Raw genomic sequence first — 72,089 nt, 5'->3', positions numbered from 1 at the left:
TTATTTCATTTTAACTATGTTTTTAGGTACTTAATCCTTACTGGTTCCTTTAGAAATCCTTAAGCCTTGCTAATTTCTTTTTCTGGTGAACTTTTATTGTGGTTTATTTGTTTTTTAGGAAAAAAATATATATATTTAATTTATAGAATTTCAGTTTGTGATTATCATGGTGGTAATTTTGTGTAGAAAATTTTTTACAGATGTCATTTATGTATGAAATAGAAAATTAATTTCGAAACATTAAACTTTGTTTAAGCTTTCTAGATTTTTTTTGTCATTTTTACATATAAATTTAAATGTGAATTTTATTAAAAGCATTTTTTTTTTTTTTTTTCAGATTCATTTCAGTATCGGCAAAGGTATATTTTAGAATTACCAAAATTTGGTGGAAAACCTTGTTCAACAATACTGAAAGAGGAAAGATCTTGTTTGAAGAAGAATGGCATACAATGCCGTAAAAAGTCACTTTCTTCCAAAACATATAAATGGGATATAGGACAGTGGAGTTCATGCATACTACCTCAAGTTAAAAATTGTGGAAAAGGCTTCCAGATTAGAAGTAATTATTTTCATACTTTTTTTATAAAAATATTCAATAGTATTCGACAGAAATACAGTGGGTGATTGGTTAACGAACAGATCAGTTAACGAACAAATCGGATAATGAACACTTTCGCGAAAGATTTTTATGATCAGACAATGAACACATGTTCGGATAACAAACACTTCACCGAACAAACAAGAAGAAGCGACGTAAAATAATGAATACCGATTGTCTTCCTTTGTCTTCAGGCAACAATTCGAAACTTTTCGGAGCGCGGGAGATGTTGACATCGACGTTCTACCCAGTATATACTGATAGGATAGTATTCCCCTGAACTTTGAAACTCTTCCTTGTAATTCCAGCCTTTTATATTTCTGACAGAAACAATTTTTTTACGTTTTCTTCTGAAAATGCAGATTTATGCCGATATCTGCTATTAAAGATCTTTTGAAAAAGTGATGTCAGAACAACAGTCTTCAAATGTCATCCAAACCAGGTTGAGGTTAATAGGCCCAGGGATCTCTACAATTACAATGCTATTAATTACTTCTGAAAAATCATGAAGAAGAGAGAAAAGCAATCGACATTAGACAGATTCTTTAACCCTTACAAACGGAAAAAACATGACTAATAAAAATGCAAGACCATGTGTATATTTTTTATTTTTTGGGGATCTCCAGAATGAATTAATCAAATTCCCATAGAAACCTATGGTAAATCAATCGGATAGCGAACAAAGTCTTGGAATGGATTATGTTTGTTAACCAATCACCCACTGTATTGATTTTATATACTGATATGAGTCAAAGAAGTGATATTATGAAGAATTTAGTATAATTTAAGTTTATTACTGGTAGAATTCTCATTTCATTTACAGTTTCTGAAGCAAAAATTTTGCTCAACAAATTAATCTTTTAATTTTTTTATTTTATTGCTTTTACTTCAATAAAAAATTAAAATAATTGTTTCCAAAAAAATAAAGAAATACATGCATTTTTTATAATGGATTCTATCTATAAGACTTTTACCGGTGCGCATTTTATCACAAAGGTAAAAGGCTTATAGATACGTGCATTTTTTACAGTACTAGTGTAGATATTCTACCATTTTTCGAAAATCCATTATTTTAATCACTTTGGGACTCATTTATGTTGATGATGATGATCAAATCAAATGATAATATTAAACAGAATAATATGGTTATAATTAGTGAAAGTTCTTGTTTTATTATTCTGATATTAAAAGAACACGTTAGAACATTTTTTTTTAAATGTATATTTTGAAGATTTAAATTAAATATCATTAAAAACATTAATAATTATACATTTTAGTACATGTTAATTCTAATAACATTAAAAAATTGATAACAATATCTGTGATTACAATAAGTTGATTTTTCTGTAATTGAATGCTTTTGCTAAAACTATTCTTATATTTGATTTTAAAACTTTTTATACAAAAAGCCTTATAATTAAAAAGCACATCATTTGCATTTCATCTTGAATTTTACTGGTTCCTATTGTTATTTTTTAATAGGATATTTTTTCAATTATTTTTAATTATGCTATTTATGCTGTTCTGTTTTTTTATCTTCAATCTCTCTTACAATTTCACTTTCATATAATACATGTTTAATTTTAATGTATTTTACTCACAAAGAAAATGAAAAAATTAAGTATTTTATATTCTTTTACAAATAAATTCTATAAAAATATTTTAAAAATAAACTGCATTAGACAACCTCTGATTCCATTTAACTAAAATCCATAGTTAAATTGACTCCATGAATAAAAACTGTCATGATTCTAGATTTTGTAAATATTATGAATGATGTTAATTTATAAATAACAAATTTTTAAAAATAAAGAACTGTGTATTAAAGAATATTTTTCATTTACTTATATTAAAATAACTCTATAATAACTCACAATTAAATTATTGATATAATTATACATACTATCTTTATGTAGACTATCTAATCTATACTAATATTATAAAGAGGTAATGTTTGTATGTATGTATGTAAGTTGGTTTGCAGCAGGTAATCTCCGAAACTACTCATCCAATTTAAAAAATTCTTTCACCAATATTTAGAATGGAACCTCAGGGTGGACATAGGCTGTATATTATTCTGATTAACATTCATATAAATTAAAATATATAATTTAGGTTAAGGCTTTTATTTTTAACAGATGCTGCTACGACGCCCTAAGTTTGCTTTTCTGTCAGGCATTACACTTTTCTGTGAAAATAAACTAAAGAAGATCACCTTCTATTTATCTATATAAATAAAAATGTAATGTTTGTTTTGTTCCTACCGATTCCTTTGAAATTTTGACACAACGCTGCATTTGAATGCGCACGTGTTTTTATATAATATACATGTCGTAATTCCCCCCACTGAAGGGAGATGGTTAGGATTAAGGCTTACCATAAAGAACTCTGCTTTTATTTATACTATTTCAGATGCAGTTTTGATTGCGTTTTAATAGAGTACGTCAACAGAATGTATACTAAGAAGAAATTTTTTGAAAAATTTCCCCCCACGGGGGAAGTGTTATACATTTATAATAGATACATTTTGAGCCACAACAACGCGTGGCGGGGTCTGCTAGTTAGAATATACAGTAGTTAATTTTACTGAAGAACATACAGTAGACCCGCAGTAATCCAGCACCCCCTATAATCTGACATGCCTATATGTAGTTCGGTATGCAATGGGCTGAAGAGAATGGTGCAATGTACAACGAACTTTTACTTTTGAGGAGACTGAGAGACAAGGCTGTACTCTCGCATTTAGTCAATGTAAAACAAAAGAAAATTGATGAATATTTGCATGCACCATAAATTTATTTGTTTATCCATTTTCAAATTAAGATCATACATAGTATGTACTGTACCTTGGAAATACTTACATATGTTGTATGTAATTGATTGACACCAATATGTTTAGTTATTATTTTTTTGCAAGTGCTATAGCATTAATGACATTAATTTTATAATAAACCCTATGAATTATCTATCTATTGTGTTGTTTAATTCTATTAAGTCCCATATCGTATATTATGTAGTACATATAGATTTGATCTTACCATTTTTATAAGTATGTAATTTGTCAGATTACAAGGTACTCCTTTTCAAAAAAGTTCCGGACTACAAGAGGTCAGTGGCAGTACTCTATAGTCCGACAAATTCGATCATCCGACACCATCTTGCAAAATGTTTGTTGGAGTACCGCGGGTCTATTGTACTTTATTTAAACTTTAATGCAAATTAAGGATTGAAACAAATATTAAAAAAGATAATAAAAATATTATCTTTCTAATAAAATAAAACATTTGATGTAGTCTATTAAATAGTTCTGTCAAAATGAAAAATTATCTAGTAAGAATATTTATTAACATTGTCAAAAACAAACAAGCTTACAGAAAGTATTTAGTGAAGCTTGTTTGCTAGTAGATGTCATTATAATAATAATTTTAAGATTTAAAAATTTGACTTTTTGATAGATTTTAATGTTAAACCAATAATTTCAATAAAATTGAAATAATGCTTCAAGTGAAATACTTTAGCATATATAAACATTGTAATATTTTCTATTTTACTATGAAAAGTGTATTTTATAAATATTACTGTATATGAAAAAATCAGTTTTTAATTAAAGTTATTTCTAATAACAGATGTTACATGTATTCATGAAGATGATAGAGGAGTTGAACCCGATATGTGCATAAGTTCTAATTTTTTTCTTGATGATCAAATACCTTCAAGATCACGAAGATGTTTTGTATCATGTGATAAAAATTGTGCTGTATCTGAATGGTCAGAATGGTCACTTTGTGAAAATGCTTGTATATCTAAAACAAATAGGACTAGACAACTTTTAACTGGTAAATGACAAATTTCATAGTGCATTTTTTAATTATTATTTTTTATTATAATATATTTATATACTAAAAATGTCATTTTGAAATAAATATATATAGATGACTATGATATAATAGAAAATTGTAAAAATCAGTTTCTGACCATAGAGGAAAAATCTTGTCCATATCCAATGGATTTATCATCTGTAAGTAGTCATTGGCAAGAATGTATTGTGGATGAAAATGATTCTAATATCACAGTAAATGGAAGATCAATTATTGGTAAATGTGGTACAGGACAGAAGTTCAGACAAACAGATGGATTTGACATGAAAAACTGTCATCAAATGGGTATGATATTATAATTTAGAATATATTTGATTATTTATTTTGAGAAAATTCACAAATGCTTTAAATTATATTTAGGATATGAAGTAGATATGTGTGTTGTTGAATGTCCTAGAGATTGCAAAGTTACAGCTTGGTCTTCATGGTCAGTTAACAATGCCAGTTGTGGAAGTGTATATAGGCATAGGCATCGTAAAGTTATTCATACTGCCAATAAATTTGGTCGACCTTGTATTAACATACAAAATGGTATTGTAAGTATTTGAGTATTTAATATTTTTAAAAATTAATTTTAATAAAACTGTATACCATATTTTCATGCATATAATCTGCAGAAAATTGTTGGAACAAAAATTAAATCATATACTTCACTTCACCATACAACCTCTGCCTATGAAGCAGTCATTCCTCCATAAATGTTAATTTGTAATTGTACTTCAAAATTGGCATAAAACCCATCGATTGCATAATCTGTATCACTTTCAATTTTTTTTTTTTTTAACACAGATTACCCATGGATTATATATAGTACATGAAAATATATTAATTTTAAGTCAATAATCATTTTCAATGACTAAATAAAATAGAATATTCATTCACATTCATGTTTAACTCTTTATACATAAAATCGGCTTTGTCTTTAAAAATGAGTTGGCCAATTGAAAAGTTGTTAGACTATTTTTGCCAAACAAGTTCTCCTTGTATCCTGAGGGATAAAAACAATTTGGTCATTAGCAATAGAGATGGGGTGAGTTTTCAAAGCTTAAAGAGTTAAAAAGCTGTGTAATATATTAATATCAATCTTCCAAATTAAATATGTTCTGAAAAGTGTTTGATCTTTTTAAATTATTTTAAAACTCATTCATTATGTATTAAATCTTTCTCAATTAAATTTATCAACTTGTTTTAAAATTTTAGGAAAATGAAACCAAAGTAGAAAATGTTTCTTGTGTTGCATATTCGTGGTTGGCTGGAAATTGGATGCAATGTACAACTTCAGGAATTTGTGGCAATGGTACACAGAAGAGAGAAATTAAGTGAGAATATTAATTAAAACAAATATAAAAAAGTTAATATCATCGAATAAATTTATGTAAAATTTTTTTTTAGCTGTGTTAGAACAATTGATGAAACAAATCCCATAAAAGTAGATATCAATAATTGTAATTCTATGTCTAAACCATCTGTTTCAAGAGAGTGTTATTTACCATGTCCAAAAGATTGTGTTGTATCTGAATGGTCAGAATGGTCTGAATGTGATAAGGTGACAAATTTAATTTTAAAAATTAATGAACTTTTTTATTTTATGAAAATTTTTATATTTATATAGATATATATTTTTTTAATGTTTTAGACATGTAATAATTTATATAATCGCACAAGGAAAAGAATAATATTAAGATACAATTCTGAAAGTGGTAAACCATGTCCATCTTTAGTAGATTCTGAAAATTGTTTATTAGGTACAAACTGTTTTTATTATATATGGAAGGTTGGGAATTGGAGTTCATGTGTTTTACCAGAAGGAGCATTCTGTGGTGAAGGAAAACAAAGAAGAGCAATACAATGTGTTCGGAATGATGGACATTTTACCAGTATTTCAAAATGCTTTAAGGTAAGATAAACTTGAATAAAATGTTTTGAAATATAAATATATAAGAAATTGTTTTAAAAATTAATTATCAATTTTGTACTTTATACTTGTAGAATGCTCAACTACCAGATAATATAGAAAAATCATGTTATATAGATTGTCCTATTGATTGTGAAGTATCAGAGTGGTCTGAATGGGATAAACGTGACTGTCAACAATGTGGTTTAAAAAGTAAGATGTCAAAACTTTTAAAATGCAGAAAATTCTTAAAATCATAATAAAGCTTTATAGTAATAGACCTCTTGTTAGAAAGCTTGAAATTTGAATGTAAATTTGTCCTGAAACTTAAAAATATGATATTATTTAAAATTAATATACTTTACAGATATTATAGAGCATTTTATAAAATATTGAAAATAATTATGAATAATTTTTTTATATTTTGTAATGCTGCATTATTTTCAATTATAGAAAGTAAATTTCATTAAAATATACTATATATTTGTTTGTTTTATGTAGAATAAAAACATATATAAAAATTATTTTATATTATATATTAATTGAAAGAAGGTTTCAGTTCGTCCAACTTAGTTCAAGTAAATGGCTAGGACTAAAAATACAGTTCAGGTATTAAACTAATGCTCTTATCCTGTAAATCAGTATTTTTTAATTTTTTTATAATCACGGACTGATAACTGTATGCGACTGTAAATTATGCTTATGTAGAGTTATTGTATGTAACAAAGTACTGTATATCTCAGCAGATAAGACAACCTTCAGATAAGATGAGGTATAAATTTTCGTCAAAGTTTTATAGTTTTAACATATATCTGTCTATAAGACAACCCAAACTATCAATGGCCTATGAATTTAGTTTAGATCAGCGATCATCATCTGAATAATAATACTGTATAACGTATACGGAATTATGTCCTATTTGTGATTTTTCGAATGAACAAATTTTACTTTCTTGCATCTGGCAGCACTGCCTTGTGATTGTTGCAAACATTGGCACTGATTTGGCATTCGGGTAATGACCTTGACTGTTCACAAAAATGTTGTTTGGGCTATTTTATTTTGTGCACATACTCTACTCTCTTCTAGTAAATAATTACGGTTTGTCTGTCTTTTTATAATGGTTTTAATTTATATAAATTTCAATCTAATTTTTTTTGTATCTGTCCTATAAGACAACCCCGGATTTTGGGGGCCACTTTTTATGATTTAACTATTGTCTTATCTGTTGAGATATACGGTATATGCAATAACTCTAGATTACCATTTAAATGTCACCTGAAATTAACTGTTCCAGTGTCAGTACAATCAAACATTTTTCTGTGGACTGGTGTAATTTTTTCGCAGATCGGCACTGGTCCAAAGACCAGTGATTATACTTTATTCAAATAGCTCTTCAGTGGCATCATCTACATCTGTGTTTTTCAATGTTATATCTATAGGACAAACATGTCAGGTTTCCATTCCCTGTTAACTTTAGCCCAAGCAATTTTTTTGTAATAAAACTTAAATAGCTGTACATGCCAGTTTATACTGTTAGAGAAATGTCACCAATGTCTGTCAGTTTTACATAAAATTATTTATTTTGCAAGTACAGTAGAGCGTCAATTATCCGAAAGAATTCCAGTCGGCAAATTTAAATTTTCGCCAGTGCTGTGGCACTGCAATCTTTGGCTATGTCTTGGGCTACTCAAATATTTTACGTTTTTGATACTAAATTAACTTCTGAAGTATAATTTTTTATTGTTTTTATATTTTTCAATATATTTATTTTCTTTGTACAAAATATAAAAAAAATTTTTAACAATACAATAGTCTTTGTTAGGCTTAACATCGACGAAAATTCAACGCGAAGTGACATGCAGCAGAGAAAAATTTCAGCATGGGATAAATTAATATATTTTTTTCTACATAATCGGTTATCCGAAATATTGATTTTCCGAACAACCCCAGTCTCCAATTGATTCGGATAATTGACTCTTTACTATACTTTTGACAGTATATAACTGTCTTCTTCAGACAGAATCATTCATAGAGAACAAAACACTTGCATTCAAAAATAGAACTTGAATAAGAACTAATATTTTTACAAATCATTTGTCTGTATGCATGGCATTTAATACCTATATACAGTTTACAAAATTATACAATATTATGAAACTACAATTATATGTAAAGGATATTAAAAAATAAAACCATTTAAAGTAATTAGTAATAAAATAAACAGTAAATAAACAAAAATAAATGTTAAATTGCTTCTTGTAAAAAGTATAAAGTTGTTAAAAGTATAAATTCTTCTTCTTGTTAAAAGTATAAATTGCTTCTTGTTTGGATGACTATGTTAATTTTCTATTGGCCATTAATATGCCTCAAAACCAAACTTATCATAACAACTACAAATAACTTTAAGGTGAATGCTAAAAAGTCATCTTAGTCATTTGTGGTCATTATGATAAATTTGGTTTTGACACATATTAATAGCCAATAGAAAATTAAAAATAAATTTATAGCAGCACCAGTGACACAGTGAGGTGTTTGTTTTATCATGAACCATGTGATTTACAACTTTATGAAGTTAAATAGTGCTGTCCACAGTTCTGGTATATCTAGCACAGGAAAGTTATACAGTGAGATTATTGAAATGTAAAGAGATTCCCATGTGAATAATGTTTTTTGATCATCACAGCATTTTAGAAGAGAAGTTTGCGACCAAAGCGGCTTGAAGTTACTCTTTATCACTTTTTTTTTTAGCTAATTTTGTTGTATATATGTTACATACATCATCATCATGGTGTTCTGCAAGATAGAGGCAGAGTATTCTAGAAGTGGCTCCAATATATAATAGTTTTGACCAAGGGATGATCTACATTTTTTGGGGCCTAGGTGTTATTGAAGTCCAATGGTGCCCCATTTTTTATTAGATTAAGAATCTTTAAATTGGGGTTTAAAATTCATTTTTTAATAACATCAAAATCAGAGTTGAAATATATTTATTTATGAAATGTTGTTGAATGACAAACTTTATATCTTATATAAAAAAACATAAGAAATAAAAAAATATTTACATTGATTAATTACTGAGCAATTACGTTACATTGATTACAATAAAACAAATAATACTATAAATAAGTTAATATTCATAATGATATTTTTTACTATATGATAAGTGCTCATTGTTAATGAACAAGTATTAAAAATTTGTGATAATAATTCAATTTTTGTGGGCTGTCGACACTTGGGGCCCAGGCCTTAAGCCCTATTACTCCCTATGTAGATCCAGCCCTGGTTTTGATCCAGTTAGAGGATTTTGATTTTCCCTAGAGGGTAGCTTCATCTCTATTATTACAAAGTATCCTATGCAATGTGGGCTGCGGTGCTAGTGGCAAAATATAGCCAAATTTCTTGAAAACTCGACAAATATGTAACAAAAGGAGACCCAGGTACAGAATGGCCAGTGTTACAAAAACCAACTCTTTAAGTTACAAAATGGATGGTGAAAATAACATGTCTTTGACCTGATTGACTAGGTATTTGAACTTGGCCAAAGAATATCCAGCACTGCAAACTGCTGATTTAAGAAGGGAAAGCTCATCATCTACAAGTGATTGAGTGGAAGAATATAAGAATGCCCCATGTATCAGTGCTATAATAGCTGAATTTTTGTACCTGGAGGGTTGAAAAGCTGGAAGTAGAAGGAATGACGTAAGGAAGTTCATCAAATTTATGATACAGAAAATAAGATGCCATTGGCAATCTATATATGAGCAGATTTAAAAAAGAGATCTCTGCATCTTTTTCCTCTTCTTTAGTAAATGAAGTAGTCAGAAAAATAGCTAACAGTAATTGTATAAAATCCATTAACTCTTTATCGGAGCCTTCTCTAGCTAGTAGAATATCATCAACATGCCTCAAATATAGAAGAGGATAATGTATGGTAAGAGGGGATCTAAAAATTTTGAACTCTATGGTTCTCATGACCAGCTCTGCCAAAATGGCTGATAGAGGCAAATCCATAGGTACTTCCTGTTTTTGAATCCAAATGTTTTGTTCTCTATGAACGATTCTGTCTGAAGAGGACAGTTATATACTGTTGAAAGTACTCGCAAAATAAATAATTTTATGTAACGCTGACAGACAGTGGTGTATATTTTCTTTTTATAATAATTTTTTTGTGTTTTGCACTTTCATTATTATAAATACTGAGGTCAATAAATGCACATTTCAGTTACTAAGACCATTGTTGTTATCACCGTCTCCTAAACTCAACCTCACCAATCTTCCATCCTCTTAAAAGCTTGAGCATTGCTGGATACACACAGCTAGTTAATATTTAAATGAAATTGTACAATGTAAGAATCACAGAAACTGGAGATTGTAAATGAAATAAGAATGCCCTGAAAATAAAGTGTGCTTCTTATTTCATTAATGAAATGTTAATTAAAGTTTGCAATTGATTTGAATTTTTATTAAAGAATTAAGTAATAATTTAATACACTAATTGCAAAAATATTTATTTAAAAAAAACTAATTTATTCATTATATTAGAATTTAAAAAATAACATAATGTTATTTTTTTATTAGAGCAAATGATAAGATCACGTCATGTAATCCAACCTCCAAGTGAGAGAGGACAACCATGCTTGCAGCCTTTAATCCAACATAAGCCATGTCCATTTAATCCATGTTATTATTGGAGTAGTAGTAACTGGTCAGACTGTATATTAAAGGTATTTTATCTATTATTTTTATGAATTGTTTTATGAATAATTAGAACTTTAGTAAATTTTTAAAATAAAAATATATTAATAGGATGCAGACTGTGGATATGGCATCAGGACACGAACTGTACAATGTAAAAGACAAGATGATGTGACTGTTTCAAACAGATATTGTTTTCTAGTGAATTGGACAAGTCCATTAACAAAAAAAGTGGACTTAAATTGGTTGGCTTTAAGTTTTGATCATAAGGTACTGTACATGTGAAAAAATAAGATTTATTGTTTAATAATAAAAAATATTCAAAAATGAAAATTATTTAAGGAGACAGAAGAATGTTATATTCCATGTCCTGGAGATTGTCAGATGTCAGATTGGAGTCTTTGGAGTCATTGTCACAGAGATTGTTCATTGGCTGAAATAGGTAATCAAATTTTTTAATATTATTTGAATTTATGATTATATATATAAAGTTAATTAAGAGATTAGTATTCATATTTTATGTTCAATACTTAATTGTTAAAAGGTATTTTTAAAGGTAACATTATTTTATTAAAAAGTCAAAAGATATAATAAAATTAAACTCAATAAATGTAAGAAATTTTACAAATCACTGTGATAAGATAAATATTATATAATTTAATGTATGAAAATGAAATTTATATATTTATGATTTTTAATTTGATTAACATTGTATAGCCAAGTACTTTCTTATATTATTTTGATTTTAAAATACCCTAATTAAATATGTGATGTTATAACTAAGTTTAGTCTTGTTGCTATAACATTTATAATTTATAATTTTTTAATTTTTATTAGTGCTTCTTTTCAATAGAATATTATTTCTTTAGTGAAAAAACAAACTAAAAAAGTAAATAATAATTATAATCCTAAATGTTACTATTAAGAACAGTGTTTCCCAACCTTTTTGGATTGGTGACACTCTTTGAATTTAATAAGATTACTACAACACATCATAATTTTTAATAAAAATGTTTAAAATTTAAAATAAATTACTGTTGATATAAAAAAAATTTTTATAATAAAGAAGTTAAATTTACCAAGACAAAACTCACAATTTTACAAATATACTAATAAAAAAAATATGACTATTTGAATCTACAAGGAGTGGCTAGAAAATAACGAGACTGAAGCTGGAACTTTAAATCTTCAGTAGTATACTCACTTTAGTTGTGTTTTCCTTCAATGTATGATCCTTCTGCTTCCACATGATGCTGCATTCACAACTTCCACTGATCATAACAGTGCTGCAGGATCTGTAAGGCTATGGAGAAGCTCTGTCGTTTTTTCCTTGACAGCAGAAACTGAATCAGAATGATGTTCTTTCAGAGCAGACTTGACTTTAGGGAAAAGGTAAAAGTCACATGGAGCTAGATCAGGTAAGTACAATGAGTGTTCAAGTATTGTGACTGCTTTCTTGGCCAAAAAGTGCTTCACTGACAGAACAAAATGGGCTGGTGTATTGTCCTAATGGAGGATGAAACCATTTTGCCACAAGTGTTGTCGCTTTCTTCTGACCTTTTCTTGCAAAGATTCCAGAACTTCTTTGTAGTAATATTGGTTCACAATTTGTTCCACTTCTCATACGTTTTCCTTGGTTTTTGACTTGCTGGGCCATCCAGAATGTTTATCGTTTTTCTCATTTTCTCGGCCCTCAGAAATTTTCTGTGCCATTCAAACTCATGTGCATGGAAAAAACATGTTTACATATGCTTATGTAACAGGTGCAAAGATTCAGTGGTAGATTTTTTCAATTTCATTAAAAATTTCATGGTTGATATACTGCTCTTCTTTCAAGCTGGCCATTTTCCTGACACATGTTAACAACATGTCCATTTGCAGCAGGCACTCACAACAAATCTAATAGCAGTAGCAAGTTGAGACTTGCTGTGCTTGTTCTAACTTGTTTAAGGTTGTTTACCCACCCACTCACTTTGGCCCATATGTGACCATTCCATGCAGGCAAGCACAGTCTCATTATTTTCTAGCTACATCATATATGCATAAAGAGCCAGTAAGCTGTGATGTTTAGAGAAGCTCCAAAAAGTTGGTATGCCAGCATATGCATAGATGCAAACAACTTTTGAGAGAGAGTATGCTGATGCTATAAATTTTGCAACAGTCAGCATTTTAGTGAATACCTCCATCTCCTTTTAGTTCACCAGTAGTAGAAACATAGAAGATAGCTGAAATTTTAAAAATTTCAGCTAAGAGTTGCATAACTTCCCTGGCAACAACATTTTAAAACTGCATGCTGTGCCACCTGTTATGATATTTTATTTAAAAAACTTTTTATATAATTAATTATTTTAAATAAAAAAAAACACTAAATTTAATTTAAAAATGCCAGAGTCAGAGTTGACACATTTTTCCTGGTTCCAACTCCACAGCCTGAACTAAATTACAGTATAATGGAGTGCTGTATGGAGATGATGTAAGGTTATACAGTAAAATCTGTCTAAAGTAGAAACCTGCCTAAATGGAAAAAATTCTTTGGAATGGAGTAATTTTCTATGCTAAATCTTACTATAAGCTGGAAACCTTTTGAACAAGGAAGCAGAAAAAGTTTTTGGATATAAAGAACAAAACCTAGATAAAACATAAAATTAAGTTTTCACTAGTAGACTCACAAATCAGGGTAAAATTGCCTTCAAGTTTAAGTCATTGTGGAACATAAACTGTATTTTAAGAATGATTTTGAACCTTGTCAGAGAAATGAAGATCACGTGACAAGAGTGAAATACAAGATCTCAAATAACAGTTAATAGCTCAAATAATCATGAGTTCACACAGGCCCACAATGAAGTAGCTGGATGATGAGGGATGGAGCCTGACATATTTGGGATGGTCCACCCGAAAAAATTTCTCTGGGGTTTTCAACCCATTTAGATTTGTTCTTGGTTCTGAGAGCAATAGGCTATCTTAACTGCTTGGACATTGAAACATCTGCAGCTTTCTTTTCAGTCATCTCAATCTTGTAAAATGTGTTATAATCAGTAAAATTTTCTTCTAAATATTTCTCACTATACTTAAATGAAACAGATTTTGTTGATTCATGAATAATTTCAATTTTTTTGTTTTGTTGTGTTCAACTCCTTCATCTTCATTTACTCCTTTTCTTCTGACAACAAAAATATATTTTAACAAATCTCAACAAATTCTGTAATGTAGATAGCCCTGTCACCATGTACCCTGGTGGTGATGTACCATAAGATTAAAAATAGGCCTTTATAAACCTTTCTTACAATAGTGCTTTCTTATGCAGACTGATACTCAGTTAACAGGAGTTCTGCTAAATGTAAAATATGGAAAAAAATCAGGAACATAAAAAATTACTTAAAATAGCATTTCATTATTGTAAAAAAATAATAAAACCCTTTTTTAATCTTACATAATTGTTCACATCCATCATCAGTAAAAATTATCGTAAAAAATTAATAAAATTGAAATCAGATACTGTACTATTAACATTTATACAAATGGCCTAATGTTGCAGAATAAAAATTTTATGTAGAAATTATCAATTTTTTTAAACTCATATATTTGTATTAGTATTATTCTGTCTTAGATTTTGTGTTTTTCTGATGTTCTTAAAAAAAATAATGGTGAATAGAGAAAAATTATAAGGTTAATTTTAAACTATTTTTTCCCCAAAAAAATTTGAAATGTTTTATTTTGTTTAGTCAATATTTTTGGTTTTTTTACCAATATTTCTCTATTGTTTATATTTCTATAGATGTAATTGACTTATTTTTAATGTTTTTATAATCAAATGTTAAAGAAAGAATTTTATCAGAGAAAATTTGGGATTAAGAATNAAAAAATTAATAAAATGTTGTATAAAATTATTTTGAATTATTATTATTCATAAAATACATTATTTATTACATTAATGATTTAATAATCATTAATGCAATAAATTAATACACATGTAATTAATGTAATTTTGGTAAGTTAATACATTTTTTTAAAAGTTTTAACTATTTTTATATATATATTTATTATTGATAAAAATATTTAAATAAATATAAATTTTATTGTTACTGAAAGTATTTGCATTTTTCCAGTTACATAATATCATTTTGTTCTTAAATTATATAGTATAAATCAGATTTAGTGAAAATACTGATAGCCATTTTGTGAAAAATAAAACAGTATTTTCACAAAATAGCTAATTTAATGCCTTTTTTAAGTCAATTAATATTATGTTCTTTTTGTTTCTTTGTAAATGTTTGTGTATTAATGGCTTAATTTCAGTGTTATTAGTGATATTAACTAATTAGATCACAAGTAACTTTAAAATTTAAGTCTGTAATTTATTTTAAATTATATATTTGGATATTTATTAGAGTATGAGTTATCTCATCCTTATTGTATTTTTCTGTTAAATCGTTAAAGTAATTTTAGATAGTTGATCAGTTTGAAAGGACTCTGTATATTATTTCAAAGACAATTACTTAGTCAAATGATTAAACAATGCGCTATTTTGTTTTCGTTTACTCTTTAAAATCGTTAAATATTAATATTATATAATTAAAAACGCGAGAAAAAATTTTTTAAAATATCGAATAATCCGATTTTTGTAATAAAAAACGAACAAATTCTTATTATTATTTCAATTGGATTAATTTCTCATTGTTATTATTGTTATTTTAAACTGTGTTAAAAATTGTTAATTTAATATCCGCATCGATCTCTTACCTGTCAATATCGTCGTTTCCGCTTAATTTACATTCAGAGTAAATATCGAGCCGGAAATCACTTCCATTACAGCAAAGTTTGCTAATAACGATCTTTAATTCGGATTGTGACGGTAGAACAGTTGTCGTCTGCTAGAATCTTAGAGTGATAATACGCAAGCGTATCATCTAAATAGCCAGTCATTTTCGTTCTTTTCAGGAGGTTGTCGTCACGTGGCCAAACCTTGTCATCCTCCTTGCAAAGAACCGGGCACGATTTGCAACACTACTTTGGGTGTCTGCCAATGTGGAAACAATATTAATAACAATAAGAAAACCAAATGTGTAATTATGAATCCTAACGAAACTAATTCGGAAGAAATTTTGCTCAAATATTTTCCAGGTGAGTTATGTTCTAATCCGTAATTATACATTTTGCCAATAAATGTATGGAGCGTATTTATAGTTGCGTGTTTCGAGCATTCGTGGTTATCAGATTGACATACGACATGGTTTCCGTAATTCGACATTTTATGGTCATCTATTTTTCAATGGCTATAATATTTCACTCCTAATCTTTGGTAGGTGTATAATATTTTTTCTGATTAATTTGTCATTTCCTAGACTATCCCTGCAGCGATACTATTCTTTTGTATATTACAATCTACCAAGTGGCTCTTGATAGGAAACATTTATTTCTGGGTTGATGGTGTTTCAATTTATCAATTCTCGGTTGACAGTTTCGCACTACTCCGTGTCAATAACGAATTCTGAAATTGATGTAGTTCACCGATAAAGAATATAATAATGTTTCAGTTGATAAACGTTCTATTTCAAAATTGCTATCAATTTTATAAATCTTCGGTACTTTTCTGTGTAGTTTTTAATCGTATAATTACATAATTTAAAGTTTTTCTTTTTTACTTAAATAAATATTAATAATTATATTCAGGTAGGTATACTTTACCGCTAAATTTGGCTTTATATTAACAAATTAATGATGTAAATGGTAAACTAATTAATATTCACTTTATCTACTTTATAAACTATTCAAATGAAATAAATTTAACTCTTCTAAATTCGTGAAGAATTTAATTGAAATTAAAAATATCGAATATTGACATCATTTCAGAGTAGAAACCGGAATATTTCTCCTAACATTTCGTCTGGAAATTATATTTGATTCAACTTCCTAATAATCGATGGAAAAGTGTTCAGTATATTTTATAAACATTCGTAATACGACAGGTTGTTCCTGTCTCGAAAACGATAGATAATGAATTAGTATTGTTTTCGTTGCTAAAGACCTGAGGCTATTCATCTTATTTACATTTAAAATGCAAATTGGGTAATATTAGTAACCAAATATTATGTCATACCTTTCGAAATTACTTTAATAAATACTGTATAATATTTCTCTTCATTAATTTGATATCTATAATGCAACAAACTTTAAATTTCAGAGGATATTCAGCTATATTTTAGTTCTGATTTTAGAATATTGNTTCCTGACACATGTTAACAACATGTCCATTTGCAGCAGGCACTCACAACAAATCTAATAGCAGTAGCAAGTTGAGACTTGTTGTGCTTGTTCTAACTTGTTTAAGGTTGTTTACCCACCCACTCACTTTGGCCCATATGTGACCATTCCATGCAGGCAAGCACAGTCTCATTATTTTCTAGCTACATCATATATGCATAAAGAGCCAGTAAGCTGTGATGTTTAGAGAAGCTCCAAAAAGTTGGTATGCCAGCATATGCATAGATGCAAACAACTTTTGAGAGAGAGTATGCTGATGCTATAAATTTTGCAACAGTCAGCATTTTAGTGAATACCTCCATCTCCTTTTAGTTCACCAGTAGTAGAAACATAGAAGATAAATAAAATTTTAAAAATTTCAGCTAAGAGTTGCATAACTTCCCTGGCAACAACATTTTAAAACTGCATGCTGTGCCACCTGTTATGATATTTTATTTAAAATAATATATAAAATATGTTTTAAAATGTTGAAATATTTATATATATTGATTATTTATAAACGTTTTGATTCAGACGATAGCCAAAAGAGTATCTGGATGTACGCAATGATTACTGTTGGGATCGCCTTCGTCATATTTGTTTTTATCACTATGTACCTGATGTGGTAAGTAAATTTAGTAATTTGATTTTTTAAATGTTCATATCAATTAAATATTAAAATATGGATTTATTCCAGTCATTCTTCGTTGCGTCAACGCCTTATGGACATCAGAAGACAGGCTGGTGTAAGAAGGCGCGTACATAACCCACCCGAAATCGAGAAAAGATGTACTTACGATGGTTGAGTTTTATCATGCCGGGGACAACTACATTATAAAAAAAGAGGAAAGCTGCAGGTCACAGCACTAAGTTCGGAAGTCGCTGACGATTTTATTTAAATCTATTAACGAATATCGTTAAATGCCAAAATATTTGGACATATTGCAATGTTCCAAAAATTGTTTTAACACTCCATCCTATTATTTTCATTTGTTGTTTTTTTCGACGAAGAAAATGAACAGTGTCAGGCCAAGTAGCCAGAAATATGTACAGTGTTGTTCGTACCAATAAATTAAAAGAAATTAATTGAAAAATAATTATGATTTCTTCCCGATAAAGGATGCTATTACAGAGTTTAGTGCTGTCTTAGCGAATGTTTTTCTCCTTCCTTTTTTTACTGATTTGCTAAAGTTCATTTATTTTCTAATTTATATGCAAATGCAAAGAATAAAAATCTTTAGAAGAACGTTGCACGAAATAGACCCATTTTACAGATTACTAATCTCACTTTAATGAGATTTTTCGTTTGTAGATTGAGAAAAGTCTGTTGCTGATTTAAGTTAGACATTTTAAATTGAATCGGTTTCGAATTAAATAGGATAAATTGCTGAAACAAACCAGATTTGAATAATTGCGCGATAGATAATTTGCCCAGAGACGATTCTTAATCACAAGTTATAACTGCTAATGTAGTGAATTTAGAATAGTATTAACTCCGTTTGATTATACAGTATTAAAATCTATTAAGAAAATAATTTCGTAAGCAACACAAATAAATATTGACTACACATTAAACTGATATTTTGTAATTTATTGCAGTGATAAATTAATCCTCATTAATTTGAAATAGGTTAACCTTAATAGTTTTAAAACCTTTAATTTTCATTAAATCTGAATTACGAAATTTAAACTTATGAACTTTTATTCAAATCAAATAGCAGTTGAATTCTGTTCGTAAGCCGGTTTAATGTACAGTATATGGATTTGTTAACACCATTTCTCTAGCCAGTAGTTACTATTTACAACAACTGTAACAGTTTCATTTTTCCTTGCCAGTTTCATTTATCTAGTGCTCGTTCATCGGAACGTTCGTATTTTGTCGTTAAAATTACAAAATGTCTCGTGAACTTAGCCGTAGTACACGTTGAATTTCTACTACATTTACATATGCGTTCTCACGTATTTTTCGTCTTTTATAAACGTCAGACATAACAATTCATAAACATAGATGTTTTTCGTGCTTCTAACAATTTCATGACCTCTCCTGAAGTCCATTTATTCTGTATTTTTATTTTATCTTAAAAAGAATCTGTCTAACTATCAGTCACGTTGTATTCTCTTATATAGTAGGCTAATAACAATAAGTACTGTACCTGGTAATAATAAACACAACTTTCAACAGCAAAATCTTCACGTCGAAATGGACTGGCATGAAAGTTCATGTTCTCATGTGTAACTTTTACTGGCAGTAGCGTTTGAGTCACTTCTGGAGTGCTAAAACGTTGAAGTTTCCAACTTTTTACAACGATGCACCAGTATTTTCTAATTTTTAATAGTATTGCTATAGTTTTTAATCTATTGGCGCCAGAAAATCCATGCATGTAAGTTAAATGAGCTTTAAATAGATTATTATGAGAAATATACATAGGAAGCAAAATAATTTATCAAAATTTCTCGTAATCTTAACTTAAACAGATAAAAAAGTTTTTTCGATAATTTATAAATTTTTATTTAGTCGAAAATTCGAAATAATTTATTCTGATTTCCTTACTGTATTTAAAACATGCCAATATTTATTAGACTATAAATACTTATATATTTACAAAATTATTTTCAATTTAATTTATTAAAAATTATTTAAATTTTATTATTCACTAAACTTGTTTACTTTTATACTAAATTTTCCTTATTATTCAATAGAAAGACTAAAGGCTGATTTATACGGTACAATTTTGTCAATAACTTGGATCTGTTAATTACAAAGTATTTTGAAATATGGATCTTAATTAAATATGAATTCAGCATTTGCACTAGAACGTAAAAGTCAGTCTGAAGTTGAAATCGTCGTGTTGTATATATCAATGCAACGTATAAGGGAACTTTATTATTTCAAGAATATATTCCTGGCTACACAAACAGAAAGAAAACATTGGTGATAAAATAATAATTTATACACTTTTAAATTATTTAAAATGCGATGTCCTTAATCATAATTAGTGATTAAATACTGATAATATATATATTTTAACTTCTAATTATGATTAAGGGTATTGCATTTTAAATAATCTAAAGATGTAAAAATTCTTGTTTTATTAACAATACATATGGGGAAGTCTTATTTAGTAACGAAAACACTTGTGAATTTAGTATTCATTCTGTCTCAACAATATATAAATAACAAATTAAATTATAGAAGACAAAACGTTACACTTCATAACTCAAAATATATTATTTCATGTCAAGTCTAATTTATAACCGCTGAAATGAGAAATTTACTTCAACTTAGCAAAATTAAAACAGACACACTGTTGTTTGTATTGTACTGTACTATTAAATTTTTTCTCTCAATTTTAGGTACTGTACATATATATAACTAACTATATCTTTTATCTCAATTAAAATTAGAAGAAAATTATTTTTGGATTAAATTATTCGTATTACTTCGAATTAGCGCAATACTGAGAATAAATAATGGCAGATTTTCGCAAACATATGTTAAAGCTGTATATAAATATAAAAGTTGCCAACTTTCTTGTACGAAAAGGACAATACACTGTATACATATGAACATTGTACAACGGAGGACATTTATAACAAAGTAGTTTGCTACAAATATTTATTGATTAACTGTGAATCATAAAACATTAAGTAGACAATAAATAGAGTTTTATGCTCAATGCTAGAATTATTATCACTGTTGCACAATGCACTCTTAAGTCTTTAATTAATTTAAATTTAATTTGCTTGTCCTGCTCTGATAGTAGTGTCTTTCTGTTACTCTAGTGAATGATGATACTACTATAGAATAATAGCATAAAATATTGGAACATCGTTTGCCTGTAATATTTCAGAGATAAAGTGAAAGTAAACAAAAGAATTAAAATTGTACTCAAAAGGATGATATTATTGATGAAATGAGAACAGTTCAATGAAGGACAGTTGGTAACTCAATACATATAGAATCGTTTTCGATTTATTCTAATGATTATAAATGAATAATACTTTAGAGATTATCTTTTTTGAGACCTAAATTATTCTGTATTTCAAATATTCTTTGATATCCATAAAAATAAATAACTCATTAATATAATCTGATACAATATTTACAATATGCATTACAGCAGACTGCATCTAACAATGCATCATATTTTTTCTTCGTACTGCATAAACATGTAGTCAATAAAAATTTGCCAAGCAAGCTTAACTTTTAAATTTTGAATAGCTATAATTAATGAAGTTTTTTGTAATGAAAATTAATTCTCATCAGCTAGTGTGATTAAGTGTGTATATTTATCATAATACAATTACGTTAATATTTTATGAATTTAATTCCATTTCGTTTTTTATTTAGAAATTATTTTCTATTCGCTGTTAAATTTATCTTCAAAACATTAGAATGTTCTTTAATAGAGTAAAATCGAATAGAAAAAAGTAAATAAATCACTCAGTTCGTGCACACGATTTGTAATTTAGATTCTAACTAGAAAATACATTTTTTGCAGATGCTGCATATCAATTTGCCATTAACTTATATAATGGAAAATTGATATGCAGCATCTGTAAAAAATGCATATTGAATTTTTTACAATTTTTCTCTTAAATTTTGGAACAAAAGCTATTTTCTGCAGATATCAAACATTATCTTTTATTTGAAAATAATATATAACAATTATTGTTGAAATAAATTACCTCATTTTTTATTCAGATATTTTATGGCACTTATAGCCATAAGATATATGAATAAAAAATGAGCGAAATGATACCACCTTCCACAAAAATACTTGTAAACTTGTATTACTGAAATATTCTTTAAGAACTAAGAACAATAGACACATCTGTTAAGTACTGAAAACTTTTAACAACTTTTTCTTATAATTATTATTGTCATTTATATTATAGAATGTGTTTATATGAAATTGATTTCTCTTTTCTATTTTGAATAACTTCAAAATTGATATTTTATGTAAGGTCGTGGTCATAAAGTCATTCATTTAAGTTGAAGTGATTTTGAAAATATTTCCATTGTTTAATCAAACTTTTAGGTTTATTGTCGAACATAACAATAAATTATAAAAAAATAAATAACGAATGAATTTTGTTGAAAGTGGATCAATAGATTTTTATTATTTTTTGTGTATGTATATACAGGGTGCATAGGAAAGTCCCTTTAACCAGAAAATTCTTGCAAACAGAGAGAGCTACATCTATGCAAGTGAGGTAACGGTATTGTAAAGCGACTACGCCCGACCTAATGCAAACGACAGCAGCGCCCCTAGTGGCGAAATTTGGAAGATAGGCAGTGCAAATCGAAAACGAAAACATATTAGAAAGTTAGTAAAGTTAGTTTCTAATTGGAAAGTTTCCCCTTTCCAATTAGAAAGTTTTAAAGCATCAATTAATTAGTACAGAAAAGACACGTGGTTCACACGGATAAGATAAATTGTCGCCTTTATATCCAAAAATGTCCGAAAGCGATGCACGCCATTTTGTGTAAACGTTTGAAAGGAGTAGCCATAGGTATGAAGAAATACGCATAATTTATTGCATAAAATACGTACTTACGTCAATACAGTTTGATAACAATGGCATGTATCGTGAGCAATGGGGAACTTTTCGAACATACTCGACATTAACTTATCACTGTGTGACAGTTTGTCTTTCCGTTGTTTTTTGTGTGATGTTATCAAATTGTATTGACGTAAGTACGTATTTTATGCAAAAAGTTTGAGAAACGCTGGTCTTTATTACAGTAAATATCACATCTAAACTTATTTAATATAAATTTATCATTGATATTACTAGAATTTATGTTTTTGCTAACAAACTCCTAAATATATTTTATTGCTTTTTTAAAACTTTCTCTATCCTGTGGACACAGAATGGGCCTTTATTCCATTCCCGTTATGAATTCGGCTAGGCCCACCATGGAGCGGCCAGATGATGAGGGAAGGGACGAGGTTTCCGGATTCGATCCTAGGTAGTCCCAGAATGATAGGCTGACGCCTTTACCTTTGTAGCCACTCGATCATCCTATTAGGTTTATCTATCATAGACTGAACTAGGTGGTTAAGGCGTCAGCTTGTCGTTCTGAGACCTGGGGTCATATTCTGGTCACCGTCTCTGGTCTCTCGTCTCTCGCAAGCGGTCGCTGATTGGCTAATCCAAATGATTAACCAATCAGCGATCGGCTTGTGAGAGACGGTGACTAGAATATGGCCCCTGGAATAGTATTTCCATCTCTCCCAGATTCGTCGGAAGAATCTCAGAATTGAGCAAACATTTTTAAATTCTTCGACTCCTGAATTGAGGCCTATTCCTGAAGTCATATTAACTGGACAAGACGTTCAACTTTTGAAGTACAGTATATATTAAAAACGAGCAAAAAGTGTCAAATCTCCCGAAATTTTTTATTCCAGGAATGAAATATTCGGGAATCAACGTTTTGGCAAATTTAGCCCGGGATTGAATCCGGACAGTTGAAAAACCCCAAGAGTTTTCTATGAGTTGCGATCTCTTCCCTTATCATCTGGTTGAGTCATTGTAGACTAGTGGAACTCACGATGAATCCGGAAAATAACCTTTTTGGTACCTAGAGTGGAAAAAATTAAAAATTAAAAAATCCTATATAGACTTGAATCTGGTTGAGATCTACATCGGAGAAGAGAATAAGTGATAAAATCTTTTTCATGTTTATAATAAATCTACAGATACTTGTGTATAAACACATAAATAAGGTGTTTAAGGGAAAAATATGATTAGAATTGGTTTTTAATAAGTTATGCAAAAATGTTTTTCTGTGATGTTTTTATTTTGTCAAAGTTTAGCCTAATTAGAGTATCGGGTCAATTATCCAAAATGATTGGGATTTGAAAGAAAGGTCATTTCAATAAAATAAAAATATTTAATTTTAATTCTAGTACAAAAGTATGATTAAACAAAATATTAAGGATTAGAAATTTAATACATACGAATGATTAGAAACAAGAGAAAAATTGTAATTTATTTAAAATATGCACTAGTTTTTAACGTTTTGCCCTGTGGGCACAACGTTAAAAACTGTTGACACATTGTCGACACATTCTGATCCTTTAGAGCAGTGTTTTTCAACCTTCTTCAATAAGCGACCCCTTTACAAGTTAAAAAATTCTGGCCCCCCAGGGCCATATTAAAACTATGTCAGTGATTTTAGAAACTACGTATTTAAGTTTCTTTCTGTTGAGACCTAAATATTGATCAAAAAACCAATTGTACTGTAAAATAAACAGGCACAGCTTTCTCACTGAGATTGTAGTTTTCTTTTATTGTAGTGTAGGACTTACAAACACTTGTCTTTTTCTTTTACCCGCGACCCCCTGTGTAAGGCTTTGCGACCCCCCTGGGGGTCGCGACCCACAGGTTGAAAAACACTACTTTAGAGCAGTAGGCTGCCATTTTATCTGCCAACAAGCACTAGTTTTTCATTGCAATCTACAACGAGAGCCCATCAGTGGCAGATTGGCTAAAACCACCTTTGGTCGTTGGTTCACGCTTTGTTACGTGACCATTCGGTTTCACGGCTGATCGCATTAGATTTTTCGGGTTTTATTCACATTATAACATCTAAATAATGGCCAGTTTCTCTATAAAATGTTGTCTCGGGAGGCATACTTCTCCTTTGCAGATCGCCATCGTATACAAATGTCGCATTGCCATATACAAATACTCCATCCAATCTACAACCTAGAGTACTGATGAAACTTTGAATTCAAAATAATAATACATACGGTAATTGTAAAATAAATAATAACGAGTTAGCTGAATACAGGGGTGTCCAACCTTTTTGTTTCTTTGGGCCACATTGGAAGAAGTCAAGGCGTTTTGGGCCACAAGTATATATAATATAGACTTGTGGCCCAATATACAAGTATATTTAAGGACTAACATGTGTAGATTATAATAATAAGTATTAAAACTTTATCACGAAAAAGGATATTTTAAAAATTACTTCTACAGACACTTTCAATTTTTACTTAAAAATAGATAAATTCATTTTATAAAAGAGACAAACGAAAATTTATTTGAAAAACACAAATATTTGTTTTATTTGGGTCTCTAATTAATAAAAAGCGACGAAACACCATTTTAAAGTGCATTTTTATTCAACTAATATATTTATGAATAATATGTAGCCCAAAAGTAGCCAAAGCGCCAAATAATATTTTTTACGTCAAACAAAAAACACGTAGCCATATTTGGCGCAATGTAGCTAAATCTTGCAACGTTGGAAGAAATATTAAATAAAGCTGGAGTTGTGACTCAGAAGATTATAGACCCAAATGCGGGGAAAGGAGAGAAAGGACAAAAGATAAAGAAGTGAGAAAGGTTGGAAGGGTCAATATTTGCATAACAGAAGATCTATTTAACCATAAATATTAAAAAAAATTAAAACATTTGTCGGTTTTGTTTACATGTTTATTGGGCTGCGGGCTGGACACCTCTGGTTGAGTACAGTCGACCCCCCTATAAGACGGTAAATACGTTCCGTTCTTTATGAATCAATTTTGTAAGAATCACAGCCAATCACAGCCCGACACGTGTGAAGTTTACGGACTACGGCTGTTTGAAAGGTTTTCTTCCATAAAATTAATCGATTCTAGACTAATCCGACTCAACATTTCCAAAATACGTATATATATTTTTGGAAATAATCCGTATAAACTACGCTATAAACAAAAAATTGTAGGATTACTTACCGAGTATGCACCATTCGACANGTTGTCTATGTTTAGCTTGTCTCTGAGCTTGTTTTTCAAGTCTGATTTGACGTTCTTCAGAAGTTTCTCGTTGTCTATGTTTAGCTTGTCTCTGAGCTTGTTTTTCAAGTCTGATTTGACGTTCTTCAGAAGTTTCTCGTTGTCTATGTTTAGCTTGTCTCTGAGCTTGTTTTTCAAGTCTGATTTGACGTTCTTCAGAAGTTTCTCGTTGTCTATGTTTAGCTTGTCTCTGAGCTTGTTTTTCAAGTCTGATTTGACGTTCTTCAGAAGTTTCTCGTTGTCTATGTTTAGCTTGTCTCTGAGCTTGTTTTTCAAGTCTGATTTGACGTTCTTCAGAAGTTTCTCGTTGTCTATGTTTAGCTTGTCTCTGAGCTTGTTTTTCAAGTCTGATTTGACGTTCTTCAGAAGTTTCTCGTTGTCTATGTTTAGCTTGTCTCTGAGCTTGTTTTTCAAGTCTGATTTGACGTTCTTCAGAAGTTTCTCGTTGTCTATGTTTAGCTTGTCTCTGAGCTTGTTTTTCAAGTCTGATTTGACGTTCTTCAGAAGTTTCTCGTTGTCTATGTTTAGCTTGTCTCTGAGCTTGTTTTTCAAGTCTGATTTGACGTTCTTCAGAAGTTTCTCGTTGTCTATGTTTAGCTTGTCTCTGAGCTTGTTTTTCAAGTCTGATTTGACGTTCTTCAGAAGTTTCTCGTTGTCTATGTTTAGCTTGTCTCTGAGCTTGTTTTTCAAGTCTGATTTGACGTTCTTCAGAAGTTTCTCGTTGTCTATGTTTAGCTTGTCTCTGAGCTTGTTTTTCAAGTCTGATTTGACGTTCTTCAGAAGTTTCTCGTTGTCTATGTTTAGCTTGTCTCTGAGCTTGTTTTTCAAGTCTGATTTGACGTTCTTCAGAAGTTTCTCGTTGTCTATGTTTAGCTTGTCTCTGAGCTTGTTTTTCAAGTCTGATTTGACGTTCTTCAGAAGTTTCTCGTTGTCTATGTTTAGCTTGTCTCTGAGCTTGTTTTTCAAGTCTGATTTGACGTTCTTCAGAAGTTTCTCGTTGTCTATGTTTAGCTTGTCTCTGAGCTTGTTTTTCAAGTCTGATTTGACGTTCTTCAGAAGTTTCTCGTTGTCTATGTTTAGCTTGTCTCTGAGCTTGTTTTTCAAGTCTGATTTGACGTTCTTCAGAAGTTTCTCGTTGTCTATGTTTAGCTTGTCTCTGAGCTTGTTTTTCAAGTCTGATTTGACGTTCTTCAGAAGTTTCTCGTTGTCTATGTTTAGCTTGTCTCTGAGCTTGTTTTTCAAGTCTGATTTGACGTTCTTCAGAAGTTTCTCGTTGTCTATGTTTAGCTTGTCTCTGAGCTTGTTTTTCAAGTCTGATTTGACGTTCTTCAGAAGTTTCTCGTTGTCTATGTTTAGCTTGTCTCTGAGCTTGTTTTTCAAGTCTGATTTGACGTTCTTCAGAAGTTTCTCGTTGTCTATGTTTAGCTTGTCTCTGAGCTTGTTTTTCAAGTCTGATTTGACGTTCTTCAGAAGTTTCTCGTTGTCTATGTTTAGCTTGTCTCTGAGCTTGTTTTTCAAGTCTGATTTGACGTTCTTCAGAAGTTTCTCGTTGTCTATGTTTAGCTTGTCTCTGAGCTTGTTTTTCAAGTCTGATTTGACGTTCTTCAGAAGTTTCTCGTTGTCTATGTTTAGCTTGTCTCTGAGCTTGTTTTTCAAGTCTGATTTGACGTTCTTCAGAAGTTTCTCGTTGTCTATGTTTAGCTTGTCTCTGAGCTTGTTTTTCAAGTCTGATTTGACGTTCTTCAGAAGTTTCTCGTTGTCTATGTTTAGCTTGTCTCTGAGCTTGTTTTTCAAGTCTGATTTGACGTTCTTCAGAAGTTTCTCGTTGTCTATGTTTAGCTTGTCTCTGAGCTTGTTTTTCAAGTCTGATTTGACGTTCTTCAGAAGTTTCTCGTTGTCTATGTTTAGCTTGTCTCTGAGCTTGTTTTTCAAGTCTGATTTGACGTTCTTCAGAAGTTTCTCGTTGTCTATGTTTAGCTTGTCTCTGAGCTTGTTTTTCAAGTCTGATTTGACGTTCTTCAGAAGTTTCTCGTTGTCTATGTTTAGCTTGTCTCTGAGCTTGTTTTTCAAGTCTGATTTGACGTTCTTCAGAAGTTTCTCGTTGTCTATGTTTAGCTTGTCTCTGAGCTTGTTTTTCAAGTCTGATTTGACGTTCTTCAGAAGTTTCTCGTTGTCTATGTTTAGCTTGTCTCTGAGCTTGTTTTTCAAGTCTGATTTGACGTTCTTCAGAAGTTTCTCGTTGTCTATGTTTAGCTTGTCTCTGAGCTTGTTTTTCAAGTCTGATTTGACGTTCTTCAGAAGTTTCTCGTTGTCTATGTTTAGCTTGTCTCTGAGCTTGTTTTTCAAGTCTGATTTGACGTTCTTCAGAAGTTTCTCGTTGTCTATGTTTAGCTTGTCTCTGAGCTTGTTTTTCAAGTCTGATTTGACGTTCTTCAGAAGTTTCTCGTTGTCTATGTTTAGCTTGTCTCTGAGCTTGTTTTTCAAGTCTGATTTGACGTTCTTCAGAAGTTTCTCGTTGTCTATGTTTAGCTTGTCTCTGAGCTTGTTTTTCAAGTCTGATTTGACGTTCTTCAGAAGTTTCTCGTTGTCTATGTTTAGCTTGTCTCTGAGCTTGTTTTTCAAGTCTGATTTGACGTTCTTCAGAAGTTTCTCGTTGTCTATGTTTAGCTTGTCTCTGAGCTTGTTTTTCAAGTCTGATTTGACGTTCTTCAGAAGTTTCTCGTTGTCTATGTTTAGCTTGTCTCTGAGCTTGTTTTTCAAGTCTGATTTGACGTTCTTCAGAAGTTTCTCGTTGTCTATGTTTAGCTTGTCTCTGAGCTTGTTTTTCAAGTCTGATTTGACGTTCTTCAGAAGTTTCTCGTTGTCTATGTTTAGCTTGTCTCTGAGCTTGTTTTTCAAGTCTGATTTGACGTTCTTCAGAAGTTTCTCGTTGTCTATGTTTAGCTTGTCTCTGAGCTTGTTTTTCAAGTCTGATTTGACGTTCTTCAGAAGTTTCTCGTTGTCTATGTTTAGCTTGTCTCTGAGCTTCTGTTTCAAGTCTGATTTGACGTTCTTCAGAAGTTTCTTGTCGTCTACGTTTAGCTTGTCTCTGATCTTCTGTTTCAAGTCTGATTTGACATTCTTCAGAAGTTTCTCGTCGTCTACGTTTAGCTTGTCTCTGAGCTTCTCTTTCAAGTCTGATTTGACGTTCTTCAGAAGTTTCTCGTCGTCTACGTTCAGCTTGTCTCTGAGCTTCTCTTTTAAGTCTGATTTGACGTTGTTCAGGAGTTTCTTGTTGTCTACGTTTAGCTTGTCTCTGAGCTTCTCTTTTAAGTCTGATTTGACGTTGTTCAAAAGTTTCACATTTTCTACGTTTAGCTTGTCTCTGAGCTTCTCTTTCAAGTCTGCTTTGACGTTGTTCAAAAGTTTCACGTTGTCTATATGCAGCTTGTCTTGCAGCTTCTGTTTGAAGTCTTTGAATGCGTTGCTCTTCTGTTTCGGCTGCTCTTGCTGCTTTCTTTTTTTTAGCAGCAGTGGTCTTTCCATAAAGAAAGCGTTTCTTGGGTGGCATAATCAGCTGTAAGAAAGTAAATAGTGCATTGAAACTCATGTTTAATAGTGTTTATGAAGGATGTTGCCATACTTGCCAACCATTAGTATGGGGTGTCAGTAGAAAAATGCTGATTTTTGAATAAAAATACTGACAGTATAAAAAGTGAAAAATTCTTTATTAACATTGCACAAGGTTTATATATTAAATTAAATTTTGTTTATCAAGAGTATTTATCTCTGCATATGATCTAAATATATAAAATTACTTGTCCTGACTGACTGAGTGATTGACCGATTGATTCATCATTGCCCAGAGCCAAACCGCTGAACTGAAAGAGGTGAAATTTGGTACACAGTTAGGGTACATCATGAAAACGCACACTAAGAAGGAAATTTTCGAAATTCCTTCCTTGGGGAGGGGAGAGGATTAAGGCTCAGCCTGAGAATGGCTTCTACTGTACTATTTTAGATGCGATGTTTTGTTTTCAACAACGTTTAGTCTTCATTGAGTACTTAGGTGTATTAAATTGATAACATTTCAGACAAATTGTTATAAATATTTTTATATACAGGTAACCCCTGTATAACACAGAAGTTACGTTCCAAAAAATTGCTGTGTTACACGAATCTGTGTTATACGAAACAAAGAACTAGTGCGAAAAGGAGGTTAGGTTCCAAAAATTAAAAAACATGTTGTTAAATCCTTATTTAAATCGGATTTATTATTCATTTTTTTCATAGGTAAAATACTTATTTATTATTTAAGTAAATATTTTACCAGAGGATTATTCATTTTATATGATGATCTCAGCATGAACATCATCAACTCGTAACAGTTTGTGGGTGCGTTCGTTAATAGCGGTCGCTCTGCAACGGGAATGCGCTGCCATTTGAAGGCATTTAGAAACGACGGTGAAAGAAAGATGGCGGCGCCCGCACTATTGATAGTATTGTGTGGAGGAATCTATAATTCTAAAATGAGCTTTTAGAGGCAAAAGAAGGGTTCAATTGTATAATTTAACCATTAAATGGATTATTTGTTGAAAGAGCATTCAAAGTAGCCACGAAAAAAAATTAGAATGCTCGCGCGGGGATATAAAAGAACGCACCCTTTATTACATATCATGTTGTACGAGAGTTTTACCCAATTCCCAAACCGTGTTAGAGTGAACCCGTGCTATAAAAGCACCGTGTTATACGGGGGATGTTCCCAATTTTCGAACCGTGTTAGAGTGAACCCGTGCTATAGAAGTGCCGTGTTATACGAGGGTTACCTGTATATGAAAATGTTCGGCGAATTTTAAGAATAATCAAATTAATTTTGAATATTTTTAAAATTTATATCTTTATTAGAGTTCGTAATTACTTGTTTTTATTAGTAACTAGCAGATATGTCCGAAGTTACCCAATCAAAAAGTAAGAAGGATAAATGTTAAAATTAAAACCATATTACAAATTTGGTTATTTTAGCCTGTCATTGTTATGTTTATCATGAAGTATCAAGGAGATCGAATCAGAAGAATGGGACGTCCAGATTTCATGGAGATGTATATTTTCTTTAGGGTCGCAGAGAATAAGTATGAAAAATTTGGTGTTCTAAACTAAATAGTAGGTCTAATAACAATTTCCAACAACGATTACATATTAGTAATCGTTCGTTGGAAGAGGTTGAGGGAAAATATTGTTGGATACGCATTGAATGTTGAGGTACACATTTATCTCATTCTTTTTCCATTAGTTTACTCTTTATAAGACGTTTAAAAAGTTTTACTATGAGCATTTCCTCAAAATGTACATAAAAAATGTTAGAATTCTAACTTAATTCCCTATCTTTTCTAAAAATTTTTCTTTTCTGGAACTCTCAGAATTTTTTGTCTGGTTTAAAGAAATGTTTCTTCTCTTCGCTCTCGTTGCTTTTATAACCGCTTTTGCAGTCAGAAACAAAGCAGGTTACAGGCATAATGAAGGTCTATCCAAGAAATCCATCGATTCCATATTCACCTGCCTCTTCTTCGTAAAAACCATCCGATTTTCATCGTGTGCCTTTAAAAATATATGATCTAAAGCTGAATCCAACAATCGCATATTATAAAAAAAAAACACAAAAAGTAAAATTGAATTAACTAAATAAAAACCACAAAAAAACTTTTAAAAATGAACACGTTTTATGCAACTCTCGCCGCTTAACGATCGAAGCGACACCTTATCGGGTACAGTTTTCTAAAACGAAAACGTGACTACAATGACGACTTTCTTAGTAACCTTGATGAAACGTTTGGAATCTTATTTTTTGTCTCATGAAGAGCAAGATAATGACTTTTCAATCATTAAGAAACCTCTTTATCAAATTTATCCGATAAAATAGAACTTGTTACTAACCGTTTGGCCTGGTTAGGCTTATTATAACAGGAAAATTAGAAGAGGAAAGCAATAACATGAAGAGCTGAATTTCTAACTCGGAAAGTGCTGTACAGATGCCTTTCAGGTAATGAAGTATTCTGGTCTTTCTTATTGGATAAAATTACTAACATTGGGATTAATATCAATAATAACTTAATGGTATTTAATCTCTAAATTCTGTCTAAATACCAAGTTCAAATGTTTATCAAGGATCTTAATCTGACTAATTAAGTGAAGTCGCCATTAATGTAGAAAGGAGACGAAATAATAATAATGTTGTGTTACACTGTCTGGTATTAGGTGTCAAAATAGTTCAAATAGTTAGGTGTCAAATAGGTTCTTGTAAATTTTAGAAAAATAGAAAGAATACCACATTTTCTTCTGAGAAATCGTATTCCTTCTGTATATTTAGTTATAGTCCTAGTTCTCGATTGCATCGTAAGCATTTATTAAATTTTAAAAATGTTAAACAAAAAAGCAAAAAATATTTTTGAAATGGTATTTTATCAATAATTAATAAAAAAAATTAATTAATTAATTTTTTAAAAATAAAAATTAATTAATAAAGATTGAAAACTTGCCAAGTGTTGATAAAGAAGGACACTTCATTGTGCCAGTATACAAACATAAATAACAACACGGTTTCGACAACAACAAAAAAAATTAAGTTTTCTGTTCTTAAAACATCTAGCAACGAGTTGCGTAAATTTCCCGGCTTTTATGAGATTTTATTTAAAAAACTAGCTGTTACCCGCGACTTCGTCAGCGGAGGTTTTGCAAGCAAACCCCATTTACATCCAATATTTCAATAACCATAGTAATTGTTATATAACACCTACCGCTGAAGAGAATTGCCGAAAATCAAACGAACTATTTTCAATTTGATCAATTTTCTGAANATGATAATACCACACGTTTTCGTTTTGATGACATATCGGTAATATTAAAAATAAATACTGTATTTAAATCGTGATCAACTTTTCAAGAAACAAACGTTCATATTGAATTTGGACTTCTACTGACCAGCGCTAACAGACTACTTATTGTTTAAAAGGTCCTCTGGTGGCGCAAGAAGACGGATTTTATAAAATAAAAAGCAGTTGAAACTGCATTTTTATAAATAAAAATTTGACAAACTATTTATCGTTTTATGATGAGTAAAATTTTTTCGTCGCATTCGCGGTTTTTAAATGATGCATAACCCTTCGAGGCGTGAGGCCCTTCGGACCACGAGGCATAGGTGGTGGCCCACGTTGCCCATACGCCGCCCTTGGTCATAGAAATGATGTAATTTGAATATAAATTATTTATAAATACGTATGTCAAGTTATATTTTTATTATGACGCAAAATATATTTGAGTTTACCACCACTGTGCTGGGTGAGACGTTGTTGAAACAAATAAAGTTATTCATTCCATCATGTACATAAACAGTATCGTAATTCGCCAAGTGCAAACCAGCAAATTCGTAAAATTATTGTTTATTTTGAACAATCCGGATAATAGAGGTCCGGATAATCGAGGGTCTACTGTAACTAAAATTGCACGTGGCGCCATCTGTTATAAAAACTTAATATATTTTTAATTATTATAAAATAGCAAGACTTAATTTTGAGAGCGGATATGAATTTTATAAAACACTGTAAATGCTAACAAGTAAAATCTTATTAAGTCTGACCCCTCCCGAGATATATCACGTGACCACCATCTATCCATCTCCTTGACCTTTCACAAAATTTAAATAGCATCAATGCTCCTTATATATACAAGCTACGGTGCTAAATTTGCACAACATTCTTGCTGTCACAAATAGAAATGTTATTTTTAAAATAAAAACTCATAAAAGCCGGGAAAGTTACGCAACTCTTTGCTAGATTCTTTTACAGAACAGTTAAATGAGAGATCGTCTTTTTCACGCAATTATATATGATAAAGTAAGTCATATGTGGTTTGAATGCGTGTAAAAATCCTTTTTGGGAGGTTTGGTGGCATAGAATGTTTATGGTCTGTCTGATAAATGATTGTATTCGATCTGGCGCCGTATTCTGGTCACAGATCGAATACAATCATTCATTGATTGGCTAATCATTTGGATTAGCCAATCAGTGACTGGCTTGTGAGAGACGAGAGACCGAGACGGTGACCAGAATATGGCCCCTGGTTATCTGAAAACCAAACATTGCTTGTATTTGGTTGTATTGAGACTGCCAACCTACAACTTAACAAATTTAACAAATTCAACTTTTAATAATTGGATAATCTATTCCTCAGATGCTATTCGTAGTATAATTCATGGTCATGGTCATGAATTGTTGATATTCCTGAATGAGAAGTTTTGCAGTTTTAAACTACTGTAATCGTTTTCCCGATTTTATTTCAGTTATAATACGTAGTTCTAAATTTTTGTAAATTTATAACTACGTTGTTAAGATATTAAGTCTTAATATAGACGAACTCAGCAGATAAAACAACCTATACTTTTGTTAGGGTCTCAGAACTTTTAGAGTATTATTTGATCATATATGATGAATTACTAATTATGACGACTTTAATTCGTGCTTGATTTCCTAACCGGATTTAACAACTCAATTATTTTACAATCTATAAATCCTAAAGATCACGTAATAAATGGCGCAGGAAGAAAATTAACTGAATTTGTATATAGGCTAAATGGTGGTGGTGAGTGACTTTCCAGCGGAATTTCAACATCTTTCACCCACAGGTACGTCTGTGTTGGACTTTTGCATATCTCAAGGTTTATCACAATGCTTCAAAATTTTTTGTACTAAATGTTGACCAATGGATCATTTTCAATCAGTGTACAGTTTAGGTCGGCCTGACAGGAAAATAACCAGCCTACTCGTGTACTTAAGTCTACAATTTGTAAACGTTGGACGCTCTCGCAGTTTCAATAATTTGGTTAAAAAATTAACGAATTTATAATAACTTGTACTGGAACTAGAAAGAATTAATCAAAATTATCACCTTTTTACAAATATTAAATTATTTGCTGGAATTTGTAAAAAGGTGATAATTTTGATTAACGAATTTATGTTTAAATGTTCTATATTTTATAATTTTATTATAAATTCTTATATTTTATATAAATCATTAATTTCCCATTTAATTGATTTGGTCCAATAGTTAAAAATATATACTGTAAATGTTATCTATTGATAGATAATCGGAAGTCTCCATGATTTGATGAAAACTCATTCTACAAAACAAGAGATTGTTGTATCTTAAAAGATTTAGTTAATCAAATATAGTGTTTGATTTAAATAATTATCGACAAATGTAACAAATTTACGGCTTTATGCAGGACCAAGAAAAGAAATTACTTTCGTACTTTCTCTTTACAGTTGGCTAAAACGAGAGACACCTGGCTTTTTTGGAGACAGATAAATATCGTCCACGGCGGAGTTCACCGAAGAATGACAATTCTTTGGACGATGGTATGTTTTTTATTCGGATTTTTATTCAAGCAGTTTCAACGCTTACAATACTTCATATTTTAGAGTATCTTTATTCAAATCTGATATTGAACTTACAATCTCCGTCGACGAGATAATGGAGATAAAAACAAGCTTAAAATGAACTCTGCTCCTGGTATTAATGATTTATTTCCTTACGTTATAAGATATATATGATCAGAAATGCATCGTCGTTTACTATTTATTATTCAATGAAATTTTAGATTCTAATAAGATTTCATCAGAATGGAAACTGATAAAATTATTTATAATAAAAAAGTGTCAAAAATAACCCAATTACCTTCTTTTAGCGTTCTTTTCTACATTTCGTACTCCATTTACTAAGATTTTAGCCACAAATCGATTGCACAAATGGTTATTGCTGCATAACTTATTAAATGCACTTCAGTTTGAATGTCGTGAAGGACTGAGTACTATTTCGAATATATTTGTATTGTATTCATTAATAAATATGCGGTTACATGTTACTTTCCAGAGTTTAATGTTTCCTCTATCTCCGTAAAGTTTTTGATTCAGTCATGATATCAAGTCTTGGAAATAAGTTAAAACGATTAGAAGTTCCAACGAAGTTTTTATCACTGATTAAATCTTTGTTTTCAGGACTGCTTGTTCAGGTTTACACGTTAAATGGTCATAGAATTTTTTTCATTAAAGAGGCTTACCTCGGAAATTATCTAAGTTCTATACTTTGCTCTTTATACGGACGACTTACCATCAATACTTAAAGACAGATAGGCCTTTTGCTACATGACACTGATATTCGCTTGTTGCAATATGCTGAAGATCATGTTTTTGTAGCGCAAAATTCTATTTGCATATAAAGGAAGTTAAACGGGTTACATAAATACTCAAGAATATGATTTCAAATTAACCAAGACAAATCAAAAATCCAAATATAAGGATTTTTGATTTGTCTTGACTTTGTCAGATGAACTATTTTTATACAATTATTGTCAATAAAGAATTTAAGAAATTTCTTGGATATTGTTTTTGCCTCTCTCCCAACTTTTGTTAAACATTTTAAGTTTATTAATAATTAAGAAAAAACTCACGTTAAGAACAAAAGAAGCATTAAAATTCGTTTTATTAAGACTTCAAATATTCTAAAAAATGGGATTTCAGATACTAATTAATAATGTAAAAATTAAACAAAGAAAAATAATGTAAGCGGAAATTATATGAACTTAAGTTTAAAGATAGTAAAAATTGCTTTCTATAGCGATATAAATCCAGGTGTGAATATTGATTACATCTAACCTTATTAAAGGTTGCCACCTTTAATAAGTGAAATCAAAAAGAATAAAATTATCTGCACCCCTTTTAATGTAAATCTCGTACTTCCAAAAATTGTTTCTCATTGAAGCAGATAACTAATAGGAGGAATAATGGATAAATTAATCCCAAATAAAAAAAATCATTGTCAATTTTAATGTAAGAAGTTCTGCATTTTCTGTTTCAATAAAATCTAGGGTCTTTGAATTACCAGCCCACCGGTGGCCAAGCGGTCTTCGTACATTGAACACTGGGAGTTCGGTCGTGGGTTCACGCCTCGCTCGGACGGGCTGGCCACGTGGAGTTTTCCGGGTTTACTCCACGTCTGTAACGCCTAAATAGGGGCCAGTTTCCGTTAAAAAGGCCTCACCCCCCTAGGCAGATTGCCCAAGTGTTGCGTTGCCATAAGTTAACAAACATACAATATAAACATACTTTCGAATTACCGAAGTTTCGGCAAAAAGTAAATTTCTGCTTAAACGTTACCAATTTAACAAGAAGCCAAGCAAAATCTAATATTCTCTCTGCAATTCGTTGATACACGTGAACTTTATGGTATCAATTTGATGCATTTTTCTAATTAATTTATCAAAATTACATATGTTGTATTATGAAAAAGTTTTAATTTAAGACGATCTGTTTTTTATTATGCCATTAAATCGGAGATAAACGTAGATTAAATGTATTAAAAGAATGTTTAATTTCGTCGTTAGGATTTTGAAAAAGAGACTTTCGTTGGAATACGCATCATAAGTGAAGTCGAGCTCAGTGTAAAATATATAACAATTGGTATTCTCAACTTTGAAAAAATCTTGAACTCGGATTCTGCTTCACTTCGTTGGACTATAATCCGGAAAACGTACAGTACTTGCGCTCTCTAAGACGTTCGTTTATAATTTTCAAAATTATTTATACAGAGATGAATCTTCTAAAATAAGTGCAGCATCGTATCATCCTTGATACTTTTTTATTCTCCCGTAATCTTCCTAAAATCTACAACTGAAATAGTTTTAATTTGAAGAAGTGTTCATTCACCTCCATTTAAAGTCTTTAAACAAATTCTTTTTTGGAAGAAAACAGGGATATCTTTGATTTGCTCAGATACATATCAGTTCTATGAAACTAATGATTATTCATTAAACGTTTACTTTTCCAGTTCTAAAACTTTTTACATTAGGTATGAATTTAATTATAACCTCAGTCGTATTCTTTACAGAAATGATATTGTACGAAATTTTCTAAAAGATACGTTTGCTCATATATTTTCATTTTATAATATGTCAAATAAAAATTTTAACTAATATATTATTCCCTTTCCAGGCTTTAACGCTTAAATGTATTAATTAATTCAATTTCAGATAGGACGAGTGTGATGCTCCGGAAGTGAGTCGAAATTCGTGCACAGAAAATGTTTTAATTTCGTATGAAAAAAAATTTTATAATTATTATTTTATATTGTAAAAAGAAACCATCAAACGCAAAATGAATATTTTATGTCCATATAAGGACATATCTGTAAAAATTTCTAAGAAAGGCGAACTACTCAGGTTAAAACAATGGATGAATTTGAATACTTCTAACATCTTCGATAGGAATCAAATTGTCAGTCGGAGTTGACTCACCCCATGATCTGGGCTCTGATCTCGTTACAATTCGTAACGAGAAGGGGGACCAATTAGAGGGCGGGGACAGATCGGTATCGACCTATCGGAATGTTCGATCTGGGACCCAGAAAAACATAAAACCGCACAAAAAAGGATGTGACGTTCTTGGTTCGTAGTTCTTGGCCTTTGGTTCTCAGTACTCCTCTCCAGAATTCTTGTCATCCGGACATTCTCCCACGAGAACTTGTCAGATATTCGGAGGACTTGTCTTCACCTTCCGTGCCATCAAGATCGCTAAAGTCCACCTTGTAGATAGAAGACCTCGGTCCAAATAGTGTTGTGCAGCCCGGAGTCGACGTCTTCACGCCTCCATCACCGGAAGAAAAACTATCGTCAGAACAGTTGAACTTTTAGTGTTACGAACTTGTTGCTCGACTTTGGATAGGTGTTACGCCGTTTTAAGGATTTATTGTAAGAAAAATTTTTATGTTAAACGGTATACCTGTCTCAGTAAGTTTTTTCACTCCCACACAACAGTGTTGATCGCTCGACTGTCGCGACACTTTCTCCCCAATCTCACACGAGGTGCCACATCTTTGTCCCCATACTTTGTCGACGAATATAAGTATATCGGGTGTGATAAATTTATTCATCTTTTTCGAATATTTAGGAGAGCCACAAAGTTTGAATAACTCGGCATTCCAGATGTGGATTCCTCCATGGAACCGAATATTATTGCGTCATTGACTACACTGTAGCCTCTCGATACGAAAAGATCCATTTACGCTGGTATTTATCAATTTTAGACTTTCATGTTTTGTTTACACCAGGGCTGTGGAGTCGCGTAAAAATCTACCGACTCCGACTCCGACCAGGGGCAGACTTGTTACCGAAAGAGACCCAGAAGTTCTGATGTCATCAAGTGCCCTCAGAATAAAAGATTCAATAGATAGAGTTCTAATAAAGATAGAACGTAGAAACTTTTTATTTCAAAGCTAAAAGACTTCTTTAAGTAATATAAAATTATGTATTCGATAATTTTTACTTTTCCGGCTGTTATATTTAACAGAGGAAACTTGTAGCACTCGGTCAAGAAATGACCCCTCCCAAATTTTTACATTTTTGGAGTCAGGACACTGAAATTTCGAGATATGCAAAACATTCGAGGTTTTTTTCTATATGTGTGGATGTTAGACTGTGTGGGGGGACATGATTTTGTTCATCCTGTTTGAAGCCTAATAATGCTCCAGTTTGAAGCCTAATAATGGTGATAGGCGTATTCGTAAAAATCGGTACAATCGGAGTGTTGGAACTGCAGTTATTTGCGAAAGCGTAGTCGACCTCGGTGTTAGAAAGGATAGACTTTTTCGGCCTTCCTCTCTGACCACGTTTAATCACTCTCGACGAAAAAGGGAGAGAATTCGTACACGTAGTTTTATTTTCATTTCTCTTTGCCGAGCTCGATGTGGTGCCATTCTTGTCGGGGCTGGGTGAGATCTGTGGCCCTATCGCGATAGTTCTTTTCGGGTACACTGCCTTTAAAACCTAACTCGTGTTCATTAGTGAAACTGGGACTAGAGTTGATCGAATTATTTCTACTATCCAGCAAACGAACAACAGGCGCTGAGCTCCTATCCACTAAAACGGGTTATCGGTCGAGATCAGGGCGGCCACTTCACTGTTTAAACACGACGAAACGGCAAGGATAGCACCATTTTGGACGATCGCCACGTGGAGTCCTTTGTTTGAACTGGAAATGTCCGAAGTGAAAAGTAATGATGATAGGCGATTCCGTCGCGGGGAATATCTAATACTCTCACCTGGTTATTTTCTCCTGTTTTGAAGGTTGATTTGGATTCCAGAGCAGTTTGATGTCTGTCCAATCGGTCGTTCACGTGTTCGTCTTTGTTAACTAGGTTAGTCATGTTATTACAATATAGAATGTTTCGACCTTGACTAATCAAGCGAACTAAAATACATTATAACGACACTGGTGCAGTAGAATCACAAAAATAAATGCTGTGGTGAGTCGAGATATTCACGAAGATATTTGTGATATAAAAATGTCAAGATAAAAGACTAGAACCAATAAAATAGAAGAAAAAAAATTCGCCCCCGGGTGGGCTCGAAACATATTTATTTTCTTTTAAACTGTACAGAATAATAATACCATGCATATAAATAATTAACATAAAGACAGCATGTATGTAACTTGTCCAGAGGATGAAGCCTCAGGGACATGACAAGGTATGTAGGGTAACAATACCAGATTATGAATAAGTGGGTTACAATTGTTACATTAGCGTAGATGCGTACAAAAGTAGCAAACAGAAAGATAAAACCGGACATATAAATAAAATAAAAATACAAAATGGGATGCGGTTGCAATAATATACAAGTATTGTTATTAGAAATATACATAGCAACAGCACACAGAATGAGTAACGGACGCTGATATACATAGGGAAGTTATTGGATGGCAGGGGTAATCCGAGGGCCGCATCTTTGCCCCCATATTTTATGCGCGAATTTGAGAATGTCTGTTATAATGAATTTATGCATTTTGACCGAATATTTAATGGGAGAGCCACAGAGTTTAAAAAGCTCTGTGTTACGGAAATCGCCCCCCATGGAGCCGAACACGATTGCATCGTTGACAACCTGGTAACCTCTCGTGGCAAAATGGTCCCCTATGTGACGGTATTTCTCAATTTTATTCTGGTGGGAGGCGTTGAGGCAATCTTTCCCGTATTGGCTCGTGATGGCCAGATCTATGATGATCTTTTTCTCTTCGTCACGTATAACAATATCAGGGCGTAGGTTATCATCACCCAGTTCGTCGATCGACTTGTCGATAGAAACCGTGACGCCAGGGCCATTGTTGTTGTAATGCACCGTTTTGCTTATCCGAGTCAAAATTTTGTCGTGCAGCTCGCGTCTGAGAGGCATATAGTGGTGACACTTCGAGAGAATATGATGAATTGTTTCGCGTTCACCACAGTGGGGGCATAGGCTGGTGGGGAATTTCTTCCATTGAAATATATTAGTTTTGGTGGGAAAAAGATCTAGCCGGGCTTTTAAGGCGAAGGCGTAGATGCCTTTTGATAGGCAGGGAGAGTTGATCCAGGTGTTCGAAACGCTGTTTCTACACGTAGCCACAGCTTTCCCTTGGCCTCTTTCACTGCTACACCAGTCGTCTGCCATGTGTGATTTCAATAGGGTTAAGTTGTTTGCATATGGTGTCCCGTTAGCGGTTACGAAATTCCGTGCCATCAGGTTGGGTGATGCGGAAGTGACCTTCCTGAAGCATGATCCGTACGTTGGCATCTCGGATGTAATTCGGGATCATAGCGGTCGGATCGGAGCAGTCGATGAAGTTAGCTCGCTTCCTGTGCTCCAAGCGACTATTTAGGAAATCGAGAATCGAGCCATCATCGTCGGTGTAGGCGTCGGGGGAGGGGCGGTATCTGGTTTTTATTAGGAGGAGAATTTCGTCACGGATGGCGCTGCGGACTAGCGCATCGTCGCAATTCAGAAGATCGATGATGTGAGAGATCTGAGTGGCGCAGCACCAAGTGCAGGGGTCGGGGATATTGAGTCTCCCGTCCTCTGGAAGGGAGTGGAAGGCAGCACGTGTAGTCTGCTTGGGGAGACCGACGTATTTCCGGACGGCATCTCTGAGGGCTTCTCAGAGTTTTTTTGGCGTATGAAGTGCCTAGTTCAGGGGGTGGCCAAAACGTGGCGCATGCGCCAAACGTGGCGCATTGGACGACTACAAGTGGCGCTTCAGTTAGTTCTGAGCAAAATTGTCAGATTTGGCTATTTTGCGATTAAAATTATTATATAAAAAAATAAATTTTTTATAGTCTGTCATGGCAAGTTCATTTGTTGCACAATTCGTTACAGTCTATTTTGCAGATAAAATGAGTGTTCTCCACATAGTAAATTACAGTGAATGCACGTATTTTGAGTCTTGCGATCTTTATTTCCGATCAGTTTACAGGCGTGTAAATGGCCGAAAACATTTATTGTGATTAAAGTTATTCCAAGCTGATCTTGTTCTCAATGCCAATAATTGTGGTGCAGATTAATCTTCACCAAACGAGACTCTGGCAGCAATAGCACCATCATGAAGCAATCACCCTCTCGTACAGGACATTATTGTTGACTATTGTAAATTGGTTGCTCAATAAATTATCATAAATTAATTAATTCAACTGCGTAATAAAGTTATTCCTTTTTCTCTTCTAAGCGAAGCAGATTTATTCTTATCTCTATTTATCAACCCCTAACATTGAACGTAAGATTGTATAAAAAGTGTTCGAGTTATATGGCGCATCTGAACTCGTCTGTCAAAAAATTGGCGCATGGTATGCAAAAGGTTGGCCACCACTGGCCTAGTCCGTTGAACGATTTAGTATTTTCATCGCAGACAGATGAAGGTGAGCAGAAGGTGATGCTTTTGGTGTATCAGCAGAGGGCTGGAAGTAATTTTGTCCAGAAGAGCCTTGGTATCGTTAAGTAGTTCCCAAAAGGAGGACCAAATACCATTCCTCAGTTTACCCAGTTTATTGCCGAGATACCGGAAGGAGTCCTTGGAGGGGATAGGTTTGATGGTGTGGTTGCCGACTTTCAGAGAAATGTCCAGATCCCGACTGGAGAGCGTGCCTTTGTTAGTTTTTTGTGCCTTTCAGGCGAGAAGTTTGCATTTATTGATATTGAGGGAGAGATTAGAATTTGTGTTGAAGTTTATAACCGATTCGTGCAGCTGTATAAGGTGTTGGGGTGTTTCCGAGATTATAGTGAGATCGTCGGCATACAGAAGATGGTTGATCCCCTGACTGGTCTTCGGTAGCTTGTTTAGAGCTCTCGATAAGTTCTCCAAGACCAGATTAAAGACGAGAGGAGAGGATGGATCTCCCTGTTTAACACCACGCTTCTGAGGGATGAGCTGAGTTTTTCCCGAGGAGGTTTCCACCCAGAAGTTGATGTTACTGTAGAGACTCATAATGATGTCAGTCGAGTCACGTCCGAAGCCTAGATTGTTTAACGACTTACGGATCAATGAGTGGTCGATGGAGCCGAACGCATCTTGAAAGTCGTAGGAGCAAATGAATACGGATGATTTACATCTCTTTGCTTTCCGGATGGCTGAGTGAATCAGATAGTCGTGTTGGATACAGCCGGCATAAATCTACGGGAGTCGGCATAAATCTCTTCTGGTTACTGGAAATGAAAAATGATGTCGTTTTGGATACAGCATTCCCTGATGCTGTGGGCAATGCAGGAAGAGTAGAGTTTGGCTATTGTCAATTGAATGGTAATGGGTCTCCAGTTGTTAATAGAGTTAAGGTCCCCTTTTTTATATAACAGTATGGTTTTTGAGATTTTCCAGGCTTCCGGAATCCTTTTCTCTTTCCAGCACCTAGCAAAGAGGTTCAATAGTCACGATTTGAGTGCGGGAAAGCGTTTCCAAATTGCGTAAGGGATACCGTCGTATGCGGCGCTGGAACTTCCGTGAGTTTTCTTAAGGACGTGATCGACGTCTTCGAGAGAGGGGGGACGTAACTGAAAACGGCATTCGCTAAGGGACTCCGCAGGTGGTGTGTTACCGTCGATCTCCTGGGAGTATCTTGCACGGAACGCCTCTTCTATGGTGGACAAAGAGAGGAGACATCGAGGTGACGAAGATCCGGCGATCAACTCTTCGAATACCTGCTTCGGCCGGAAGTTGAATTTTCGACGCCAGAAGGAGGCCGAGCGGTCCGAGAGGAGTTTCCTACGTCTTCTCAGCAGGTCGCCTCTCTGCCGAAATGTCAAGTTTCGTTGGTTCAGGCGTGTGTTGATGTCTAGAATTTCTTGTTGTACCGTGTTGACCTCCCTATCAGTGGAGCTGTTGTCCTGCGGAATAGGCCCCGAGTGAATAACGTCGTGATGGGAGACGGGTCTATCGGTTTGGCTGGAGGGATGGGTTAGAGACCAAATGCAGCTATAAAGAGCTTCTCTAAGGTCGCGATCCTTCCGCTCCACCTCTTCCCAGGGATCTTCATCGAAGATTAAATATGCTCTAGATAACTCGGCGATAGTAGAGCAAGCCTTATTACATTCTTCGGCAGATTTAATGATCGGATTGCGTAGTTGCCACCGGGAGTGCGGCGCAACGGTGAGAGACGAATACTGTGGGTGGATAGGGGAATGAAGAGTGATTCCGGGGGCCGGAGCCTGTATATGATTATGAGGAGATGTAATAACCGAGGCGTTACGAGCGCTAGACGACGACTAGGAGTTGAGGTGGGTGGACCTGGAAGAAGGAGAGACGGATTCGGCAAGAGACGGTGGAGAGAAAAGTACGGTAGGAGGTATGGTAGCAGCCAAAACGGAACAAGAAGAGGCATCGATGACTTGAGTGGGCGGAGGGGGAATTGGCGGATGAGCCTCAGAGGGGGGAGGCTGCGGGGCAGTGGTAGCTATAGGAACCGTACAAACTTGGCGAGGGCCTGCAACCTGGACCGGGGGAGCAGGTAACAGGGGAGTACCGGGAAGAGAGGGGACGGTTTCCCCCTGAAACCCGTTGGTCGCATTGGAAATAAAAGTTTGGCTACCTATCGGATGATTGTTGACTGCTTGGATGGATTTCTGGCACCTTGCCATATTGCTTTTCTTTCTAGGGATAATCGCATCGGGCGTCTCCCTCAGACTTTCCAGGCCCTTGATTAAGGCGTCGGGGTCCAAGTGGATATCCCGGAGCTCGAGGAAGTGTCTTACGTTAACGGGATTCCAACCGACGAGTCCGACGGCGTCTCTAAGGTGATCTTTTATGCGATCCAATGTTAGGGTCGAATTAGGCGGACCGGGGAGAGATACCGGACAGCGCTTGGCTTTGTGGCTCGAAAACTCGTTGCTGTCAATGGTGGTAAAGCAGCAGGCATCACACTTGATAATTATCCTTAGGAGAGTTTCATGCTCCGTGTGTGCCCGATGAGAGAGTCCTTCCTATCGGTGACGATCTCGCAGCCGAAGAGGCAGGGGAATTTGCTGACACCTTTTCTCACGATATAATCAATCGCCCGAGAGCCCATCGGCAACTCCTCAGGAGTTAATGGGTTAGCCTTAAATGGAAAGTCAATTTGATATGCGGAGAACTCGTGCTCTAGAAGCTTGAGCCGGGTTTTGAAAGAGAGTTGGCAGGAGTTGCAAGACCAGAGGGGGTTGAGGTGGGAGTTGTGGACCATGCCCGAATGCGACATAAGGGAGTGTAGACTAAAGAATACCTTGTTACAGTCGGCAGCGAGACATGGGAAAACCGCGGAATTCCTGTCGAAAGTGCATCCTACGATGTGTTTGCTTACTGTGTTCGGAGAGACTTGGATGGAGGGGTTTCTGAGAGGGACTTCTGGTGCTTGATCGGGATTGGAGATGGTTGCATCTGTAGGATTCGGGACCACTGGAGTGATCGAGTCGTTGATCTCGGTGCAAGGACGAGCAGATTTCCTCGGTCTTCCTCGTCGACTACGGATATTCACGGTAGGTATGGTGGGGAGAGAGTTCTTTGCTGTAGATTTATTTCCGTTTTCCTTTATCGGGTTCGATGGGGGGCAGTTCTTCCTTCTTGAACTGCGGCGAGTAGGGGCTGAGGTGAGGTTTCTGGCCGAAGAGGCGGTTCCGGTGCCCGCTTCTGACGGGTCAACATGCCGGGCGCCATTTGTAACGGTCGTTGGTTGAGTTTCGTCGTCGACCGTAGGGTGGACCAGTCCGTGGTTGTTTCTTTTAGGTGAAGGAGATAACACGACGGAATCCATCGTAGGAGGAATAGAGTCACTCACCTGAGCAAAATCAGAAATAGTTGGCTGGATTCGTGTTTCGAAGTGAGATTTCGCCGGTTCAAAGGTCGCTGTAACGGTCGTCTCAAATACAAAGTTGGTGAAATATCGACAATGGAGCGAAATAACCAGTAAAATAACTGATGAAAATGATCCGAAGACATTCATAGAGGTAAATGTGACACAAAAAGACAAAATGAATGGCTAGAACCACTAAAAAACAGTAAAAAAATACCGCGCCCCCGGGTGGGCTCGAACCATATTTATTTTCTTTTAAATTGTACAAAAATAAAATATCATGCATATAGATGATTAACATAAAGGCAGCATGAATAAAAAATGTCCAGAGGATGGTGCCTCAGGGACATGATAAATAGTAAGTGTAACAATAACAGATTAGGAGTGACAGAAAAACATATTGTTACAATGTCGAAGATGCGTACAAAAATATATATAAGTAAATAAAGGTATATATAAGTATAAAAGTACAAATATAAGTATCTAAAAGTACAAATATAAGTAAAGAAGAGTACAAAAATAAGTATATAAAAGTACAGATATAAGTATATAGAAGTACAAGCTGATATACCCGGTAAGCTAGCGGATGGCAGGGGTAATCCGCGGGCCACATCTTTGTCCCCAGAAGTTGATGTTACTGTAGAGACTCATAACGATGTCAGTCGAGTAATGTCGAAGAAGCGTACAAAACATATATAAGTAAATATAGGTATATATAAGTATAAAAGTACAAATATAAGTATCTAAAAGTACAAATATAAGTATCTAAAAGTACAAATATAAGTAAATAAGAGTACAAAAATAAGTATATAAAAGTACACATATAAGTATATAAAAGTACAAGCTGATATACCCGGTAAGCTAGCGGATGGCAGGGGTAATCCGCGGGCCACATCTTTGTCCCCATATTTTGTGAGCGAATTTCAGGATGTCAGATATAATAAATTTATGCATCTTGGCAGAAAATTTGACAGGAGAGCCACAGGTTTTAAAGAGCTTTGTGTTACGGGAGTCGGTTCCCCTCATGGAGCCAAACACGATTGCGTCATTTACAACGTTGTATCCTCTCGCGGCAAAGTGGTCCCCTATGTGGCGGTATTTTTCAATTTTATTTTGGCGGGAGGCGTTGATGCAATCCTTGCCGTATTGGCTCGTGATGGCCAGATCTATAATAATGATTTTTTTCTCTTTCTCGTTACGTATCACAATATCGGGGCGTAGGTTATCGTCTCCCAGCTCGTCTATCGATTTGTCGATAGCTACGGTGACGTCCGGGCCCTTGTTGTTATAGTGAATCGTCTTGCTGATCCGCGTCAGAATTTTGTTATGTAACTCGCGTCTGAGCGGCATATATTGGTGACACTTCGAGAGGATGTGATGCATAGTTTCGCGTTCACCACAGTGGGAGCAGAGGCTGGTGGGGGATTTCTTCCACCGAAAAAGATTAGCTTTAGTGGGAAGAAGATCAAGCCGGGCTTTTAAGGCGAAGGCGTAGGTGCCTTTTGATAGGCAGGGTGAGTTGATCCAGGAATTCGACACAGTGTTCCTGCACGTGGCCATGGCTTTCCCTTGGCCCCCTTCCCTGCTACACCAGTCGTCGGCCATGCGGGATTTTAGTAGGGTTTTGAGTTGTTTGGTTATGTTGTTCCGATAACGGTTACGAAATTCCGTGCCATCTGGTTGGGTGATGCGGAATTGACCCTCCTGAAGCGAGATCCGTACGTTGGCATCGCGGATGTAATTCGGGATCATAGCGGTCGGATCGGAGCAGTCGATGAATTTAGCACGCTTCCTGTGCTCCAAGTGACTATTAAGATAATCGAGCATCAGGCCGTCATTGTCGGTGTAGGCGTCGGGGGAGGGGCGATATCTGGTTTTTATTAAAAGAATAATTTCGTCACGGATGGCGCTGCGGACTAGCGCATCGTCGCAATTCAGAAGGTCGATGATGTGCGAGATCTGCGTGGCGCAGCACCAAGTCCAGGGGTCGGGGATATTGAGTCCCCCGTCCTCTGGGAGGGAGTGGAAAGTAGCACGTGCAGTCTGTTTGGGAAGACCGACGTATTTCCGGACGGCGTCTCTGAGGGCTTCTCCGAGTTTTTTGGCGTATGATGTGCCTAGCCCGTTCAAACGGATGTAGTATTCCCATCGCGGACAGATGAAGGTGCGCAGAAGGTGATGCTTCTGATGAATCAGCAGGGGGCTGGAAGCAGTTTTGTCCAAAAGAGCCTTGGTATCGTTAAGTAGTTCCCAGAAGGAGGACCAGATGCCGTTCCTTAGTTTACCCAGTTTATTGCCGAGATACCGGAAGGAGTCCTTGGAGGGGATAGGTTTGATGGTGTGGTTGCCGACTTTCAGGGAGATGTCTAGATCCCGGCTGGAGAGCGTGCCTTTGATAGAATTTTTTGTGCCTTTACAGGCGAGAAGTTTGCATTTATTGATATTGAGGGAGAGACCAGAATTTGTGTTGAAGTTGATAACCGATTCGTGCAGCTGTATAAGGTGTTGGGGTGTTTCCGAGATTATAGTGAGGTCGTCGGCATACAGTAGATGGTTGAATCCCTGACTGGTCTTCGGTAGCTTGTTTAGAGCTCTCGATAAGTTCTCCAAGACCAGATTAAAGACGAGGGGAGAGGATGGATCTCCCTGTTTAACGCCACGCTTCTGAGGGATGAGCTGAGTTTTTCCCGAGGGGGTTTCCACCCAGAAGTTGATGTTACTGTAGAGACTCATAACGATGTCAGTCGAGTCACGTCCGAAGCCTAGATTGTTTAACGACTTACGTATCAATGAGTGGTCGATGGAGCCGAACGCATCTTGAAAGTCGTAGGAGCAAATGAATACGGATGATTTACATCTCTTTGCTTTCCGGATGGCGGAGTGAATCAGATAGTCGTGTTGGATACAGCCGGGAGTCGGCATAAATCCCTTCTGGTTACTGGAAATGATGTCGTTTTGGATACAGCATTCCCTGATGCTGCGGGCGATGCAGGAAGAGTAGAGTTTGGCTATTGTCAATTGAATGGTAATGGGTCTCCAGTTGTTAATGGAGTTAAGGTCCCCTTTTTTATATAACAGTATGGTTTTAGAGATTTTCCAGGCTTCCGGAATCCTTTTCTCTTTCCAGCACCTAGCAAAAAGGACCAAAAGCCACGGTTTGAGTGCGGGAAAGCGTTTCCAGATTGCGTAAGGGATACCGTCGTATCCGGCGCTGGAACTTCCGTGAGTTTTCTTAAGTACGTGATCGATGTCATCGAGAGAGGGGGGACGTAATTGAAAACGGCATTCGCCAAAGGACTCCGCAGGTGGTGTGTTACCGTCGATCTCCTGGGAGTATCTTGCACGGAACGCCTCTTCTATGGTGGACAAAGTGAGGAGACATCGAGGTGACGAAGATCCGGCGATCAACTCTTCGAATACCTGCTTCGGCCGGAAGTTGAATTTTCGACGCCAGAAGGAGGCCGAGCGGTCCGAGAGGAGTTTCCTACGTCTTCTCAGCAGTTCGCCTCTCTGCCGAAATGTCAAGTTTCGTTGGTTCAGGCGTGCGTTGATGTCTAAAATTTCTTGTTGTACCGAGTTGACCTCTCTATCAGTAGAGCTATTGTCCTGCGGAATATGCCCCGAGTGACTAACGTCGTGATGGGAGACGGTACCATCGGTTTGGGTGGAGGGGTGGGTTAGAGACCAAATGCAGCTATATAGCGCTTCTCTAAGGTCGCGATCCTTTCGCTCCACTTCTTCCCAGGGATCTTCGTCGAAGATTACATATGCTCTAGTTAATTCGGCGATAGTAGAGCAAGCCTTATCCCATTCCTCGGCAGATTTAATGATCGGATTGCGTAGTTGCCACCGGGAGTGCGGCGCAACGGTGAGAGACGAATACTGTGGGTGGATAGGGGATTGGAGAGTGATTCCGGGGGCCGGAGTCTGAGTAATGTTGTGAGGAGAAGTAGTAACCGAGGCGTTACGAGCGTTAGACGATGGCGAGGAGTTGAGGTGGATGGATCTGGAGGAGGGAGAGACGGCTTCGGCAAGAGACGGCGGAGAGGAGCGCACGGTAGGAGGTATGGTAGCGGCCAAAGCGGAACAGGAAGAGGCATCGATGTCTTGAGTGGGCGGAGGGAGAATTGGCGGATAGGCCTCAGAGGGGGGAGGCTGCGGGGCAGTGGTTTCTATATGAACCGTACAAACTTGGCGAGGGCCTGCAACCTGGACCGGGGGTGCAGGTAACGGGGGAGTACCGGGAAGAGAGGGGACAGTTCCCCCCTGAACCCCGTTGGTCGCGTTAGAGATTAGAGTTTGGCTACCTACCGGGTGGTTGTTGACGGCTTGGATAGATTTCTGGCACCTAGCCATATTGCTTTTCTTTATAGGGATGATCGCATTGGGCGCCTCCCTCAGACTTTCCAGGCCCTTGGATATGGCTTCGGGGTCTAAGTGGATATCCCGGAGCTCGAGGAAGTGTCTTACGTTAACGGGATTCCAACCGACGAGTCCGACGGCGTCTCTAAGGTGATCTTTTATGCGATCCAATGTTAGGGTCGAATTAGGCGGACCGGGGAGAGATACCGGACAGCGCTTGGCTTTGTGGCTCGAAAACTCGTTGCTGTCAATGGTGGTAAAGCAGCAGGCATCACACTTGATAATTATTCTTAGGAGAGTATCATGCGCCGTAAGTGTGTGCCCGATGAGAGAGTCTTTCCTGTCGGTGACGATCTCGCAGCCGAAGAGGCAGGGGAATTTGTTGACACCTTTTCTCACGATATAGTCAATCGCCCGAGAGCCTGTCGGCAACCCCTCAGGAGTTATTGGGTTAGCCTTATAAGGAAAGTCAATTTGATGTGCTGAGAACTCGTGCTCCAGAAGCTTGAGCCGGGTTTTAAATGAGAGTTGGCATGAGTTGCAAGACCAGAGTGGGTTAAGATGGGAGTTGTGGACCATGCCCGAGTGTGACATAAGGGAGTGTAGACTAAAGAATACCTTCTTACAGTCAGCAGCGAGACATGGAAAAACCGCAGAATTCCTGTCAAAGGTGCAACCAACGGTGTGATTGTATACGGTGTTCGAAGAGACCTGGATGGAGGGGTTTCGGATAGGGACTACTGGAGATTGATCGGGATCGGAGATTGTTGTATCTGGTAGATTCGGGACCACTGGAGTGGTAGAGTCGTTGATCTCGGTGCACGGACGAGCAGATTTCCTCGGTCTTCCTCGTTGCCTACGGATGTTCACGGTAGGTTTGGTGGAAAGAGAGTTCTCTGCTGTAGATTTATTTCCGATATCTTTTATCGGGTTCGATGGGGGGCAATTCTTCCTCCTTGAGCTGCGGCGTGTAGGGGCTGAGGTAAGAATACTGGCCGAAGAGGCATATCCGGTGCCAGCTTCGTACGGGTCAACATGGCGGACGCCATTTGTAACGTTCGTTGGTTGGGTATTTTCGTCGACCGTAGGGTGGACCAGTCCGTGGATGTTACTATTAGATGAAGGGGATGACACGATGGAATCCATCGTAGTGAAAGTAGAGTCACTCACCTGAGCAAATACAGAAAAATTGATTGGATTCGAGTTTCGAGGTGAGATTTCGCCGGTTCAAAAATCGTTGTAACGGTCGTTCTGAGGAGAAATGGCGTCGGTCCAAGGTCGTTGTAACGGTCGTCCCAAATTAAAAGTTGGTAAAATATCGACAACGGGGCGAAATAAACTGTAAAATACCTGATAAAAATGATCCGAAGACATTCATGGAGGTATAAGTGACACAAAAAAACAAACTAATTGGCTGGAACCACTAAAAATCAGTAAAAAAACTACGCGCCCCCGGGTGGGATCGAACCACCAACCTTTCGGTTAACAGCCGAACGCGCTAACCGATTGCGCCACGGTGACACCGGATGATTACTTTCCAAACGTCTATTCCAACATAATGTACCGATAGAAATGTCGTCGTCGGCCATATCAGGTAAATACCACATCGCACTCGTCCTCTCCGCAGAACAAGGCAATGCTGCCGTTGTTTACTTTTCGGATAAATAGCCTACTGTCTCTGTCTGTCAATCATCGACCTGAAAACGAACCGAAATATCAAATGAGCTCTAAGGTATTACGTAACTTTTCACCGGCGTACATACTGTCAAAATTCCGACTCGGGCAGGCTGTTTAATGTTTAGCAATAACGTTCAAAAAACTAATCTAACGACAAAATAACCAACGTACCAGGAAATTACGACTCGCGATGCCATCGAAATATCTACAATCTGATTTTTTAAAGTCGCGAGGGTGGAGTGTTCAATATACGAGCAAGTATTTATTGTGACGAGCAATTTTTAATCAATTTCATTAAAAATATATGCTCTTCACCTCAAATTAGTAGTGGCTTGCTCCTGTATATCATACTTTTCCTGATAGCAATTGAGTCGTCTGTCTAACTTTATTCAGGAAAAATAATTTCGAATTGAAATAACGTAACTTCCGGTTTGCAGCGGAAGCAATTATATAGTTAATGAAAGCTTCTTGCTCCTACGTTTTCATGCGTGGTCTCGTCTTCCATCTATCTTAGTCATTTCTCGAGTTTGAGCATAGATAAACTGACATACAGAAAACGACACTGCGCAGTTATAGGTCTACAGTTTTTTCAAATTGCAGTTAAATATATATGCTAAAGGACCCTCTCTAACGAAATTAGCCATGTATTATCACGAAAAATAAAGGCGTGTACGCAACGTAAAAAATATACTTCGAGAAAACTAACATATAAATATAATCGTAAAAGTTCCTCTTTTCTTTTGTCTAACGCATAGCTTAACACATCTAGAATAAAGTTTCCAATCACAACAAAATAGATAAAAGGGAAATTACTAGACTTGAAGTCTCCTCTTTCTTCGGTTCGAAGGATCATCATAATATTGAAGTATTTATTCATCTTTACACTTACGCGAAACACGAGAATATTGGATTTTTGAATACCTACTGTTAACGTGAATGTATATGCAAGGAACGATTTGCGATAATCCGTCCCTTCAGCGACAGACAGGCAAAAATATCACGAAATTCGGTGAAAAATCAAACGTTTTTACATTAAATTTCGTGGCGACGCAACAATAAAACTCTGACAATTTGTTGCGAGCGGTCGATTATTGTTGTGGCGAACAATTGAATTTTCAGTTCGTGCTATTAAAAGCGATTGATTTGGAGCGTTTTTTCGACTTTTGCATCATTTGCAGCGATTTGATTGGTAAGTTCAGATCACGGACTTTCTAATTTACGTATTTTTAAACATTGTTAAGCCGAATATCACAATTAGTTGCAATGATTTTCCGACAAAGCGCCATTTAGATAACAATTGATCGGTTTGGTCACAGAGACGACGAGATTCTTCGAATGCGACCGGAATTCGAAAATTTTCAAATTTCACACCAATACCTCAGCCGAAAACACGAAGGTAATCGATTGCAACTGTGAAAACGTTACTTGGCAGTAGATAATGAAAGAATGCAAACGAGCCGTAAAGGCATTCTGAACGTCGGGGACGTAGCTCAGATGGTAGAGCGCTCGCTTTGCATGCGAGAGGTACCGAGATCGATACTCGGCGTCTCCATTAAATTTAATTTTTTTTTCTCTACGTATCGTCACACCTGAGACGTGCTGCTCATGTGCGTCGCTGCTACCGACTTTGCACTTGCAGTCTGCTTCCGAAACGATAAGAATTTTGGCTAACCGAAAAGTTTTAAAGTTGCAAAACGGAATTTTTTCCGGCCAGATGTATGACTGAGCGAATTCTCATTTAAATTTCTGACGGAATTATTTGCTAACTTCAGCAAAAATCTGAAAAGTATTTCGAGAATTCGATCGTCTATACAAACCGGATTTTAAAAAAGAAGTCAGAGTTTAAATACTTAAACAAAACGAGTCTGGAGACGCCGAGTATCGATCTCGGTACCTCTCGCATGCTAAGCGAGCGCTCTACCATCTGAGCTACGTCCCCGGCGACTAACTGGCTGTAATATCATTTGTAAATAGTTCACTCTATTAGGCGTTTGTTAGGCAGTTGCGAACGAAGAACGTCACTGCTGCTAAAAGTAGGCTACGCGCTCCTTGCCATCCGCTGCAAGCGTCGATGAGCCAACCGTTTTTCCCGAACACTTTCACTACAGCTTACGGCGACAGGTCAGATGGTTATAAAATTGGCAGGAGTCAATTTGCAAATAATAAGTACAGTACCGTACACGACTATCGCACTCCGACTGTAATGAAGTGAAGTGTAAACCGATGCACAGATACAAGAACAACTAGTTTTTGTGGTGCCAAAAAATTTATTCATTGCAGACGTTTGTAAAAATAACAGCGGCAGACGGAGACTCCGAGCATCGATCTCGGTACCTCTACCGAGTGAGGTACGACCCCGCTGGCCTGGGCCACCTGAAATTTCTTCCACGTTCGAATTCACTGAGATACAACAGTGAAAAATAACACCCAGAATGAACGAACCAGTTTAAAACGACAATCGAAAATTATCGGCGTAATAAAATTCGGCGCATACAGTTAAATATAATTACTTTTGATGCGTTTAGCTTTGAATCTATTTTTTTGTTTAAGTTCGTATAAAAATAAAAAGCGGCTCGGTAAACAAACAAACCTGCATAAATAATACAGTCACAGTTTCGAACGCAAGAAATCTCTCCTGTTACAAATCCAGTGCTGTTTGTTTGCGCCAATGACGTATTATACATGCAAGCAGTTTTACGACATTTGTACAGTCGAAAATCGCTTCGTTAAATATTGCTGTGAGATTGAAAGACGCCTTTTCCGCTCAATTGTCGAAATCGCGCAATTTTCAAAAGTGCATTCAAGCAATACTGCTACGCAGTGTTGAAATCTTCCGGCTTAGCGATCCGTTCTAAATCGCCTGTTAATTTCCGATAGAATCGAGTTATTCGTGGCATCAGAATCTACACGTAGTTACTTAGAAAAGTGATTTTTTTCACAAAACGCAAGTACCTATTTGACAGGAAAATTTTTGAAAAATATTCATAGTTTTCACGGTTTCGGTTAGGGTTATCGACGGCATCGGGCTTCAATTTTTAATCATATTTATAATCACTTGATTGCAATGTCGAACTACGAAACACTGCTCATTTCCCACTGGCAAAATTACAGAAACGTAAACGTTTTTGCGCTCGTTGGCACCTGCTTTGCACTTGTCTTCGATAGTGGCATAAAACAAAATGAATTTGACTGGGCAAATCGAAAAATAAGCACCGATTGCATCGAACCCGGATCACTCGCGTGGAAGGCGAGTATTCTACCATTGAACCACCGATGCGTCCGTTCGAATTCTTTGCTTCGTGCTATGACGGTAAAATCGGCCCGATGCATTAGCCGTAAATACGTATTTACGTACCTTTCACTAACTATATTACTCGCGTTGTTAATTAAACTCGGTGCATCATCCAGAATTGCTGTCAACAAGCCAGTCTCACATCGTACTACGTTACGTTACGTTATTATTTTGAATTAATGAATAGTTGTATTTGCATTGTATTTTATTGGATATGTGTGACAATATAATTAGAAAAATCAAAGCTTAAGATCTGATATTTAGAAATTTAATTTATATAAAGGCAAACTTTATTTTTTCGAAATAATGTGTTATGCTTTAGTTTACTTATGGCGGGTGATGTGAGCATTGGATTACGGGGAGATAGTAAGAATAAAATTTAAACTTAGAAACTTTGTTTTAAAGATAAAATTTAAAATTGCATTTTATTTATGAATTATTTAATGTTAATTATTTACTATTTTATTACAACAAAACTGGAATTTCGGTTATTAATCGGTTACTTATATTACACGACTGGATTGTTTTAAAAGAAAGATCATAGTTTCGATATCTTGTTTTTTATCGAAATTTTATTATTGATGTATCGGGAGCATTCTAGAACATTTTCTGGTGTTTAATAAGGGATACTCATTTGTCGGATACTTAATTTTTTTTTATGTTGATTGCACTTTTAAGTTATGTATAGAGTAAAATTTTAGTGATGCCACTGGGATTATAGCAGAGTCGGTAGATTAACTGGTCTTTCGACTAATAGTTCAAACTTAGCTAGAGACAATATTTGCCGCTAGTCGGCGCCACTGTTAGCAGGAGATCGTTGTTCTTGCTAGGTATATACTGAAGTCAGTGATTTTGACCTATAATAATTGTTTTTTTAGCTCCATAAAAATGCCAACGTGCTTTGTGCCAGGATGCAAGGCAGGATATAAGTCATCGAACGAGAAGAGACATTTCTTCCGTGCTCCTAGCNGTTATGTTGTTCCGATAACGGTTACGAAATTCCGTGCCATCTGGTTGGGTGATGCGGAATTGACCCTCCTGAAGCGAGATCCGTACGTTGGCATCGCGGATGTAATTCGGGATCATAGCGGTCGGATCGGAGCAGTCGATGAATTTAGCACGCTTCCTGTGCTCCAAGTGACTATTAAGATAATCGAGCATCAGGCCGTCATTGTCGGTGTAGGCGTCGGGGGAGGGGCGATATCTGGTTTTTATTAAAAGAATAATTTCGTCACGGATGGCGCTGCGGACTAGCGCATCGTCGCAATTCAGAAGGTCGATGATGTGCGAGATCTGCGTGGCGCAGCACCAAGTCCAGGGGTCGGGGATATTGAGTCCCCCGTCCTCTGGGAGGGAGTGGAAAGTAGCACGTGCAGTCTGTTTGGGAAGACCGACGTATTTCCGGACGGCGTCTCTGAGGGCTTCTCCGAGTTTTTTGGCGTATGATGTGCCTAGCCCGTTCAAACGGATGTAGTATTCCCATCGCGGACAGATGAAGGTGCGCAGAAGGTGATGCTTCTGATGAATCAGCAGGGGGCTGGAAGCAGTTTTGTCCAAAAGAGCCTTGGTATCGTTAAGTAGTTCCCAGAAGGAGGACCAGATGCCGTTCCTTAGTTTACCCAGTTTATTGCCGAGATACCGGAAGGAGTCCTTGGAGGGGATAGGTTTGATGGTGTGGTTGCCGACTTTCAGGGAGATGTCTAGATCCCGGCTGGAGAGCGTGCCTTTGATAGAATTTTTTGTGCCTTTACAGGCGAGAAGTTTGCATTTATTGATATTGAGGGAGAGACCAGAATTTGTGTTGAAGTTGATAACCGATTCGTGCAGCTGTATAAGGTGTTGGGGTGTTTCCGAGATTATAGTGAGGTCGTCGGCATACAGTAGATGGTTGAATCCCTGACTGGTCTTCGGTAGCTTGTTTAGAGCTCTCGATAAGTTCTCCAAGACCAGATTAAAGACGAGGGGAGAGGATGGATCTCCCTGTTTAACTCCACGCTTCTGAGGGATGAGCTGAGTTTTTCCCGAGGGGGTTTCCACCCAGAAGTTGATGTTACTGTAGAGACTCATAACGATGTCAGTCGAGTCACGTCCGAAGCCTAGATTGTTTAACGACTTACGTATCAATGAGTGGTCGATGGAGCCGAACGCATCTTGAAAGTCGTAGGAGCAAATGAATACGGATGATTTACATCTCTTTGCTTTCCGGATGGCGGAGTGAATCAGATAGTCGTGTTGGATACAGCCGGGAGTCGGCATAAATCCCTTCTGGTTACTGGAAATGATGTCGTTTTGGATACAGCATTCCCTGATGCTGCGGGCGATGCAGGAAGAGTAGAGTTTGGCTATTGTCAATTGAATGGTAATGGGTCTCCAGTTGTTAATGGAGTTAAGGTCCCCTTTTTTATATAACAGTATGGTTTTAGAGATTTTCCAGGCTTCCGGAATCCTTTTCTCTTTCCAGCACCTAGCAAAAAGGACCAAAAGCCACGGTTTGAGTGCGGGAAAGCGTTTCCAGATTGCGTAAGGGATACCGTCGTATCCGGCGCTGGAACTTCCGTGAGTTTTCTTAAGTACGTGATCGATGTCATCGAGAGAGGGGGGACGTAATTGAAAACGGCATTCGCCAAAGGACTCCGCAGGTGGTGTGTTACCGTCGATCTCCTGGGAGTATCTTGCACGGAACGCCTCTTCTATGGTGGACAAAGTGAGGAGACATCGAGGTGACGAAGATCCGGCGATCAACTCTTCGAATACCTGCTTCGGCCGGAAGTTGAATTTTCGACGCCAGAAGGAGGCCGAGCGGTCCGAGAGGAGTTTCCTACGTCTTCTCAGCAGTTCGCCTCTCTGCCGAAATGTCAAGTTTCGTTGGTTCAGGCGTGCGTTGATGTCTAAAATTTCTTGTTGTACCGAGTTGACCTCTCTATCAGTAGAGCTATTGTCCTGCGGAATATGCCCCGAGTGACTAACGTCGTGATGGGAGACGGTACCATCGGTTTGGGTGGAGGGGTGGGTTAGAGACCAAATGCAGCTATATAGCGCTTCTCTAAGGTCGCGATCCTTTCGCTCCACTTCTTCCCAGGGATCTTCGTCGAAGATTACATATGCTCTAGTTAATTCGGCGATAGTAGAGCAAGCCTTATCCCATTCCTCGGCAGATTTAATGATCGGATTGCGTAGTTGCCACCGGGAGTGCGGCGNTGCCGACTTTCAGGGAGATGTCTAGATCCCGGCTGGAGAGCGTGCCTTTGATAGAATTTTTTGTGCCTTTACAGGCGAGAAGTTTGCATTTATTGATATTGAGGGAGAGACCAGAATTTGTGTTGAAGTTGATAACCGATTCGTGCAGCTGTATAAGGTGTTGGGGTGTTTCCGAGATTATAGTGAGGTCGTCGGCATACAGTAGATGGTTGAATCCCTGACTGGTCTTCGGTAGCTTGTTTAGAGCTCTCGATAAGTTCTCCAAGACCAGATTAAAGACGAGGGGAGAGGATGGATCTCCCTGTTTAACTCCACGCTTCTGAGGGATGAGCTGAGTTTTTCCCGAGGGGGTTTCCACCCAGAAGTTGATGTTACTGTAGAGACTCATAACGATGTCAGTCGAGTCACGTCCGAAGCCTAGATTGTTTAACGACTTACGTATCAATGAGTGGTCGATGGAGCCGAACGCATCTTGAAAGTCGTAGGAGCAAATGAATACGGATGATTTACATCTCTTTGCTTTCCGGATGGCGGAGTGAATCAGATAGTCGTGTTGGATACAGCCGGGAGTCGGCATAAATCCCTTCTGGTTACTGGAAATGATGTCGTTTTGGATACAGCATTCCCTGATGCTGCGGGCGATGCAGGAAGAGTAGAGTTTGGCTATTGTCAATTGAATGGTAATGGGTCTCCAGTTGTTAATGGAGTTAAGGTCCCCTTTTTTATATAACAGTATGGTTTTAGAGATTTTCCAGGCTTCCGGAATCCTTTTCTCTTTCCAGCACCTAGCAAAAAGGACCAAAAGCCACGGTTTGAGTGCGGGAAAGCGTTTCCAGATTGCGTAAGGGATACCGTCGTATCCGGCGCTGGAACTTCCGTGAGTTTTCTTAAGTACGTGATCGATGTCATCGAGAGAGGGGGGACGTAATTGAAAACGGCATTCGCCAAAGGACTCCGCAGGTGGTGTGTTACCGTCGATCTCCTGGGAGTATCTTGCACGGAACGCCTCTTCTATGGTGGACAAAGTGAGGAGACATCGAGGTGACGAAGATCCGGCGATCAACTCTTCGAATACCTGCTTCGGCCGGAAGTTGAATTTTCGACGCCAGAAGGAGGCCGAGCGGTCCGAGAGGAGTTTCCTACGTCTTCTCAGCAGTTCGCCTCTCTGCCGAAATGTCAAGTTTCGTTGGTTCAGGCGTGCGTTGATGTCTAAAATTTCTTGTTGTACCGAGTTGACCTCTCTATCAGTAGAGCTATTGTCCTGCGGAATATGCCCCGAGTGACTAACGTCGTGATGGGAGACGGTACCATCGGTTTGGGTGGAGGGGTGGGTTAGAGACCAAATGCAGCTATATAGCGCTTCTCTAAGGTCGCGATCCTTTCGCTCCACTTCTTCCCAGGGATCTTCGTCGAAGATTACATATGCTCTAGTTAATTCGGCGATAGTAGAGCAAGCCTTATCCCATTCCTCGGCAGATTTAATGATCGGATTGCGTAGTTGCCACCGGGAGTGCGGCGCAACGGTGAGAGACGAATACTGTGGGTGGATAGGGGATTGGAGAGTGATTCCGGGGGCCGGAGTCTGAGTAATGTTGTGAGGAGAAGTAGTAACCGAGGCGTTACGAGCGTTAGACGATGGCGAGGAGTTGAGGTGGATGGATCTGGAGGAGGGAGAGACGGCTTCGGCAAGAGACGGCGGAGAGGAGCGCACGGTAGGAGGTATGGTAGCGGCCAAAGCGGAACAGGAAGAGGCATCGATGTCTTGAGTGGGCGGAGGGAGAATTGGCGGATAGGCCTCAGAGGGGGGAGGCTGCGGGGCAGTGGTTTCTATATGAACCGTACAAACTTGGCGAGGGCCTGCAACCTGGACCGGGGGTGCAGGTAACGGGGGAGTACCGGGAAGAGAGGGGACAGTTCCCCCCTGAACCCCGTTGGTCGCGTTAGAGATTAGAGTTTGGCTACCTACCGGGTGGTTGTTGACGGCTTGGATAGATTTCTGGCACCTAGCCATATTGCTTTTCTTTATAGGGATGATCGCATTGGGCGCCTCCCTCAGACTTTCCAGGCCCTTGGATATGGCTTCGGGGTCTAAGTGGATATCCCGGAGCTCGAGGAAGTGTCTTACGTTAACGGGATTCCAACCGACGAGTCCGACGGCGTCTCTAAGGTGATCTTTTATGCGATCCAATGTTAGGGTCGAATTAGGCGGACCGGGGAGAGATACCGGACAGCGCTTGGCTTTGTGGCTCGAAAACTCGTTGCTGTCAATGGTGGTAAAGCAGCAGGCATCACACTTGATAATTATTCTTAGGAGAGTATCATGCGCCGTAAGTGTGTGCCCGATGAGAGAGTCTTTCCTGTCGGTGACGATCTCGCAGCCGAAGAGGCAGGGGAATTTGTTGACACCTTTTCTCACGATATAGTCAATCGCCCGAGAGCCTGTCGGCAACCCCTCAGGAGTTATTGGGTTAGCCTTATAAGGAAAGTCAATTTGATGTGCTGAGAACTCGTGCTCCAGAAGCTTGAGCCGGGTTTTAAATGAGAGTTGGCATGAGTTGCAAGACCAGAGTGGGTTAAGATGGGAGTTGTGGACCATGCCCGAGTGTGACATAAGGGAGTGTAGACTAAAGAATACCTTCTTACAGTCAGTAGCGAGACATGGAAAACCCGCAGAATTCCTGTCAAAGGTGCAACCAACGGTGTGATTGTATACGGTGTTCGAAGAGACCTGGATGGAGGGGTTTCGGATAGGGACTACTGGAGATTGATCGGGATCGGAGATTGTTGTATCTGGTAGATTCGGGACCACTGGAGTGGTAGAGTCGTTGATCTCGGTGCACGGACGAGCAGATTTCCTCGGTCTTCCTCGTTGCCTACGGATGTTCACGGTAGGTTTGGTGGAAGGAGAGTTCTCTGCTGTAGATTTATTTCCGATATCTTTTATCGGGTTCGATGGGGGGCAATTCTTCCTCCTTGAGCTGCGGCGTGTAGGGGCTGAGGTAAGAATACTGGCCGAAGAGGCATATCCGGTGCCAGCTTCGTACGGGTCAACATGGCGGACGCCATTTGTAACGTTCGTTGGTTGGGTATTTTCGTCGACCGTAGGGTGGACCAGTCCGTGGATGTTACTATTAGATGAAGGGGATGACACGATGGAATCCATCGTAGTGAAAGTAGAGTCACTCACCTGAGCAAATACGGAAAAATTGATTGGATTCGAGTTTCGAGGTGAGATTTCGCCGGTTCAAAGGTCGTTGTAACGGTCGTTCTGAGGAGAAATGGCGTCGGTCCAAGGTCGTTGTAACGGTCGTCCCAAATTAAAAGTTGGTAAAATATCGACAACGGGGCGAAATGAACAGTAAAATACCTGATAAAAATGATCCAAAGACATTCATGGAGGTATAAGTGACACAAAAAGACAAAATGAATGGCTGGAACCACTAAAAAACAGTAAAAAATACCGCGCCCCCGGGTGGGCTCGAACCACCAACCTTTCGGTTAACAGCCGAACGCGCTAGCCGATTGCGCCACGGAGGCAGATGCTCGAAACATCCTTTCTTACTTATATGTAAATTGCAATATTCATTTTTTTAGGGTATTGTTTCGTAAAACGCTTTTATTGATTCTAATAACTTGATATATATATATATATAATAATACTAATTTATATATTGTCTAAATGTATCTTATACTTCTGTGTTTTTTTACTTATTTACTTATACTTGTATTTTCGTTATAATAATTTTTTTATTGTTAATGTTAAAATTAAAGTTTGTATAAAAATATTTACAAATTAGAAATATTATAAAATACATTAAAAATTCAACAAAATTTATTTGAAACGTTAAAAATGTGTATGTATTAAAAATGTATGCATTTTCTAATTATTAAATTCAATTATAAATAATACAGATCATATTAAAATTCAAATGTCTTTGACTTTAATTTTTAAAACTAAACCTTACACTTTAAATTATATAAGCAAACTAGTTTTATGATTTGAAAATCAGTAGTTACTTTTTCGAACAACAGATGGCAGCAAAATATTTTAGCTTTATTACATTTAAATAACAGATGGCAGCACAATTTTTGATATTGAATTTGCTAACCGTGTTATACCTTTCAGATATATAAACTACTGTATTGAATTTAATTACATGTTTAAAAATCAAAAATACTTAATAATTTTTAAACTGCTGTTGTATATCATTCCACTTTACTATGACTTTTAGCTTGTCTAAAAAAATTTTTTTTTTTCGTTCTTTATAATAAAATCAGTAATTATCTTTCAATTATGAAACTTATGCTAGATTTACAACAATAAGAGTATAAATTTCATAATTAACTGATATGTTTTTAAGACTGAAAATTTCGTCTTATTAATTAAGTTACGGAATGGCGCTTTAACATGTAAATTAGAAGTCAATTAAATAGTTTCAACAGTTTTAGCAATTTTCCGTTATGTTTTTTTAAAGTTAAAAATAAAGTAAATAATAATATATGTGTCGATTCTAATAAATCAGTTAGACAAATTATATTTATTATATCAATTTAATATTTATAATAATTTTTATTCGTATTATGTAAGGAATTCTCTAAAGCTTTTCTAGAATTAGGCTATATAGAAATAATTTTTAAATTTATTGTTATATTGCAATTTTTAACATAAATACTTAAAAGTTTTCCTGTTAACTATTAAATATTTCAAAAAAGTTGAACGTTATTTAAACGTTTTGTTAAATTTATTAAAATTTTCTGTAATTTATAACTGATAAAAATCTAATTTTGACTTCAGAAAAGATTTCTTGAAATCACTTCCTTTTCCTTATTTAAATTTCGTAATTTATATATTTTACTTATACAGACTTGAAATGTTTTTATTTCAAGTCAATTTAATATTAGCTTGCATATAAATTTACTAAACTTATTTTTTTTTTAATATAAAACTACAGTATTTTATGTGTAAATAAACGCCGTCATAACACATAAGAAGTTCTTTAAACAAAGGTTCATCAAACGATATGAAATAATTATTCTGAACACGTTGAAAAGTATTATTAAAAAGCTAATAATTCAAATAAGTTTGTAATTACCAAATATAGAACTAATACAAAAATTAATAATTATTTTTGCATACTTAATACAAATGTAACGAATAAACGTAAATTATTTTTTCTATGGTAAAAATTTAGAGAATTAAAACAGATCTTGAAATATTTTACAACAGAAATTAATTTAGGCGACTTCTCCATAGTGTTAAATAGAGACAATTGGGAAATTTGGATTCTGGAATAATTCCTTGTGGACTACAGGGTCTATATGTGAACGAGTCGTCACTTCAACAGAATGTTTCATCCAGATAATTTTCCTGATCGTTCTAATCTCTATATCAACTCCCATAGGAAGTTGTGTTCATCAAGAAATTTTATGTACATAGATATAATTGTTTTCTCATACATTAAATATTAAATACAGCTCAAGAAGTATACAGATAGTTTCGAAACTTTATCAATTAAATTAGAAATATTTGTGCAAAGCATAGCATTTTGTTTCCGCTTGAAGACTATGAACAAAAAAGGGTTCAAGAGGACAAACTTAAAGATCTGTAAATTTGAAGGAAATTAGAATAGCTTTTGTCTTTTATTCTTTTTATGGTTTAAACTTAAAACACGTAAAGTTTGAATAAACTTAATATTTTTTAATATATATATATATGTATTCTATTAAAAGTGTAACCAGATTTTTGAAACTTAAATATTTAATTCTTTTTTTCTAAAGTAAAGAATTTTCTTTATAAAAAATATATATATACTTCATTTAAACAGATTTAAATTCATTTGAAATATTAATATAAAACGATACTCTTTTAAATTTTATTTTCATTTTCGTACCTTTCTAATACTCTTTGTAAACGCAGAACTTTTTACATTAAAGCTAGAAAGTGATCAATTCATTGATTTAATGATAAAACTAGATTTTTTCCCCTATTAAAATTCTTTTAGTATGTATTCAGCACTATAATTAGATATGTAAAAGAAGAACAATCTTTGTTCTTTATATATATTGTATTATTGTGTATCGTATTTGTTTTCAAACAATAAACTAATATGAGAATTATAAATTACAGGATTTAACTATTTTAAAAATATATATAATTTATACACAATTGAATATAAAGATATGTTTAATGTTAAAATTACTTCTTCAAATATAATTTTCGTAATCAGAGAGACGATTTCTATCGGTCATTTTATATTCGAATTTTCTATAATCTATTTTATAAAATGAGTTATTACATGAAAGAATTTAATATATTAAAATGAAAAGGAATTATTTATTTTAGACATGGCAAACATTTTCCTCTAAATAACGAATTTCCTAAATTTTAATTCATTAAAAAAATAATTTTTTTTTGTTTTTTTTGCGATTTCTATCAGATTTTTGGGAAAACGAATTGCTAGCCTTTCAGTTAAAAGTTAAGCAGATACTATTAATTTATTACTTACTGTATTAAAAAATCAGTTCGAAGAGAATTAAATATATACGAATTACAATTCTTAAGCGATTTATTATTTCAACTAAATGGTACTTATCTCCAGTCGGTTGACTCGAAAATGAGAATTTATAAACTATTTTAAATACTTTGCCTACGATTTACGTGTTGAATAATAGCTTAAAATCGAATATTTATGATTAATCACAATTCTTACTGAATACATTTCAATATTTTAATAATAATATTAAAGTTGAGAAAGTAGTGGAAAAAAANGCAAAAAGTGTGCATATACATTACTCCTGTTCTAGACAAAATAAAAACCCTTATGGTCTGAAGCTAACATCCAAGAGGAACTGCTGTATATTAGGTCTACCTGTACATCTTCAAATGATTAAAACATTGTGTATATATCTGGAGCACAGGTGTATGTCTCAGTTGTATCTGGGTACAGTATTTTGATCTGCTAATTCAAAAGGTTTTTGCATAGTTTATTATGAATCTTTTTTTAATATTTAAGAAACATTTCCTGTGTAATCCACATCATTTGGGAGCTGCTTTAGATGAACATTTTTTCATGAATTACAGTTTTTCTCAAATGAAGTAAGTTATAATTAATTATTATATTAAATTTTAAACAAGACTTTATAAAGCAAGAAAGGATTTGAGTACATTTATAAATACATAAAGATTTGTATAAAACACGAAATAGAAACATCACCAAACAATCGCCTAAATAATTGGGCTATAATTCCACTAATTTAAATAATTAATACAAAGTAATTTGCTACTACAGGTAGACATTAGGCACCATCTTTTAACTAATTAAATAATTTAGAACCATCCAGGAGAAAAAAATTGACTTGGGGGTGGGATTGAACCCGCAGCCTCTGCTTGCCATGCGGTGCACTTGCCAGTTGCACCACCTGGATCCCAAGCAATCTTTCGCTTCCAGATGTATTTAAATTTAGATATAGGGCTTTGTGATGTGTGTTATACAGTAGAGCATCGATTATCCGAATATCAATCTATTGAAATGTCAATTAACCAAAAGCTTTCCAATCGGCAAATTTAAATTTCCGCTAGTGCTGTGGCACTGCAATCTTTGGCTATGTCTTGGGCTACTCCAATATTATTTTTGTTGGTGTGCAAGTTTTAGCTGGCAGCACTGGTGCGACCATGAAAGCGTACTTAAGGACATGCCAGGATTTGAATGAATTTCAACATGGGATAGGTTAATATATTTTTCATACATAATCAGTTATCCGAACAACCCATCCCCAATTGAATTCATTCAGATAATCAATGCTCTACTGTACTTATATATATATATATATATATAACAGATTAATACGTCACTACATGGAAACTAAATTATTATATTTATTGAAATCAGAAGAAACTATTTCTCGTGAGAATAGTTTCTCTTGATTTCAATATTTTAAGAGAACACAACTATTCACCTTATACGTCCATTCAAATTTATTACATGGCATTTTTATTTATGGCTCCATTCCAAAAAATGAAGAACAATAAAATTCACTGTATACTGGAATAAGTAAAAAACTCAACTATGTAGTTTTATTATTTTTCTTTTCTTTTTTTCAAACCGTAAAAAGTTGTTTCTAAATTTTAAAATCTGAAAATCGCAGTCAAATAGAAAGGTATTTTCTAATAAATTATACTCTAAAATTCGAATCGAAATAATATTTATATTATTTTATCCTATATTACTCTATAGTGGGATCATACGATATAGATCAGACTATATACTTGAAATTATGTAAATCGATACGCTTTTATATCTAGAATTTGACTCTTCACTTAATTATGACACTAAAAAGAAAAGAAATATAATCGTAGAATTATTTCTTGAAATTTTAAGAATTAGTTAAAATTGAAAAATTTTATTTGATTGAACACTAAAATTTTTTAATAATCGAATGAAATTTATATAAAATTTTCAAATACTTCAAAATGTATTTTATATATTTAGAGATTTCAGAAAAATAAAAATAAATGATTAAATTCTTCAAAATTATATATAAAAAAGTTATTGAATAAACATAATAAAATTGAGTTTAAAAGGATATATTCAGAATTAAAATTAAAATTTAATAATAAAATGATGAATAATTCTTTGATTACATAAAGACTAGTAAACAGTATTTTCTTATAATTAAGTAATTAGAAATTCAGTTTTGGCAAATTATTATTATTAAAAATTATAATTATCGAATTAATTAGGTTAAAAAACGTTCAAGGAATTTAAACTTGTAATTTCCTTGCAAAACAATTCGAATGATCATTTTTATATGTTAAAATAACTCGATTAAATCAAATTTAAGGAAAGAGTATTGATCATAGTCCAATAATATCGACAAACAAAGCATATATCGAATATCAATATCGATTATATTTTCGAAAATATGATCCAATTAACTATTAACTGTTTTCGAGTTTTATAAAATATTTAAATGTTTTAAAACCCATTATAAAATAGAAAGCGCTTTTCGATATATTTTATTATTTATGTAAAATATATAAGCTATAATTGTTCGCTAAATGTTTAATTTTGAAAGGTTGCTATCTCAACGAAATCGATTAAGTGGCCTAGGATTTATAAGATCCTTTAATTACCGTTGATCGGTTTTAAAATGATGTTTCAATCGAAATCATTTAAAAGATAGAATGCAAACAATGCGTGATGGCCAAAAATCTTTCTTGTGCTATTTGCGTTTTCTATCGATTTTGTTAGAACTGTTGTTTGTTTTGGAAAAACAGCACATCCAATTCAAATGCTAAACAGAAAAAAAATGGCTGCAACTTATATAAAAATTAATTTATTCAAATTAAAAGTATGTTATTTTCTTTGCGCATTAAATATCATTAAGTAAAATGAACTGAATCATTCTGATTTGTGAGAAAAGTTAATGAACTTAAATCAAAATTTAAATTGATCTGTGAATTATTTCCATTGGTTTCATAATGATCAAGCTTGACGAATGTTACACGTTTCTTTCGTAAATTGTGTAAGTTGATTTATAAATTAAAATATTAAAATCGTGAATAATTATGCTTGTTTTTACTAATTTCTAATTATAATATAAAATTTATTATTATTATATATTGCTTTTTTATTAAAATATTGTAATATTGTTTTCTTTCTTATAAAACAAAAATTGTGAATTTAAATCATTTTTAAATAAAACGAAATTTTTAAGTTAACTAATTGATAAGTTACAAAAGTTGAAATAGGTTATTCTAAATAAATATCAATTAATTATTTTTAAGGCGTTTATAATGAGTTACATTTTTTTAATTTTNACCTTATACGTCCATTCAAATTTATTACATGGCATTTTTATTTATGGCTCCATTCCAAAAAATGAAGAACAATAAAATTCACTGTATACTGGAATAAGTAAAAAACTCAACTATGTAGTTTTATTATTTTTCTTTTCTTTTTTTCAAACCGTAAAAAGTTGTTTCTAAATTTTAAAATCTGAAAATCGCAGTCAAATAGAAAGGTATTTTCTAATAAATTATACTCTAAAATTCGAATCGAAATAATATTTATATTATTTTATCCTATATTACTCTATAGTGGGATCATACGATATAGATCAGACTATATACTTGAAATTATGTAAATCGATACGCTTTTATATCTAGAATTTGACTCTTCACTTAATTATGACACTAAAAAGAAAAGAAATATAATCGTAGAATTATTTCTTGAAATTTTAAGAATTAGTTAAAATTGAAAAATTTTATTTGATTGAACACTAAAATTTTTTAATAATCGAATGAAATTTATATAAAATTTTCAAATACTTCAAAATGTATTTTATATATTTAAAGATTTCAGAAAAATAAAAATAAATGATTAAATTCTTCAAAATTATATATAAAAAAGTTATTGAATAAACATAATAAAATTGAGTTTAAAAGGATATATTCAGAATTAAAATTAAAATTTAATAATAAAATGATGAATAATTCTTTGATTACATAAAGACTAGTAAACAGTATTTTCTTATAATTAAGTAATTAGAAATTCAGTTTTGGCAAATTATTATTATTAAAAATTATAATTATCGAATTAATTAGGTTAAAAAACGTTCAAGGAATTTAAACTTGTAATTTCCTTGCAAAACAATTCGAATGATCATTTTTATATGTTAAAATAACTCGATTAAATCAAATTTAAGGAAAGAGTATTGATCATAGTCCAATAATATCGACAAACAAAGCATATATCGAATATCAATATCGATTATATTTTCGAAAATATGATCCAATTAACTATTAACTGTTTTCGAGTTTTATAAAATATTTAAATGTTTTAAAACCCATTATAAAATAGAAAGCGCTTTTCGATATATTTTATTATTTATGTAAAATATATAAGCTATAATTGTTCGCTAAATGTTTAATTTTGAAAGGTTGCTATCTCAACGAAATCGATTAAGTGGCCTAGGATTTATAAGATCCTTTAATTACCGTTGATCGGTTTTAAAATGATGTTTCAATCGAAATCATTTAAAAGATAGAATGCAAACAATGCGTGATGGCCAAAAATCTTTCTTGTGCTATTTGCGTTTTCTATCGATTTTGTTAGAACTGTTGTTTGTTTTGGAAAAACAGCACATCCAATTCAAATGCTAAACAGAAAAAAAATGGCTGCAACTTATATAAAAATTAATTTATTCAAATTAAAAGTATGTTATTTTCTTTGCGCATTAAATATCATTAAGTAAAATGAACTGAATCATTCTGATTTGTGAGAAAAGTTAATGAACTTAAATCAAAATTTAAATTGATCTGTGAATTATTTCCATTGGTTTCATAATGATCAAGCTTGACGAATGTTACACGTTTCTTTCGTAAATTGTGTAAGTTGATTTATAAATTAAAATATTAAAATCGTGAATAATTATGCTTGTTTTTACTAATTTCTAATTATAATATAAAATTTATTATTATTATATATTGCTTTTTTATTAAAATATTGTAATATTGTTTTCTTTCTTATAAAACAAAAATTGTGAATTTAAATCATTTTTAAATAAAACGAAATTTTTAAGTTAACTAATTGATAAGTTACAAAAGTTGAAATAGGTTATTCTAAATAAATATCAATTAATTATTTTTAAGGCGTTTATAATGAGTTACATTTTTTTAATTTTAAATGTCAAAAATTAAAAATAATTTAATAAAAAAATAATAAATGCTTTATTTGATTTTATAAAATATTGTGATTTTAATCGTTCAAATGTTTTATTAAAGCACATATATATATTTTTAACATTATTGTTTTTATTTTATTTAAAAAATAAATTAATATCTTAATGATTACTTTTTAAAATATTCAATAGATGGCGCCAGCAATCACCTTACCGGATCGAGTGCTAGGAATTGTGGGAGAGAATGGAAGAAACGTCCGCCATGATGGGCGCTGAAAATTTCGTTCTGGTTGTGTTACAAAAAAGTGTTGTGTTATCAAACCGAGCATGTAAGACGTCTAAGTGTTAAAATGGCAAGAAACTAGACAGTATAAGTCACCGCAACAACCTCGAATTACCCGTCCAGACGGGATCCGAAGGAAGTTACTGCGGATTGAAAGGGGACGTCGCTAAGCCTCGTGTTTGTTCTGGTGATCGTTTGATTAGAAGATGAGTAAACTGTCTTTTCGAGCTCGTGCGCTGGACGCCACCAAACCAGTACCAGTATACTGGTCGGAAGAGATTCCGGACTTGCCAGATTTTGCCGCAATTAATCGTGCGGTTCCTCAAATGCCCACCGGAATGGAAAAAGAGGAAGAATGCGTAAGTAACAAAGAAGCCGAAAGGTGATTGGTCGGTCGTTTGTGATGGCGGGACATTGAATCGAGGGTTCGAATCGGTAGATGGCCTCAATATCGCTGACGAAGTATTTTTTTTCATTTAAACAAAAACAGTTATATTAATACATTTTGTACGTTAGCACATTATTTTTTCCCCATAATTTTGTGCTAGTGAACGCACATGAGATAGATGCAAATAAACAAGTCAGAATGAAATTAAATCTTAAAAATTAATCTATTACATAAATATAAATGGATATGAATTATTTTCATCGAAATAATTATGAAATCGAAATGTAACATGAAATATTTTGCAAAATGAATTCCATTTTTCTTTAAATGTCAGTCCTTTTAAACTTCAGAAGTGTCTTTAATTATGGTCCTTAGAATTACAGGTTGAATTACATTATACATACAAATACAATAAAACATATACACATTTTTATGTGTGAGTTTATGATTCCAGATTTCTATTTTTGCATTTTGTACATAATGGATTGCAGTTCTTATATGAATGTATTAATGTTTATTTGAATCATTTCTAGCATAGTGTCTTGATAAAATATTTAACTTGTCACTTGCAATACTATAATTATTTTATGTATCTTTACAATACTATAATTATTTTATGTGCATATAATAATTAATCTTCCCTTAAAATACGTAGATAGCAACAATAAACAGTGTAATATAAGAAGGAAATTAATGTGTAGGCTTTAGATTGTAAATAAATATATTTTTGTTTCTGACATTTTTTCTCTGATTGTTAGTTTACATTACTTCTAAATATATTTGATTTTTGTAATTAGTAAGTTTAATTTTAATTCATACTATCTTGGTGCTTAAATTTTTTCTATCTTGAATAATTGTTTTATTTTGACATATCGCTTTTTAAAAATTTTTTAATTATTAATAATTTCTGTGTAAATAATTAATGTTTTACCTACACCATTTACTCAAAATATTGTATAAACTATAATTTT

At 34.6% G+C, this 72,089-nt stretch overlaps 4 protein-coding genes and 4 non-coding genes across 8 annotated transcripts in view; 3 read left to right on the top strand and 5 right to left on the bottom strand.

Moving 5' to 3' along the window:
• LOC111632211 (thrombospondin type-1 domain-containing protein 7A-like) overlaps window positions 1-18,144 on the top strand; it is a 69,454-nt gene extending 51,310 nt beyond the window's left edge. Inside the window, exons 12-26 of the mRNA XM_023376590.1 lie at window positions 338-559; window positions 4,225-4,434; window positions 4,531-4,761; window positions 4,837-5,012; window positions 5,677-5,795; window positions 5,869-6,022; window positions 6,113-6,373; window positions 6,466-6,583; window positions 10,949-11,094; window positions 11,177-11,335; window positions 11,408-11,507; window positions 12,479-12,483; window positions 15,949-16,186; window positions 17,840-17,930; window positions 18,003-18,144. Of these exons, the coding sequence (XP_023232358.1) occupies window positions 338-559; window positions 4,225-4,434; window positions 4,531-4,761; window positions 4,837-5,012; window positions 5,677-5,795; window positions 5,869-6,022; window positions 6,113-6,373; window positions 6,466-6,583; window positions 10,949-11,094; window positions 11,177-11,335; window positions 11,408-11,507; window positions 12,479-12,483; window positions 15,949-16,186; window positions 17,840-17,930; window positions 18,003-18,111 (2,339 nt within the window). The 3' untranslated portion in view covers window positions 18,112-18,144. The remainder of the gene's footprint in view (window positions 1-337; window positions 560-4,224; window positions 4,435-4,530; window positions 4,762-4,836; window positions 5,013-5,676; window positions 5,796-5,868; window positions 6,023-6,112; window positions 6,374-6,465; window positions 6,584-10,948; window positions 11,095-11,176; window positions 11,336-11,407; window positions 11,508-12,478; window positions 12,484-15,948; window positions 16,187-17,839; window positions 17,931-18,002) is intronic.
• Window positions 18,145-26,029: 7,885 nt separating this feature from the next.
• Window positions 26,030-29,914, bottom strand: LOC111632210 (trichohyalin-like). Its single transcript, XM_023376589.1, has one exon. It carries the CDS (start codon window positions 29,684-29,686, stop codon window positions 26,030-26,032), a length of 3,657 nt encoding a protein of 1,218 aa, XP_023232357.1. The 5' UTR covers window positions 29,687-29,914.
• A 17,139-nt stretch (window positions 29,915-47,053) lies between these two features.
• On the bottom strand, window positions 47,054-51,794 carry LOC111632216. Its single transcript, XM_023376594.1, has one exon. It carries the CDS (start codon window positions 51,742-51,744, stop codon window positions 47,098-47,100), a length of 4,647 nt encoding a protein of 1,548 aa, XP_023232362.1. The 5' UTR covers window positions 51,745-51,794; the 3' UTR covers window positions 47,054-47,097.
• Window positions 51,795-52,045: 251 nt separating this feature from the next.
• On the bottom strand, window positions 52,046-52,119 carry Trnan-guu. Its single transcript has one exon. It is a non-coding gene; the product is annotated as a tRNA-Asn (tRNA).
• Window positions 52,120-53,754: 1,635 nt separating this feature from the next.
• Window positions 53,755-53,827, top strand: Trnaa-ugc. The gene has a single exon. It is a non-coding gene; the product is annotated as a tRNA-Ala (tRNA).
• Window positions 53,828-54,141: 314 nt separating this feature from the next.
• Window positions 54,142-54,214, bottom strand: Trnaa-agc. Its single transcript has one exon. It is a non-coding gene; the product is annotated as a tRNA-Ala (tRNA).
• An 8,014-nt stretch (window positions 54,215-62,228) lies between these two features.
• Trnan-guu lies at window positions 62,229-62,302 on the bottom strand. Its single transcript has one exon. It is a non-coding gene; the product is annotated as a tRNA-Asn (tRNA).
• Window positions 62,303-70,649: 8,347 nt separating this feature from the next.
• The window catches only part of LOC111632208 (enhancer of polycomb homolog 1-like), a 185,905-nt gene continuing 184,465 nt past the window's right edge, over window positions 70,650-72,089 (top strand). The window contains exon 1 of the mRNA XM_023376587.1: window positions 70,650-71,089. Within this exon, the coding sequence (XP_023232355.1) occupies window positions 70,937-71,089 (153 nt within the window). The 5' untranslated portion in view covers window positions 70,650-70,936. The remainder of the gene's footprint in view (window positions 71,090-72,089) is intronic.

Source organism: Centruroides sculpturatus, unplaced genomic scaffold, assembly GCF_000671375.1.
Source record: "Centruroides sculpturatus isolate CEXI.00-Female unplaced genomic scaffold, Cexi_2.0 scaffold407, whole genome shotgun sequence".
Classification (NCBI taxonomy): Eukaryota; Metazoa; Arthropoda; class Arachnida; order Scorpiones; family Buthidae; genus Centruroides; species Centruroides sculpturatus.
The sequence above is the reverse complement of the archived record's forward strand: the minus strand, read 5'-3'. Positions and strand labels throughout refer to the sequence as shown.

What these genes read in the sequence shown, in the direction of transcription:
- LOC111632216 (XM_023376594.1), bottom strand. Translation starts at nt 51,744, where the DNA reads ATGGATTCCATCGTGTCATCCCCTTCATCTAATAGTAACATCCACGGA.